We start from the raw sequence: 71,309 nt of genomic DNA, 5'->3' as shown, positions 1-71,309 counted from the left end.
GAACTGCTGTCAGTGGATCCGGGTCAAAAGGTTTTCCAACAATGTCTGACAGTGATTTAAATATACTTTGCCAATATGATGTTAGTTTAGTGCAGTAGAGTTAGTTATCTTTATCTTATATTTATTTTAAAGGACACTCTTGTTTGACGTAGGAAGAGCTCCTTACACCACTGAAACTTTTGTTCTGAACTTCTGACTGAGCTTAGCTCACCCAGGTGCACTCAATGCGGGTGAGGTGCCCAAAAACAGACCAGGAGCTTGTACCAAACACTCATTGGACCAGGGAGACATTCAGAAATCCCAGATGTTCATCAAGGAAAGGCCCATCATGGATGAAACTGTTCGGCCACTCACAGGGGGCCCGGCGCCCGCTGGTGGTGAAAGAGGGGCCCTTGATGACACGGATTGTAGTGGATACTGTGTTGGCACTAGATGGAGAGAGATACCCAGTTATGTTCATCGGCACTGAAAACGGCTACATTCAGAAGGCTGTGAACTACGCTGGGGAGATGTTCATTATTGAAGAGATTCAGCTGTATGAGGATCCTAATCCTGTCAGGACTCTACGCCTCAGAGTCAGAGTTTGGTGCTGTTCAGATGCCACTCAGTGACTGCAGTCGCTATGAGTCCTGTGTGGACTGTGTCCTGGCCAGAGACCCTTACTGTGCCTGGGACACCTCCTCCGACCAGTGCCGCCACGTCTCCAGCTTGTCTTCCTCTGCCGCTGCAATTCAGAGTCTAAAGAAGGGGGACATTTCACAATGTCCTCGCCCAGAAGAGCCAGTCGTGGCAGCTGAAGACATCGCCCTGGTTACAGGGAACAATATTCTTCTGCCTTGCCAGCCAGACTCCAACTTGGCACAGGTCCACTGGCATTTTTCGGACCAACCACTGCACTCCGACAGCAAATACAACATCTACAATGGACACCTCGTCATTCTACACGCCTCAGAATCAGATGCTGGCTTGTACACCTGTGACTCCATAGAGCAGGTCAACGAGAGAGTCCACAAGAGGACCATGGCAGTGTATCGACTACAGCCGCACACTGATGGTCGTGCTGCAGTGGGTCTTATAGTTGCCGTGGTTCTGCTGTCTTTGCTGGTTCTATGCCTCGTTGGCATGTTAATGTGGAACCGCTGCAGAGGATATATTGGGAAGCTCCTGAATCCCACTACAATTTACAATGTAGGCATTTAGGCATAACCACTACTCCCTACACATGCAACATTTAATGACACTGCTGTGAAACTGAAGGGAATGACCGTACTGAGACTATAAGGATGCTTTCCTTTCCTCATGTTTGATCCATGACCTGCCTTGCAGAACTGTTGTACGACGCAGCACAAATAAGGGATTATACAGTATACAGCAGTGTGGGGTCAGGACCAATTTTTGATTGATGACAGCATTGATTTAATTGTAATGTGTTTGTTCTTATTTGTCTTTTGGGTGCTGTACAGGAATCTTATGATAATGTGTTGTATATAGCTGGACTGAAAAAAGAAATAAGGATTTGTGTCTGAGCCCATGTTTTTTATGTAGCCTACTGTACATAGTAATTATTTTGTTTATTTTTATAATAAAAATGCTTGTTCCAGTGAGCTGAATTGTTGTGATCTGACTTCATGCATAATGAGTTGTAGGCTACATGTCTGCATAATAGACTACTAGAATAGGGATAAAAGGTTGGTGCCTTATGAATTTAGGCTAGTAAGAAATAAGAATTATTGTCTCACTGGGAAAATATAAAATGCTGCATTTTATCACAGTGTGGATGTTGAAGCCCTCCTAGCATAGTGTTAGCTCCGTTGTTTTTTGCCAAATTTAGAACCTCCGCATTAGGAGCTGGCAAATATAAGAAATCTGGTTGCCTTCAGAATAAGGTGTCATATTAATGTTTTTTAAAACACATACATTTATTTCAAAAATGCATTTATGATATATGTCTTTTTAAATGGCTTATACTAGAGTACTTATATGTGCCCTAAAAGGTTGTTACCGATTTAAAATGGCACATTTTCCTATCCTTGGCTTGCACTGTGGGGCGTCATTTAATAGTCTCTCGAGACAGACTCTGTTGACTTGCATCAACCAAAGCAAAAGAGGGCGCTGGTGATGGATGATGGATTCTCAGATTATAAGGAAATTATTATTATAGTGGTTTTATTATAGTGGTTTTCAACCAGTGGTCCATCAGTGGTCCTTGAGGGGGTGCCAGGTCAAGTCAAGTCAAATCAATTTTATTTATAGAGCACATTTAAAAACAGCCAAGGCTGACCAAAGTGCCGTACACCAAGAGAAAAACAAGTAATTATACACATTGCACAATATAAAATCTCAGTTCACAAAAATATCACATATTGCTCAACACATCATGGTTATAAAAAACATCAGAAAACCCAAAGAGTAATGGCAGCAAATACAATAGTAAGTGCATCAAATACAATAAAAGTGAGTGCATCAGGTAAGGCAGTAAAAAAGGGTCCAGCCGATTTCCAAAGAAGGATTACAAGTTCTGGGAGAACAGGTGAGTTTTTAGTCTGCTTTTAAAGGTGTCTAGGGAGGGTGCAGATCTGATAATTAGCGGTAGGTTGTTCCACAGATTTGGAGCGGCGACCGAAAAGGCTCGGCCACCTTTTGATTTGAGCTTAGTCTGTGGAACCTTAAGGAGCCCTTGATCAGTTGACCTAAGTGGCCTAGGCCCTAGACCAGGGGTGCCCAAAAGGTAGATCGCGATCTACCAGTAGATCACAAAGGCTGTGCAGGTAGATCACATGACATAAAATAATATTTAATTTAAATATAAAAACAAATTTTGCCACTTGAATTAAGTTGACTTGATTGATTGACTGACATAAAAAAGGGCCTGTCAGCTCAAACCCATAATGCAATACTTTACGTTTTCAAGAGTGTTGCTGCGCACAAATGTCGGTAGATTACAAATGAAATACAAAAAAACGACCTATTCCATTTCCCCCCTTTCCCATTACAAGTGCATTTGTCTTAAATGTAATGCCAGCGCCGCTATTCCAAAGCCATTTTCAGCAATGGTATTATAATGTTTTCGGTGGGTAGATCTTGTTGAGCTGGTCATTTTGAAAGTAGCTCTCAAGTCCAAAAAGTGTGGGCACCCCTGGCCTAGACCTTATCCGGGGGAGGAAGAAGCTCACCAATGTAGGCTGGTGACAGCCCATGGTGGGCTTTATAAACAAATAGTAGGATTTATTTTTATATAACTTTGTTTATTGTTTTTTTTCACAGAAGCATTATTTAAATACTGGAGTTGAGAAATAATAAGTGGTGGCATTAACAGCTTCTCTTAATAAACCCCACAAGTATAACGTAGGATTTTAAAGTTAATTCTAAATTTAACTGGGAGCCAGTGGAGGGAGGCCAGGACAGGAGTCATGTGCTCCAACCTTCTGGTTCCAGTCAGGAGTCTAGCTGCAGCGTTCTGGACAAGCTGCAGTCTAGAGAGGGAGGCACTTGAGATTCCGGCGTCTAATGAATTGCAATAGTCTAAACTGAGGGTGTGAATTACTTTTTCCAGGTTGTGGGTGGAGAGGAAGCATTTTATTTTACTGACTTGCCGTAATTGGAAGAAGGCTCCTTTGACAACAGCATTTATTTGTTTATCAAATTTGAGGGCAGAGTCCAGGATTACGCCTGCGTTTTTTACGTGAGGTTTATTTGTCAGAGGGGCGAGGGAGGTGGTGATATTATGTGTTGGGTGTGTGGAGCCAAAGAGTATGATTTCTGTTTTATTTATTATTTTATTTATTTAGCATAAGGAAATTATCTGACATCCAGGATTTAATGTCAGTGAGGCAGTGTAACATGGGATCCAGTGAGTGAGTGAGTGAGGTGGTACCCAGCTAAGTGATGGAGAGTTTAGCATTTTGGCCTCCTAAACGGAACGAAACATTAACAGAGAGTTTGCTTTCAAGCTGCGTTTAAAAACAAAAGACACAGTTTTGGAGGTTCGTCATTGGCATCCAGGGAGTATCTGTTGTATCAGAGCCTTCTATTAGAGAGTTACGTCAATGACGGGGAAGTAAACAGTAACACGGACACGGACCAACACTGGTTGACAGTTTACATGACATCACGGTGTCAGATCACGTTCAAGACGGCCATTTAGCAACCGTTCTGTAACTTCTGTAGCTACTGTCATGTCGGCTACAGTTACTGATTTACATAATGAACCGAATACCCCATTAGTTATGTAAATGTGGCCCACATGACAGCACTCTATTGATAGTAAACTCATCTGTTCAATACCAGCAACACCCCCAAGTGTATTGAAGAGTAGTTAACCTTTCAACTTTTGTGTGAAGTTCAAGGCCTTCTGTCTTGAACTTGACAGCCATAGGGAACCTGAGAGTGGTTCAGGGAAGTCCCTGCTAAATGTGTTTACTACTACAGCATCAAAATCAGTACTTTAACCACTTTAACCCTATAGTCTATTTGAAAATAACAGATCAACAAGTTCACAGGATGGGTAAAATGCAGAGGATGAATTTAACCTATGTACTGTAGCCTATATAAATGGTAAATGGTGCATTTATATAGCGCCTATATCCAAGGCGCTTTACATAGATTGTGCATTACATTCACCCATTCACACTGTACACACACATTCATTCATACACTGATGGCGGAGGAAAACATGCAAGGCACCAACCTGCTCATTGGGAGCAATTAGGGGTTCAGAGTCTTGCTTAAGGACACTTTAACACTAACTTTGGGGGAGCCTGGGATCGAACTGGGAACGTTCTCTAGTACCCCTGAGCCACTGCCGCCCCTGTATATACTTATACACGTCTCTCACTCTCTCACACACACACACACACACACACACACACACACACACACACACACACACACACACACACACACACACACACACACACACACACACACACACACACACACACACACACACACACACACACACACACACACACAGAGACAAACACACACACACACACACACACACACACCCTTCAAACCATATAACAATATTAATGTAACAATCTTGCATATCTATGCCACCAGATGCCAAGAATATGACGTATGACCCCTTCCCCCAATATTAACCATCATCATTCAACCTCTGTTATTTATTTGTCTGACAAAAAATGTGCTGTTACTGCAGCATGAAACCAGTCTTCAGTTCATACTTCATTGTCATGATACTAGCAATGCTTGGTTTTTGGAGTTGAAACTTGACCTGCATTTTGCAGCTCTATCTTCTGTGGGTGAAAGTAACTCACCGATGTTCTGTTGTAATCTTAGATGCATACAATGTATTATTAGCCTATACATGCATATTACATGTATCACTCCCAAGCAGAGTTGGACATCATTTCTGTTTTAGTTGAGGCCTACTAAAGAACTGGAGAATACTCATTCCTTTGTCAATGTGAACATCAAACACTATGTAGGGTCTGAATCATGCCCGGTATGATCTGTTGTTCTTGGATCTGGAAACCTTCTCCTTTACAACTTGAGCAATTCTCCAGTGAACCTTTTTTTAACCACCATAACCTTCGCACTCACAAATTACATTTTCTAGATCCCAACTTTTGGTGGTTCCATTGTACATCTCTTCCAGTGCGACTCCAAACTGATGAACTACATTCTTACCTTGTCTCTGCGTTCTCTGCATTCTTCCACCAAAGAACATGTTGAAAATACGGGGGACCAATATTGAACGAATGGAAAGTAGTAAAAAAGTGCTTTGGACAAAACCACTTAACTCCATTGGACCTCAAAATGTCTGCTAAAGCAACTAACTCCACCCACTCTCCCCCTCTCGCTGACCCCCATGCAGAGAGAAGGTCGAATCCGCTTTTCAAAATGAAGGTTCTTAATTTCCTGAGAAATGTATATTTAACATTTCCTGAAAAATGAACATTTTGGAGTTTCCTCCCGACAGCCGAGATATAGTCCATATAGATGACACCATCAGTGGCTGGCGACATGAAGTCTCAGATGCACATTGGAGCCACACTGTTCCCATGTTGAGGGTGATTTGGCACCCTAGTTTTTGAGGTGTGCTATTCCCTCCGACATCTGGCTTCGTGTTTTACATCATGTGGCAGCCAAGTCTATGGACTTTCAACATTAAAAGGTTCGAGTACATACTACAGTATAGGGTTGAACAGCATTGACACTGTGACCAATGTGCCACATGTGGAATGATCAAAATGGTGAATGGGTAAAGAGGCCGTCTGGGAAACCGAAGGTCTCCAGTGCACCCCCTGGCTCTGGTCTATGGGCCCAAGTGTCTGAGCAATTACTGCTCCCCCACATTCTGTAGCATGAAAGATGCCTCCTGCTCCTATACAGTGGTGGAAAAAGTACTCACATGTTTTACTACCAAGTAAAAGTACCAACCAGATTGTAGAAATACTGTTAAAGTAAGAGTCCAGTCATCAAAATATACTTCAAGTACCAAGTACCTGACCAAGTAAAAAATTACTCATTATGCAGGTCCCATTTCACAGGTTTTCAAATGTATAAAAGTTATTTTAAAATGTCAGAGCTACAAGCTCACTTTGGCAATTTGAAAATAGCCGAAGTGAGATTGAAGATCTGATCAGAGCTAATAATAAAAATCTACAAAGTAGCTATGACTAAAGTTTTCAAACAATTAAGATCATCATTTGTATCACTCCCTCAGCTCTTGTCCAAAAATGAATCAGTTGTTCTGCATACTGCTGGATTTATTGAAACCAACATTGAACTGGTAACACACACAAAAATACACAAATGCTTAAGACTAACATGGCATAAACATAATACAGCACATAATCATAAATTAAAGAAAAGACAGACAAAACATTTGTCAAGTGACAGGTATGCACCTATGTCTACCCGACACCAGACGGCCATATAAAGGATTCCGCATTAGCCAAAACAATGGCACTTCCGGCCCAACTTTGACATGCATTGAATAAGCATATATGAGCAATAACTGAAATTAAATACAAAACAAATTACAGCAGTTACAATTTGCCTCCGAGATGTAGTGGCTGTAGAAGTAAAATGCTCAGTGAAGTAGAAATAAATTGTGCCCAGTTAGTACAAATTAAACTAAATGTGCCTAGTTACATTCCACCACTGGCACCTGAATTGATCGCAATAGAATTTAATAACAAGTGTAAAACGTTATGAGGTTTCATCCAGACAGCAACGATATGTAGACGAGCAAATCGGCTAACCAATCACATATTCAGTTCAATGAAAGGAGAAATTAGGTCATATGTGCCTCAAATATGTGACCCCTTCCAGTATTTTGATATACAAGGGGGCCATGGTCATTTTTTACATATTATGAAACTGCATAATGTAACCTTTCATATGATGTATTGCTCATTGAAATAAGGTGAAAAATGAAGAAGATATGACCATCTGAAACTTGTTGAACCAGAAATCCCAAACTATGACATCAATTTGTGGCAACAAACATTAAATGCCATTGACAAAGGGAAAGTTTACGTCATATGTTGACTAGCAAATCGGCTAACCAATCACATAAATTAAGTTCATGAGCTGATGTATAATGATAAGAGCGCCCCTCACTTCACACGGGTGTGATTTTTTTTTGAATGATTTAGTTTAGGTACCCAATGAATAGACCCTTATGCGTCTGTGCCTCAGTGTACAGTGTGTACACACTCTTGAAGAAATTGACAGAGGATCTCCCATTAACCCATTTTGGACGGGAACCCCTTTTGGTGTTTTAAGCATCATGTTATACTTTCGCTATTGAAAAATAGCAGATCTGCCGCAATACGAGCTTGTAGATCTGCCATTTTTGAAAAATCGTGAAAATGTGGAGCAAATCTTTGACTATATGTTCTTTCAGAGCAAACGTTACCACTGACATAGAAACATGGGTTTTTCAGAAAACTGTCAGGATTTGTAGAATCATCCTCAGGTCTAAATATGGCTTTTAAGTCAAGCCATTAAGCTAACGAGACTAAGTTTGAACTTAGTGTGAGGTGGTGCAACTGGCTAAGTGGCAAGTGCATAACCTTAAAATACAATTGAATTCTCTCATAGAAGTTCAAGTGCTTAAACTTTACGCAAACTGTAATCCTCTCATGAAAGTACTAATAAAATAATTCTTTATGTTAATTCTATATGTGTAAGGTATGAAATAAATGTCTATCCTGATTCCACGCCGGATCGTGGAATCCTCCCCAGCGATGGTCATGTTGTCATGGACATCTCCAAACACGGTGGGCTGGATGGCCACGCCTCCTCCACACATCAGCTCCCTCCTTCTTCCCACTGCTCAGAACAGGTTGTGTTCATATACTGGCTCAATACAGTTCACCATTGTCATGCCTCAAATCATTCAGTGCATAATCAATAATAGTTCGACCTGACATTTAATTTAGAACAGCGATTCTCAACCTTTTAAATTTCCAGTTTGATGAGCATTCAGCCACGGACCACCATTTTATACAATTTTTATTGATCAGTTCCCAATCTACACTGACATTTTTACTCATTTAGTGTGACCGTCTTTTTTCATTAACCCAATAGCGCCCGATTCTACAAATCCCTTCTAAATCAGTAGTTCTCAAATTGATATGCATTTGGCCGCAGACCACAAATCTTCAAGATTTGTCAAAAATGTTCACAAATAGCAGATATGAGCTTGTATATCTGCCGATATCCAATGCAATAATCTAAAATGACACTTTTAATAGTGCCACAGTTGTGATTTACCTGGGGTCCGTGCTCAGTGTGTTGTAGAGATCTCCCACCGCCACCACACCTCCTAGCATGCTCCACGCCACGGTGGTATCTCGGAAACCCTTGTGGTGATTTCTGTAACACAGGTTTGTTCTATCTACGGATTGTCCTTAGTTGATCTCTTACCGTTTAAGCTGTCCGGCATGTAACTGCCATGACCTGCTCTCTGGGTAAGAAATACATAAGCTCCTCCGCCAACGTCAAGGCGACAATCCATGGGAGGAGACCCAATTTAGTCATCGCCAATTCCCAATTGCCCCAAGTGTCCTTGAGTCCCTGTTGCAGTGCAGCAAAAGTGACGGTCACTTGATCCATTGCCAGATTAAGTTCCCACCCGGGGGGTTTTATTTGTTTGTTTTCTTTGCGACTATTATTACTTGATGTTAAAAGTTAAACCCTATAGAGTAGAGAGACAGTGTCAAGTTTCTCTGTGAGGCCTAGCACATGTGGAGGAACAAGATCTATGCCTCCAAGATCCACTTCCTGCTGAAAAGGCACAAAACCAACCTGTACCAGAGGTCCTTAACCCTTAGAAGATGAAAGACGCCAATTGGCGTCTTCATCAGAATTCCGTAAATGATCAATGACGCCAATTGGCGTCTTCACAGTTTTTGATGAATCTAAACATATTAATATGCTCCGAAGCGCTGTTTAAATTCCTGAGCTTATATTCCAACTACATTACCCAGAAAACCCGTGTCATGTGACACACGTGTACGTGTTGCCATTGGAAGCTGGTCCCAACCCCTGTAAACAGTGGGGGCAGAGGGAGTCTTCATAGTTTTGCCTGTTTTGCCGTCTCGCCCGAGCGATTTTCTAGCAGAAAAAGTTGAAAGCAGTACTATTTATTTGAGCGAGTTTTGTGGTAGTAGTATTGATCCATACGCGTCCCAGTCGCCTTCTCCAGGCGGAGTAGCCCTGGTCCAGTGCTTACAGCGAGACTCGCTGCTCCCTCCCTCCTTTTTTCATTGTCTCCCCATCGTCGTCCGATGAGCTATACCGGGAAACCATTGAAGAAGACGATCAACCCGGAATGTTTTGAGGTAATCTTATTGTAGAAAATGCCCTTCTATAGTGATCAGAAATCATAAGATGATCGCTACAAATAGATGCTTGGATAATTACTACTACTAGTCAGATCATGACGCCAGAATGACTCACCACGATGGCCCCCAGGCATTAGCCAGCACCAAAGGTGCTGGCTAATGGTGTTGGTCGGTGCATTGGTGCTGGCTAATGGCTGGAGGGAGGGTTGGTGTCGATCGGTTGGTTTGTGCAGTACAAATGTATCGTAGCAGGCATGCACGCATGGCAGTACAAGTATTTTATATTGTAGCGTGCCTTATAGGCGATCTGATCTTTAGAGTAATGTTCGCTCCTTTTATTTACTGTCTACAAAGACGGAGAACAAACATGCATCGTTTACTAAAGCAACGCGTGGTTCGTTATGATGACCTTGCTACAAGGATCGGAGGGGGGACGGGGAGTGAAGCTAACAGTAGCGTATTATATAAGATCTGTATGACGTTTCATTGACGTCTGAGCTTGCACGATAATTGCATTCATTGTATATTGTATACAATCATGATTGTACATTGTTTAGTGTGTCTCCGTGTGATGATGATGATGACGATGATGTCAGATAGCCTACGTCCCCCGTCCCCCCCCAACTGGCTATTGGCCGGGCTGACTACAGCTAAATGTTTATTTTTATATATTTAGAACTGGCATCAGATGAGGAGGAGGAGGAGGATGATGATGATGATGATGAAGACGAAGAGTCAAGACTGCGATGGATTTCTCCGACACTGAACCGGATGCATTCATTCATTTCAGTTGTTGTTTTTTTTTAATTTAGCCTACACACACACACACCGTCAAGAACAACTGGAATGCAGTGGTTTGGGGACACTGGGGAGTTTGGGGACAACTGTTTTGTATGTAGGCCTATTTATTTTCTGTAATATTTATTATAATTGTATTATGTTAGTAGTCATAAAAAATAAAAGACAAGCTTTTACAATGAGTTAGACCTGTCATGGCTATTTTGTTCACTATTCTGAGGTTTATGGTTTGACTAAGCGAGTTTCAACTGTGATTTACTCTGTAACGGTAGATGGTAAGAACCCAATTTTTTTGTTATAATACAGTATACATTCAAGTCTATATTTTGATACATATCATGGGCACAAAGTCATATCAAAACAATGTCCTTGGATGTGTTTTTTTATCAAAACTGTTTCTTCACAACAGGTTTTTGAGATACATGCATGAATAGACACGGTACTGGTAAGACTATTTAAACATGGTATATATCAAAATGTGCGTTAGAATGTCTAATTTTACCCCAAAAAAGAATTGAGTTTATATGATGTTCCATTTCAGAGCTAGGGGGACTTTTAGCTGGATAGGTCAGATTGATCATGACTGACCATGCTATTTATAGATGGCAAAATATCTACAGTGGTACATGTGAGAAACTTTTTATTTTATTTTAATTGAACTAGACAACTCACCCTTTAAAATGAGATATTGCATGGCTATGTACGCCCAGCAGAAAAAAAGTTATTTAGAAAATAAAACTTCAACCGGGCATAACTTTTTTTGTTGTCCTAGAAACACTACCCAGTGTAAATGCAGGCTCTTTTAAAAGGCTTTCAACACAAAAACTAAACATTTTATCAACTCAGTTCATTTTTTTCCTGGAAGCAGACAAGCCAAGCTTTCTCTGAAGGTCTTTCGTTGTCACACATTCACAACAGAGAATTTTCAATAAATCATTCAAAAACGCCATTCTGCCATAGAGAAGTCTAAAAACTATATAGAAATCCATGAATATCTCAAAGAGTTAAGAGCTGCTTGTCGTCTAGGAAAGGTCACTTACCTGGTCGATACTCTCATCAAAGTACTACGAAAAGCATTCCGTATTAATTCCACACAATTCTATGTGTAAGGTATGAAATAAAAATGTCTGGCCCTCAACTTACCTGCACGTGCAGAGATAGACAGCTCCTTGTTCAACTTGATGCACCCCCGTTGTTGAGGAAATACCCTGTGCATGCAGCTGCTACAATGAACACCGCACCCCAGGTCTGTCTGAGTTACAGTCTTAGACCTGTCTTGCTTCGAGGAGGGCCTCTGTCGATGGTCACATCGGCCTTCCTCTTCAGCGATGGAGAAGGGGAAGGCGCCCCGTCACTAAAGACGAAACGCCTCCGTACCTTTTCTCCAGGGAAGCTACAGAACACGGACAGCTGCATCTGTCCGTCTGACCTATAGACAGTCACCCTCCACTGGCGCTGGACTGGCCTTCCGCCCAGCTCCCATGTGGCGGAGACACCTGAGATGACTCTGGCCAGCTGCTGACCGTTCACCTCCACAAGGTCATAACGGTTGCCACAGCGGGCTTTCCAACACCCGAAGGGGGGCGTTAGGGTATCAGGGTGTGGTGGAGTCACGAGGCACCCAGAGAACTCATGGAACAGGCTGTTGCTCTGGGTAGTCACCACCCTGGCTGGTGGCGTGGGCGGTCGCACCAGAACCCACGTCTTACTACTGTGGACGTAGCGAGTACAGAGACACCGCACGACCGTTGGAATAAAAGCAGGTCTCCACTGCTTTCTACGCCGGTCATAGCTTGCACGCACCGGCCTCCACTCTTTAGTGAGGTGGTCATAGTAGCATGCACAGGGTTTCTCCTCAACAACGGGTGTGACATCCTTCGGGGGTCTGAGCAGCTGCTTCTCAACTACTACTAGTGAGGAAACGTCACATACCTGGTCGAACTGGCGGTACAGATCAGGGACACACGCTGTGATGACGGCCAGGTCGTCATCGGTCAGGGGGCGGTTCCTCAGGTTGTCCACGCGGACGTCTACCTGCCTTCTGGAACGAGCCCTCAACTTACCTGCACGTCCAGAGACAGCCGGCTCGTTGATCAACCTGAGACTATACTGCTCCATTCTGTGGAGAGAGAGAGAGAACTGAGAGAGAGGTGCTGCTCTGTGGAGAGCGAGAGAGAGAGGTGCTGCTGTGCCTGTGGGGGGGGGGGGGGGGGGGAGAGCGAGAGGAGCTGCTATCAGTGCTATGTGCCTGTGGAGAGAGAACTGAGAATGAGAGAGAGAGAGAGAGAGTACTGAGAGAGCTGAGAGTTGTACAAGGCTGATACACCTGTGAAAGAGAAATGTAAAAAAACAGATCTAACAATGAGTATTATTTATGCTACAAGTAGTTAGCTTAGGTCTGGTCAGCTATGTTGTTATAGTTTGATTCAAAATGTAATGGCCAAGCCACAATTTGAGTTAACTTTTAAATGTAGGCCGCCTAACTAACAAAAGTTTTAAACCCAGTACAACGGTAATAATTAAGACGGGAACCTGACGGTGCAAAAAACAATTGCCCTCTGTGATAGTAGTTGTGGCCAAGCTAGGCTACAACGGCTACCGACAGCCTAAATGCTTTCAAACGTTTATGAAAATCACAACTACAGACGTTATCGACACGACGATACCGACAGCCCAAATGCTTACAAACTTATTTGAAAAACACAACTACAGACGTTATCAACGCAACGATACCGACAGGCGGCAACGGTAACAGACCGTTCCCCGGCCCTTACCCCAAACCCAACGTACGAGTAATTCGAAAATAAAACTCACTGTTGAAAATGAAAAGCAACAATATTAGCACTGGTGCAAGATAAACACTAGTTCCTTTCGTGGTTGTCGATGTATCCTTTCTGTAACTGTGTGTAATGGTGGTTGGTTAGTGAAGTCTGTGGCTGTTGAGCAGGTGGTGGTATGGTAATGATGCTGTTAAGCGGGTAGGTAGATGCGACTGTCTCTGTTTAGGATTCAATGCGTCTGAGGTTGAAACCGTGCGACTCGGCTTTTTATGTGCAGCTCCGCCCCCTACGCGTGCTAGTGCCCGCGGCGGCGCGGCCCGCCCCTCGTCCGTCATTGATTGGTTGACTGTTGGGCTGTCGCTGCTCGTTGATTGGTCGGTTTATATGTCAACTAACTTTTCAGTTCAAGTGTAACCCATAGGTGTAACCTCGCCTCACCGACCTGGCTTCGGGGGGCTTTCCACCAAGTGACGATGATGTCGTCGCTTAGGGTGCGTTCGGAAATATCGCACGAGTGCGGTATTTCCGAACGCGCCCGAAGTAACAAATTGGTTTCGTGTGTTTATTTTTGGATTTTTGCTATTGTTATTAGTTTTGTTTTAATTCAAGTGACACATATGTTACGTTTAGAGGAGAAAATATGAGTCGTTGATTGTTGAACTTGAACCACCACTGCATCTGCATGCCACTGCAGATCAATGAGATTATTTATTTACATCAGCCTCGTAGCGTAGTGTAGTCAGTGTGTGTGTGTGTGTGTGTGTGACATGGCAGTGTTACGGTGAAATTGGTGACCTGACAAAATATGTGATCATCTTGTGGACTTCAAATAACTTACATGGAGGTCTTTGACACATGGCCTAAATACCGCGTATTTATGGAATGGACACTGACGTTTATTTATATGATGTGTTATATGACCTATTTCAGCAGGTCACCAATTTCACGGTAACATCGCCATGCTGGAGTGACCGAGACTCGGCCGAGATTTTGGGTATTGTAATTCAGCGTTTACATGACATCACGGTGTCAGATCACGTTCAAGACATTTAGCAACCGTTCTGTAACTTCTGTAGCTACTGTCATGTCGGCCACTGTTACTGATTTACATAATGAACCGAATACCCCATTAGTTATGTAGGCTAAATGTGGCCCACATGACAGCACTATATTGATAGTAAACTCATCTGTTCAATACACAGTAACACCCCCTGTTGTTGTGTATTGAATAGATTGAATAGAGACCTTTCGACTTTTGTGTCGAAGACTAAAGTTCAAGGCCTTCTGTCTTGAACTTGACCATATACCTGGGGGGGGGTTCAGGGGAGTCCCTGCAAAATGTGTTTAGCCTACTAATACTACAGTTATAAAAATCAGTACTTTAACCACTTTAACCCTACTCACGTCTATTTGAAAATAACAAATCAATAAGTTCACAGGATGGGTAAAATGCAGAGGACGAATTTCACCTATGTACTGTAGCCCAGAGCCTTAGATATAGCCAGAGTTATGCAAACTGCGTTCACTTCATGGGGCCAGTCCAATGGTGGCTCTTCTACATAGACTTCTATTGAGCATGGGGACATTGGGACAACCAACTGGGACAAGTCCTGCAGACTGGAAGTAGGCAGAAAATGCATTGGACTCAGGCAACAGCCCAGCTTTAATGATCTTAAATCCCTTTATTTTAGATTGTTTTGTAGTAATAGTACAACATAAACATTAAAGAGACTTTAGTTGTTACTGTACAATACTTTAGAACAGTTGTCATGTTGCACACATGCTTAAAATAGCTCTTATTTGCGCCGCCCTCGTTGAAAACAATGTATTTCCAACTTTTAAAATGTTGTTACTTGTCTATAAATCTGTTTGTGGCTTTGGGCCCAGCTACATCTCAGACATGCTGAAGCCATATGAACCATCTAGAACCCTCAGGTCATCTGGGGCTGGCCTACTAATTGTTCACCCCATAGTTGGAACAAAACATGGGGAAGCACTGAAGCAGCATTTCACTATGCACCACAAACCTGGAATAATATTCCAGGATACATTAGGAAATCCCCAACCATAGCGGTTTTTAAGTCTAATTTAAAAACATATATTTGTTCGAATTCATATGCTCCTTTATCTTACAGTATTTAATTTTGTCTATTGTAATCTTTGTTTTTTATTCTGTAAAGCACTTTGAATTGCCTTGTGTATGAAAGGTGCTATATAAATACAATTGCCTTATCTTGCCTACATGTACAGTTTGTACACGTCACACACACACACACACACACACACACACACACACACACACACACACACACACACACACACACACACACACGCACACACGCACACACTTACTTGCTTATGGCAGTCCGTCGATGTCGACGATGACGTTGCTCCAAATAGGATTTGTGATTATTGTTGTGTCTGTCATCTGTGCATAGCCAGGTGGCTGTTCAGACCGACGCGCAATCCGCAGACTTTGTCACAGGAGGGGCAGGGGAAGGCAGCAGTGGTGGACCTTTGGCACGTTGGTGCCTCTGTGCACGCCGCTGTAGTAGGTAGGTCTACATAATGTATGTGTACTTATGCTCACACAGACAGACAGACAGACACACACACAGACACGCACGCACGCGCACACACACACACACACACACACACACACACACAGTACACCCTTCAAACCATATAACAATATGAATGTACATCTGAGATTCACAAGCTTGCATATCTATGCCATCAGATGCCAAGAATATGCTCGCTTCCCCCAATATTAATCTTCATCATTCAACCTCTGTTATTTGTCCAAAGTCTGACATATTAATGGTACTACTCACATGCTTTATCCTCAGGATGGCGCTCCATACGGCGATCCACTGAAGTGACATGAACTTGAAATAACTGGGCTGAATGAGAACAGCAGTTGATACTGTACACTGCTTACAATGAATCAAAAATGTACCTTCTCATACTTCATATGCATATTTTATAGATACAAAGTCATGAAGGAGGGGCCCGGACAGGAGTCGACCCACAGAGCCTAGTCCTTCCACGTGCCAGACCTCCCAGTCCCGGTAGAGTAGTTCGGGAGCGACGGACTGTGTGGCCCTGTCTTTCCCTAATGGGACTGATGGTGGGTAGCTACTGGGACGTATAAGGTCATCTGAGTGAGGGGTGTTGCGAGACCCGAAACCCTGATGACCTTGGGATAGGCCTATACATGAGGATACGTCCCAGGTGCATCCATTTAGTTCAGATATTATATTATATTCCTATAGTATTTCTTCAACAGTGAACAGTGTGTCTCCAGGTGTGATAACTGTAACTTTGGTTTCTGGACAGTAAAGCTGTCACCTAATTTGCTGCAAGTTTCTTAACCATAGACTAGCACTATGCAGCGTCATAGTTGTGGGTCTTCAGTTTAGTTGCACCAGTTGTGCAGTCTGTGCGTCCATGTACTGCATGAATGTTGCATTAGTACAGTGATGCAGGAAATTCTCTATAGTGGAAAATGTCTCTGCCAATACGTCTGATAATAGAAAGATCTACCACTTTGTGATCTCTCAAGAAACATTTGCAAGGAAAATATTTCAGCAGGATCGCTGTTTAGTTTGATCAGAGCTCTCAGGCTATTGAGCAGGAAGCAAGCTAATTTGTGAAAGTTTCAAAAACCTTAGTAAAAAGGCAAAGGTCTTCAGCTTTGATTTAAAAGAACAGAGTTGTAAGCAGACCTAGTGTGTGGGGAGATGAAGTAAAAAATAATGCAGAATGTGACTGCACTAAATCAATGTGACCAGAAGGTGGCACTAGTCATAACCAGTTTCAGAGCTTCAGAAATCATGGTTGTACTGACAATTCACATTTCTGACTTATAGCACAAAGTCACATACCAGCTGAAATACAGATAATGTTCACAATCTTAAGGCAGCCTAACTGAAAATGAATTAGTCTCCATTGATTGAACAACATTCAGTGTGCAAATTTGGCCTAAACACATATTTGGTGAAGTTTGTGTTAAAGATGACATGCTTTTAGGCAAAAGCTAGAGCATGGTTATTGGTTAGATTTCACACGAAAGACCAAACTCTGAGCATCATCAGGCCAGATGAGAAGTCTGGATATCCTAAATATGAAAAAAAAAAAAAGTATGCTTTGGAAAATAGTTTGAAATAACATTAACATCTAATTAAGGCCTAATATGGAAGTGTACATTTGTCTGATAATGTATCCTCAAATCATTGAGCTGCACAGACTTCTCAGGTGCCCACTCTTCCAGGATCCCAGAAAACATTCCATGGACAAAGATACAAGGAAAAAAGAAAAACAACAAATTGGATTTCATGACTAAGATGAATGTAGGCTATCTATCATTTGAAATGTCAAGACATATGAACTTCATTCATTTACACTGTACTGTATAATTTGATTGACAAGTAATACAAACATGATTTTCACCTAAAAACCAGAAGGTTGTGACACTTAATAAAATGCAATGCAATTTCATTCAAGGAAAAAAGAAAAAAAAAATAGGAGAAAAGAAAATGCAATGCAAAAACAAACAGAAGACGGCAACACACAATGGATATATTCCAGCATATGAATCAGTGGGAAAGTATCACATATAAACACAATTATCCTGTGTCATGTCTTAGTGTATTATTTCCAAGCAGGGTAACAACCAAAGTACACTGTAACCGTTACATGCTTGCAAATTGATCACACTAGTCTATTAGGAACACTTTAATTTATAATATATTACCAAGCACTGTCAGGTTAACATACTGAATACAGGGCTTAAAGGCAGACGTTCTATGAGATTGTTACACAAAATGTCATTGTCCAGATGTGTTGGATCACGTGTGTGTTTGCTCTTTTCAGAGTGGATCACTTAGATGAATGAGTTTCATGTCGCAGTGGAGTCTCCTGATGCTGTCCATGTCCTCAGGAGAGAGCAAGAAATCAAAGACCTGTTGAAACACCAAAATTATTAACAACATAGCACCATCTCATGACTATGCCATCGATTTAATACTGTATAGTGTAGTATGTCTATACAGAAATGCGTAGATATGTTATCTATTGTCCTTGGCTCCTGACATCATTTCCCATTGCTACTATGTTTTCTGACTATGAATTTCACATTAGAAGGACCTGCATCCATCTCCTTACAATTGAGTTTTTAACTGCTGACTGGGACGGAGTCAGCAACCATATTAGTTGGTGGTTGAGATAGATCAAGTAAGTTATTCTGTGAGATGTGATGTAGGCAAAGTATGTTTAAATCGAGATATAATGTGATAGTGCTGCACGATTCTTGCTCAAATGTGAATCTCGATTTTACTCCACAATAATCACGATTCTCATTTCTTTCCCATGAACATATTTATTTAAAAAAAACATAAGAGTAACTAAAATTAATTAGACAGCCAACTAGTGCTGCACGATTCTTCACAAAATGAGATTGCATAAGTGTCTGAATCTAGATCTTGATCTTTTATTTTGATTAATTGTGCAGCACTATAATGTGATATGTAGTCGTGTAGAATAGATGAGTAAGTGCAGGTTTGGTCAGAGGAGAGAAGTAATTCTAGCCTATAGGACAACACAGATTACAATATCACAAGAAAATCTGATCCCATTCATAACAGATGAATGCAATGTGCAACACGGTGTACTCCGGCAACAAAGCAGAAAAGCATGATGAAAAAAGGGAGAAGAATCACTTATGAATACAAAGATCATAAAGGCACCATGAGGAAAACATGCAGAGAATCAACAGATAGGACGGCTTGTGTTGAGAAGAGAGGACGGCTTGTGTTGAGAAGAGAGTGCGATAGTGAAGCAACGTTAGAATGGAGATGTTGTTGGTAAAAACCTTAATAATGAATTGCATTTTTATAGCGCTTTTCCAAGTGCTCAAAGCACTTTACAATGGTTCATTCATTCATACATTTGGAGGTGAGGCGGCGAACAGTCGAGGCCAGCGTCCTCACTTCCCACATTCACACACCAATGGTGGCGAGCTCACACCGACAGACTCATTGGAGGCAATGTAGGGTTCAGTGTCTTGCCCAAGGACACTTCGACATGTGGACAGGAGGAGCCGGGATTCGAACCGTAGGTAGATCAGGTCGCCATTGGACGACCTGCTCTACCTCCTGAGCCACAGCCGCCCCGATAGTTAAACACATTAATACATATAATAACGCATGCATACTATATAGTTTAGGCAATAATAATTGAAAGAGTTGTTAACCTTGGGGATAATGTGCTTTTATGGCCTAGTCTGGTCTGACTAGATTGTCAATATTATGACATGATTAATACCTGTATGCTTGTATGCAGATTTGAGCAGGGGTGCGTTGGTACTTTTGTGCAAGCTGTAGAACAGTGGGATGGTTAAGGGCCTGTCCCTTGGCCAGGGGGCAGTACCCTTCAAACACTATGCCCTCCTGACGACAGTACTCCACCAGCTGTGAGGTCTTCACACTCAGGAACACACTGTAACATAAGCACAAGTTGGAACAACTTGATGAGTTTAAATTGTCTGAATGGACAGCAAATAGGGTTAGACGATTTGTTTTTCAATGCATTCATTACTGACTAGGAAAGAATTCTTGCGTGTAAGAAGCAACATGTTCAACGAAGACATGCAAATACATTTGGCCTTCACTGTGTTAATCATCTTATGGAACCAACAAGATTCCAACACAGAAAGGTAACAGCAGCTGAAATAACTAGTGTTTATACCACACAGTGCAACAACACAGATCAGAAGACTGTGGCAATAATAAGCTCTCATATGTCATGTTTCCAGACTCTGACTCTGATATTGCAAAAGAAAATGGCACACACAGAGAATGGGAGTACAGAATCTTGCAATGGGTCTGGTCTAAGATTCGCTACACCACCACCAAGATACCCAGCATGTACCTGTCTAAATACTTCCTTAATGTCAACGAAGTCCACACCCACAACACCAGATTCGGCTCAAACAAGGGACTAAATCCATTTCGCTCCTATGCCACCAAAATGTGGAACGCCCTACCAACAGCCATTCAGACATGTGAATCCCTTGACTCCTTCAAAACTGCTCTCAAAGGGTACCTACGGACGGCTGCAACTCGAAACTGGTCCCCCCCACCCCACCCCCTTTTCTCCATACTGTACATGTTTTTCCCTTTTTTGTATATAAGTGTATATTTGTACCGTATTTCTCTAAATGTTCTGATGAATTGAAAATGGTGGACCCTGTTGTAAATAAGTGTAAATGCTTTATCATGGTTTGTCCACAAGTAATAGTTTTTGTATTAACGTTTGAAATGTACCCTACCCATGAAATGTGTTCTACCCATTCTACATACTGTGAAATAAAGATTTAAATCAATCAATCAATCAATGAATAAAATCAATAAAAACTGTGGAATGATGAGAATAGTGGTGTGTGGCTGGAGTTATTTTTCTTTTTCTTGATGCAATGAATACACATACATACATGTACATTTTGTTGTATCCGACATTGACAGTGGTTTGAATATTTGAGGGTGGGGGCTTCTCTGGGAGTATTGGGGAGTGCATTCCATGGGGTTCTCTCGCCAAGGAGGTTGGCGTCACTAGGCCTGAGGGCTTTTATGTTTGGTTCTGTAAGTGTATTTTGATGGCAATACTTTTGTAACTTTTAAGAAGTTTTCAATGCAGGATTTTTACAAATATTGACATGAACAATCAATGGCAAAGTGAAGGGTTTGGGTCTAGATTTGTCTCTCAGCTCTGAGGAGATGAACCTGCCATCTCTCATGTGATGACATTTGATCAGCTTTACTTTTATCTCAGCCTTTAGCGCTTATGTGCTACTTGTGTTCAAGCCTTGAACATCAGACTCTCGATCGTGCTCTTGAAGCAGTATTGAATGAATAGGACAAAAAGTGTATTGTATCCCCTTTTTTTTTATCTCCAGGTATGTTCATGATATAAAAATAAAACACATTTCAGACATGAAAATACCTTGCAGATGTGTTTATTGTATAGCAGTAGACATTTCTAACACCATTAAGAACATGGTTTATATTAAATTATATACTGTATACAGGTGGTATGTACAGTACAGTATGCACTTGAAATGATCAATGCTATTTTTGAAACAAGTCAGACTGGGAAAACTTTAAAATGCCTAATTTGGCATTAATATTGTGAATACAGTTCAAGAAGTGCAGGAGAATAGTATGTTGAATTGTATTTTGTATATAGCATGTGTATATTTTGCAAACATTCTTAGTGTATACCATTATTAATCTGATTATATTTCACCTTTTTATGCATATTGTGTCTGTAGCTTTCCCAGCAATGGGTATTTTGTAATATTTTATTTTATTGTTTATCTTTCTAAAATGTATAATAGGCTATGTGATGATGACGCATTTCTATCCTGATGCGAGTGGAATCTTGTAGAATGAAAATGCCACCATCTACAGGCCATGAGGGGTCTCTGAACGGTTTGATGGGTATAAAAGTGATGGATTGATTGAATACTTGCAAACAGCACAAGGTACAGTCAATCATACATTTGGCTTTAAAGGGTCATATTCTATAAACTTTACAGTTGACCAGATCTCAACCCAATTGAACACCTAATCAGGGAATATTTTCATCCTTCCTGTAGAGTTCTAGACTTGTAGAATCTAGGCCAAAGTCAAGTGCATTGAAGTTACTCTGGCAGCTCCTGGTGGCCCAACACCTTATTAAGACATTTTATGTTGTTTTTCCATTTCTGATGTCACATGTATGTCATGGATGTCAATATGGCATTGAAGGCATGTGGTATGAATCCATCTCTTTCTTTGAAAAGATAGTGGCCTTGTGGTTAGCGTGTCCGTACTGAAACTGGTAGGTTGGGGTTCGATCACCGGCCGGAGGCCGGGTCATAGCAAAGACTGTAAAAATGGGACCCAACGCTTCCCTGCTTGGCATTCAGCATCAAAGGGTTGGATTGGGGGGTTAAATCAGCTAATCAAATGATTCCCAGCACGGCACAGCTGCAGCTCACCGCTCCTTGGCTGCGGCTCACCGCAAGAGATGGGTCAAATGCAGAGAACAAATTTCACTGTGGTAATAATGTGTGTGACAAATCGTACGACTTTGATGATCTCTAAACTATGCACACACCTCTGGCAAGGAACTGAAAAAGAAAGTTCTCTGTGAAATCCTCTGCTCTGTCCATGGTGCTGAATCTCTCATCTCAGAACAGAGACTGCATTTGAAAACTTCGTTTATTTACACCTCTAGTGTTTTTAACTTAAGTAAATTACAGAGATGTTCATTTTAGTTCCACACATAGTTTGTTGTGTTATTTACGAGATGGTTTGGCCGCCATCAAATTGTTGCATAATGTATATGTGTCGTAGAGAATTGTAAATATGTTTACATGATGAAGCAGCATGACTAGTAGCCTACCTTTATAGCCTGTCTAAATGGACATTGATGATGCTATCAGGAGTCCTTGACACACCTTAGCTTTTCTTGAATTGACTCGCCAAACTTGTCAAGACATGTTTGTGAATATCAGCTTAGTTAATATTAATAAATACATTTGTACATAATATGCATATTGAATGTGAATACAGGTAAAGTGGGGACACTTATATTTTCTCATTTACGGCACATATACACATAATATTATGGTATGACAGTTACACCTGGCCCAAAGTCAAAATCATGCAGTAACTCCCACAAACATTTAGGAAGACACAGACTGGAGGCATGGCAAGCACTTGTGACTACCTGGACATGACTTTATATGACCGTCATCTAATGCACACCATAGGACAAGAATGTTTAGCAGCTAGTTAGCCTATTTGATGCCACAGGTCTATTCAAGCTGATTTGAGAACACAATATTTTCATCAAAGTAGCCTACTATAAACACATCTCTGCTGACTGAAATGCTAAACATCCATTACTGTGGAAAACATCGTGAAAGGCACCTACCCAAATCACAATAAGTAGTATGACATAATGTCTGAAATATTACCATAATAAACAAAGCATGTTTATGAGGACGTTAATGCAATTTACAATTTACAATTTAGGCATTTAGCAGACGCTCTTAATCCAGAGCGACTTACATTAAGCAAGAACAAAAGGCATGGGAATACATCACATATATAAAAAGCATTTATCAAGAAACATGCGTAAGCTAAGAACGTAGCTAGAACATATCTATATAATGACACTGTACATATAAACTATACATATATACTATACTATGCTGTACATATATACTATGAAGTGCTATGACTACATACAATTCAATTATTGTGCCGTCTACATAACATGCTATAAGTCTGTATCAAATGCTATCTAAGTCTAAAAAGTGCTGTCGAAGGGGGTAGGGTAAGTGCTATGGGCCATGATGGAGTCTGAAAAGGTGGGTTTTCAGACTACGGCGGAAGATTGGGAGTGATGCTGCAGTTCTGACTAATGCACCCTCACAAATAAAACGTAAACAGCCTAGATATCTTGCAAGCTAACGGTTAGATGCAGCTAGGCTAACAGCAACATTTCAAAACAAAACACAACAAAACTAGAAAAAGTGCCCTTCTGGGCACAGGTCTCCACCAGGAGGATAGGAGTGTGTGTGATGTTTGGCAAAATGTTTAGGAGTAATATAATCATGTTTTGTGTGTGTGTGTGTGTGTGTGTGTGTGTGTGTGTGTGTGTGTGTGTGTGTGTGTGTGTGTGTGTGTGTGTGTGTGTATGTGTGTGTGTGTGTGTGTGTGTGTGTGTGTGTGTGTGTGTGTGAGACGTGGCTTGGCCTGTTGTAGTGCCACCATGAGGCTGATTTGAAAACTGTCAAGTGGCATTTCTTCCTCAGCCTAGTTAGAATATGCGGTAGGCATACTATGGTCCGACGGAGCATTGGTTCGACATGCGTCCGCACCTCGGACTAGCGCCTGCTCCCGTGCTTGCGGTTATGGTTAGGTTAGGGGTTAGGGGTATCGGATCAATGAATCGTCGGACCAAACACATACACCAGAATATGCATGCACAGTTTCACTGCGATCGGACGCTGCGTTGAGTAGTTTGTACAAAGCGGGCTACTCCTGAAAAGTTTAGAAGCCAATCTTAGGCAATGAAGGTGGATTATGAGAAATCAAACAAACCCGTCTTGATCACATGACTATGGAGAGCATGTGTACCGATTTGCGTGAAATTTGGATAAAATCTGAAGGAGTAATATTAGAAAATGTGTTTTACATATGTCGGCCTCCTGGTGGCGCTATAAAGAGCAGATGTGAAAAATTCCAGGCAAAGGTTTTTCCTTGGCTTCTAGGGAGTGTGCATACAAAGTTTTAGACAGATCTGTGCAGTTGGAGGTAAAAACACTTTTCGGCCAGTTATAGCACCACCATGAGGCTGAGTTGAAAATGTTCATGTGGCATTTCTTCCTCGGCCTAGTGGGAATGTGCGTGCACAATTTCACGGAAATCACACGATGTGTTCATGATTTGCAGTATCTTGTTTGAAACTGAGCACTACTTCGAACTTTGGAAGCCAATCTTAGCCAATCAGGATGGAGTCTGAGAAATCTGAAAGACCCGTTTCGTTGAATGGCTCTAGAGAGACTGTGTACCAATGTGCGTGATGTTTGGACAAAATCTGTAGGTATACTGTCCAAAAACTTGTTTTGCACAAATCGGCCTCCTGGTGGCGCTATAACCAGTCGTTCTGGAAATTCTGGGGCAGAGGTTCATCGTTGGCATCCAGGGAGTAGGTGTGCAAAATTTGGCATCAACCGGGTTAACGGTGCCGGAGATTAGCTGTTCACAGACGGACGGACGGACGGACGGACGGAGTGCAAAACATACTCTCTCCCCATGCTTTCGGCCTGGTGGAGACAAAAAGAGAGACAGTGGGTATGACACCAGGTCTACATCCAGGGGTGACTGTGAGGTCCATGGCAGAAAGTCTACCTTCAGTCAAAATGTACTGTCCATAAAAGGTTGTCAATACTGGAATGAGCTCCCTCTCACACTGAGGGAGATCCCCACTTTCACAGCTTTTAAACAGTGGCTAAAAAACAACCAGTCTTGTGATCACATATGACTGTCAGTCCACAATAGAGTTGGCCCTAGCAATAGTTTTAATCTTTTCTTATTTTCTCCTTTTACTGTGTTTTGAAATGCATGTTTTTGCATGCTGTCCTCTCATGTCTTGTAATGTCAGTTTTGTTTAGTGTTCAATGTCCGGATGGACTACGGATGGAAAATAGCATCTCTGCTAAATCCCGTGTATTTACGCTACATTTTTAATGTACTGTTCATTAATATGCTCTGTCCCGTCTAAATAAACAAATAAAGTAAAGTAAAGTAAATTTAATATGATTTATAATAGCACTTTTCTAAGTAGTCCAACTCGAGGCTGGGGCTCATTTGAAAACCAGTGCGGTCAGGTTTAGGTCCTGGCTCAGGGAGGTGGACGCCCCTGCCATGCATAGTCCACCGGGTTCCCCCCAATAATTGATACCCTTTTATTATATTTTATTTTTATGCCAATTACCCCTCCCCACATACAACGGCTGTTGTACCCTATTGGCTTACCCGACAGTGAGGAGCCCCCACTGAGAGGGCGTATTGCTCCAATGAGCAATGTATTGCTCCAATGGTCATTGCGGTATCTGTGAGTAGTCTTATGAAGTGAATGGTTCTCTGTGGGTGCTCTACCTTGTCAGTGGGTTGGCGGGCTCGGAAGCCCCCACGGAATAGGCACAAAGTGTGCGCCATCCTAGTGAGTTATTCAATCAATATTCAAATTGAAAAAGTAACACATACATCAGTTAATGAGTCTTTTTTTTCCAAATGAAAGTATCAGTATTTTTATTTTATTTCTAATAATTTGTGACACCTTACGCTTTGATATATTATTTGTTCCCATTTCTGCTGTTGGAGGACATGGTATGTCTTTTTGATTGATTGATTGAAATATGTATAAACAGTTTGCAGAATTACAGTACATTTCAAGCACAACTCAATACAAAGACTGTTAACTGTGAGTGGACGACCCAATAAAGCATTACACTTGTTTACAAGAGGGTCCAGTCTCTGCATTTTAGCCGTGGTAAATGTATCCTGTGGTGGACAGGCAGCCAATGAAGACAGACTAAAACGCTAATACCTTAAGATATTCAGTAAGGTTCTTAAGAAAGGTGTGTAGCTTCAGTATAACAATAGACATTATACCTCAGCATGCTGTGTACCAATAGCAGCATATACTGTATAAGCTGGAAAAAAAGAATAGGCCCAAAGAGAGATCTTTGGGGATCACGGTAAAAGAGGAGAAACGTTGTCCAAATTGTCTGAATTTGCTTTATTTTTTATTTAACTGTTGCAGAGACACATCAATCATAGTCACATGCAAGCAATGCAGTGCAAACTAAGGTATAAACTGCCGTCACATTTTACCAGTATACATCAAAAGCACCAATTAGTTTAGAGTACACTTCATGTTTTCATTCTTACAGCCTAGTATCACTTAGTGAAGCTGTTTCTGTTGTTTCCAGGCCTTATTAGTCATCCTCTGGGACTGTGACTAGCAGTACATTGCCGATCTACTGCAGATGGAAGTTCTGGTGGGGCTTCTGCAGTTGCCATTGCTCCACCCTCTGGACTCTGTTTTAGTAGGGAACAATGTACGATTATGCCTGTGTATTTATTGTGAACAATTAGCAACACGTTTTGCACTAACCCGTGAATGGACATGTACTTTTCCTTACCATAGGAGTTGAGGTGGAGGCATTGGCTGCTGCTGGTAGATGATTGGGAATACCAGTTTTGATAGCTGTACACGGTGCTGTCGTCCCATCTCCAGCGGCTCTGTGTATAGAGATATTGATATATGTTTATTGACAATGTTTACATGTACAGAAAAATGCACATAGTTTTACATTAAGAATTAGATAGGAACATAAGAAACAATTCATTCATGGATACACATACACCCCCAAACATGAAACCGTGACCAACCTAAATAGGCCTACATGTCATCACTAATGAATGATGAAAGACGTCATGAAGTCTGAGCTCCACGTCCCATAATACATTAACAAATAAAGACTTCCATATTGAATGTACAGATAAGGAAAATAGAATTGGTATCACACGTACAGTAGAAGGCTATTATCTTAGACCCTAAATGATTTTCTAATTAGTCTGGCAATGAGATGGAGGCTGTCGCATTTATTACATTTACATCATGCTTTGGTTGTTGTAGCATAAAACTTAAAAATGTTCATTTTGGATAATCTTCCATGTTTGAGTTAAGGTTACCAAAATCAACCAGATCACAGTGGTGCTGATATCTATAGATCGAGATATATAGATAGATCGGGCGTACAACAGATCTTTTGCACTCTAGGTGTGCGAAAGCTTTTTTTGTTTCTAGACATTATTTGAAGGTGGAGTATTGGTGTAACCTCGAAGTAGTATCCTCCGATCCAAGCGGTGGACTGTAACTGAGATCTAGCCAGATTCTGCAGGAAGTTGTACTCCCAGTAACTGTGGGCTGATGCCAGGCTGGCCTGCTGACTGCTACAGTAGGCCTGGAGACACATGGAACCAGGAACAGAGAGGGAGACAAAACGCTCAGTAGGCTTATAGATGTTTAAATACAATGCTGTATGAATGTTGTAAGAATAGAAATCTTGTAAAGTATTTTTACCTCAGCATCTGACCAGGTGCGAAGGGAGTTCACCATCAGATAGCACTTGCCTTGGTAGCCGTGCCAGTCACCAGGGCAGGAGCTAACACGCACTGGGAAAGCAAGGACAAAGACATGTTAACACATGATGTATGCTATAAGCTGGAGGTCATCAATGTACAATGTAGAATATACACAACTAAAAATATAAACAGTATTATTGTCATATGCACTTGTATAAGATGTGTATTTCTCTTAAGGAATTCAAAAGTATTAACTTTACCTTGTGGAGTTTCATTGATGCCTTCATTTTCTGTGATAAAAGAATCATTTAAAATTAAACTTCTTGCATCAAACATATATATATTTGCTTCATCAACTTAGGATCTGTGATAAGGACTACTTTATTATAGAGATCATATTATCATAAATGTAGATAGTAGTAAAAAAAAAAAACAATCAAACAACTTACCAGGAGCCTGTTGGATTGACTCTTCAACAGCTTCAACTAAGGAACCCAAAATAAATAAAAGACATTGAAGTGCCTCATTCTTCTAGAACTGTGTTGATGATTATTTTACTGACAGAGAGTCAGCACACTGTTAGACTGATAGTAAATGGATTACGTTTTCTAACTCTGCAACATGATAAGCAGTGATTCTATTCCCATCACCTTAAAGGCCATGTTTGTTTTGTCTCTTGTACTGTATTGTATTTTAAATGAAACTTCTTAGATCAAACATCTCTATTTGCTAGTCTTTAAAGACTTTATTATAGAGATCATATTATCATAAATTTAGATAGTAAAAAAACAATCAAAAAACTTACCAGGAGCTTGTTGGATGGACTCTTCAACAGCTTCAACTAAGGAACCCAAAATAAATAAAAAACATTGAAGTGTCTCATTTTTCTACAACTGTGTTTATGACTATTTTACTGACAGAGAGTCAGCACACTGTACTGATAGTAAATAGACTGATAGTAAATAGATAACTTTTTCTAACTCTGCAACATCATAAACAGCGATTCTATTCCCATCACCTTAAAGGCCATGTTTCTCACCTTGTTTTGTCTCTTGTACTGTATTGTATCATATTGCATAATAATGCAATAATGCATAATCTATCCCTTTTGCCCCTGAATGTCCTCACATATTTTAATTACACTTAATATCCTTAATGTGTCTTATCTGTATCTGGAATGCTGTACCCAGTCAGACTCCTGTGTGTTTTACTGCACTTGGTGACTAAAGTAGGTGTAATTGAATTGACACTAACCTGGAACAAAAGGTGCAACATCCTCTTCCTTCACAACATCCTCTTCCTTCACAACATCCTCAGCTGAAAGGACTGAAGGGAAAAACAACACATTTAACTCTGTCTCATTGTCATCTTCATACAATTACATCAACCTTTTGACTAAAAACAAAAAATAAACAATAGAATATGTTCTTACAACATAGTTATTTATATATTTTTGAGGGGTGCTAGTCCCTCCTATATACAGGTTTAATGTTTGTTTTTAGTTCAATGTTTGTTTTAAAAACGCCATTGACAATGAAGGGAAAATGTACATCATCTTGTCCCTAACACAAACGGACTGTACCTGTTGCAGCCCTGACAGAGAGAGCAGCACAGAGGAGAACACAGAGAAGCAGGAGAATCTTCATAATGAAGATGATTTGAATATCTGTAAGAAAACACACACACATTAGTAAACAGAGAGAGAGAGAGAGAGAGAGAGAGAGAGAGAGAGAGAGAGAGAGAGAGAGAGAGAGAGAGAGAGAGAGAGAGAGAACAAATAGATCAGATATCTTACCTGTATCAGGTGAATACGAGTTGTTGTTTCACAGCAACAGGTAAGTCAGTGATGTAATGATGAGAGGATGCTGCTCTGCTCTTTATATACACACCTGAAGCACCAGAGACCACACCCACTCTCATAAACTGATCAATAAAAACAACCCAGGAATTCATCTTTACACCTAATATGCCAAGTGTACTGTAAATGTACATGGGCGACACACACACACACACACACACACACACACACACACACACACACACACACACACACACACACACACACACACACACACACACACACACACACACACACACACACACACACACACACACACACACACACACACACACACACACACACGATGAGAAGGCATCTAATGTTAATTGAGGATACTGTTATACTAATAGTCATAAATGGTTGTAAAAACATAGAAGTTAATAAGAACAGGATCATATCTGGGAAGTCTTGTGTCAAGGAAACGCATTTTCATTTATTGTAAAAATAACTTTTATCATGACCACACATCAAAACACATCACAGCAGAGACGAGAATTGCTTATCTGGAAACAGTGTTGACTTGGTCGACAAAAAAAAAAAGCTTGTACTGCACCCTTTTTCGGGTGCAGTACTTAGTTTAGACAGTTTTTTGGTTTAGACTAGTCATTGGTTAGACCAGTCATTAGTCCTACAACTACAACCTATCTCAAACCCTCACCCTAAACCTAACCTCCCACGGGGCAGCACACCTAAACCTAACCTTAACCCATGTCTAACCAATGACTAGTCTAAACTAAGTATGCACCCCCCTTTTTCCACTGATGAAAACTAATTGGAAACTAAATAAAAACTAAGGTATGATGACTAAAACTAAGACTAAATATATTGACAATTTCATCAACAAATGAAAACTAGACTAAAATGTTGGGAAGGGACTATAGTGGACAAGATATATAGTATAAGTCATTTTTCATTTGGTTGCATGCTGAAAATAGCAGATCTACAAGCTCACAACGTGTGAGCTGTAGATCGGCTATTTTCAGCAAGTGTAAAAACAGTCATTGCGACGGCATCAAGGCCTGCCAAAATACATTTTGGTAAACTAAATCAACTGTAGATTTAGTCGACTAAAATCTTATATTTAGTCAAATAAAACTAAAACATTCCACGTGACTACAATGTGACTAAAACTAAATGAAAGCTATTCAAAAGACTATGACTAAAACTAAAATCAAAATTTGCTGTCAAAAACAACACTGTCTAGTGGAAAGTTATGATAAAAGGTAAAAAAATGAAAATGCATTTCCTTGACACAAGACTTCTCAGATATGATCTTGTTCTTATGAGCTTTTATGTGTTTACAACCACCTATGGCTATTTGCATTTCCTCAATTAAGATTACTGTAGATGCCTTCTCATCCTTTTGGCTAAATGTGTGTGTGTGTGTGTGTGTGTGTGTGTGTGTGTGTGTGTGTGTGTGTGTGTGTGTGTGTGTGTGTGTGTGTGTGTGTGTGTGTGTGTGTGTGGCCTAGGACAGTGGTTCCCAAAGTGGGGTCCGGAAACCCCCTGGGGTACTTGAGGGAGTTCCAGGGGGGACCCAGCTAAATGATAATTTGGAACCAAATGGACCCTTATGGGTCTGTAACTCAGAGAGTGTACGGGTCCATTTGGTTCCATTTGTATGCTCTCAGAGTTAAATTAGCATTGATTTTACAATATAAATTGGGGGTCCCAGAGATAGAAATGCTATTAAATGGGGGTCCGTAGAGTAATGCATGTCAAACTGGGGGGTCCTTGAAATTAAACGGGTTGAAAATCACTGCTAGAGCCATAAAAATCTAAAAATCTTCTCTTATGGGGGTCCCTGGCATATCTTTTCAAATGGGGGGGGGGTCCACGGGCTAATTACTGTCAATTTGGGGGTCCTTGACATGAAAAAGTTTGGGAACAACTGGCCTAGGACACGTACACAGTTTGGTTGTAAGAGGCTTCCAAATAACTTGGGATGCCAAAAAAGCAGCTAAACGGCTTGCGAAATTCTGTGCAATCTCTTCCACTATCGGTAGCCTTGATATTGTACTTTTACCCCACTATCATTTGAAAACTTTAGTTAGGCTACATACATTAACCGCTTCAGCCCTATATACATTTCGGACATATTTATTTTGAAAATAGCCAATCTACAAGCTCACAATGCGTCAAATCGCTACAAATTGTGAGCTTGTAGATCTACTATTTTCAAAAGATTTTTATACATTTGAAAACTTGTGAAATGGGATATTTTGTATACTACTTTCTACTTTTGCCCAAAAGTGCCCAAAATGTGCTGACCTCATCACATTTGTGCTGACCTCATCACATTTTGTGATGACAGCTATGGTCGTTTTTAGCCCAAGGAGTGTTTTTTGTGCAAAACTAATGATTGGAATGGATTTAGAATCATGAAAACCCCCTAGTTTGACATGTCACATGCTACTTAAAGCATAGTGAAATGTTGATATTTATTTTTTGAGTGGTGTAAAGTGGTGAGTGGTGTCTGTCTGTGCTCAAAAAATGAGCATGGTTGCTACGGTCACCCAGTTCACCCGGGTGTGATTTCATTACGTCAGACATTACGTCAGACCTACACCACTCAGTTCACACGGGTGTGATTTTTTTAAATATATAGGATGTTAATGGTAGGGTCACATATAAACCCCTATAAAAACAAATAACAAAATGCTCAATACTGACAGCTGGTCAGCAAGTGGATTCATGAATGTATGTAGACAATATTTTAGGCCAATAAAAAAAGACTATATACCAAATTTCACACTTTGAACAAAAGAAGCCTGTTGACTGCCAGACTATACAGGAAGTGTGAATCCAACACACTCAAATGGTGATTATTAGCAAGAACTACCGGTAACACATAATTGCTTATCTGATCAGCTACAGTACAGTGTGATAACGGAGAATATGTTTAGAGGAAAATGTGTTTCCTGGACACAAAAAACTTCTCAGAAATGATCCTGTTATGAAATTTTAACTTTTGTTTTTATGACTATTTATGACTATAGTAGTACAATTTCCAGTATAACAGTATCCTCAATTAACTTTGCATGTGCCTTATTCTGCTTGCGAAATAGGTGCGCGTGTGCAATGCACATGTGTGAGGGTGTGCGTGTGCATGCATGTCATGTGTTTTGTAAGGGACTGGATTTGATTTGCAAGCAACCGCAACTTTGGTCTTTTTTATTTCTTTTGGACATTGATGGAAAACAGAAGAGAAGGATAACATTGGATAGAATTCGCAATCACAAAACTCACTTTTGAGCCAGGATCATTGGGACATTTTCTCTAAAATTGCTCGTCACATTATTATGTTGATCGAACTGGAATTTCAATGTGACAGGGTGATGTGACAGGGGATGAACAAACATGAATAGCATGTGTGCACTGTGCACATATCAGTCAATTACATTACATATCATTAAATCTTTAATTCATACATCCTTGTCAGTGTAAAAAAATTAAAGCACTATGAAACCTTCAAGCAAGAGCGTCTTTTGGGGGGGATTGCAATAGCCACAGCCACCCCCTAGCTTTCACATTTAACCAAACAATTCAGGTATTTTATTCATATGTCCTCCACCTCTGAATGTTTGTTTGCAGATTAACGCCTGCGGTCTCCGAGGCTAGTTGCAGAATAATCAGATTTATTTTTATTTTTTCATGAACCAGACATTCATTCACCCGGGAGCAGTATGGGTTGGCACCCCAGCCTGTGTCTTCCGTGAGGAGGAAGACCAACAAACCCACGGTGAGGCCTTTAGGAAGGCCATTCAAGCTGCAAGCGGAGCCTGCAGCACCACCGTTGACCAGGTGGAGCCTCCAGCACCACTCCTGAATGAAGTGTCTGGTGCTGGGAGTCTGGTACTGTACAACGCACAGGTCCTGGACCTGGTGAGAGCAGGAGTGGACCTGGTGAGACGTAGGAGGGGCCCGGACAGGAGTCAACCCACAGAGCCTTTCCACGTGCCAGACTGATCTACCTCCCAGTCCTGGCAGAGTAGTTCCGGAGCAACGGATTGTGTGGCCCTGGTCTTTCCCTAATGGGACTGATTGAGGGTAGCTACTGGGACGTAAGTCGGGACTTGATCACCCCGGCTGGGTCACCTGAGTGAGGGGTATGATGTTGCGAGACCCGAAACCCTGATGACTTTGGGACCTTGGGCGATCACTGCGGATACGTCCCAGGTGCATCCATGCGATGTTTTTTCGTTCATTAATCACTTAATCGCTTATTATTAGACATTATTTTCTTTCTTTTTTTGCAAGCTCACAACGCATAAGCTCACAACACGTCGCATCACTTTGTGAATGTCATAAAAAGCTGTGGTTGCAATGTAGAAGTCCAGAATTCAAAATGTACATATCCCATTTCACACGTTTTCAAATGTATAAAAATCTTTTGAAAATAGTAGATCTACAAGATTCAGTGCAAATTGTGATCTTGTCGATGGGCTATTTTCAAAATAAAAATAGCCGAAATGTATATAGGGCTGAAGTGTATAATCATGTATGTAACTAAAGTTTTCAAATAATAGTGGGGTGGATGAGAAGGCATCTACAGTAATGTTAATTGAGGAAATGGTGTTGTGCAAAATAGCCATAAATGGTTGTAAAAACATAAAAGTTCATAAGAACAAGATCATATCTGAGAAGTCAGATATGGAATACAAGGAAAGGCATTTTCATTTATTGTAAAAATACCTTTTATCATAACTTTCCAGATAAGCAATTCTCTTCTCTGCTTTGATGTAATATATTATTCAAATATTACTACTTTACCCAGTAACGAGTAAAGTAAGTTATTACTCTGCCAAAACAGTAATATTATACCACATTACTTTGTAAAAGAATAGCACATATTACATATTACTCAGGATTTGTTGGCTACCGTTTTAAAACATTTCATTTAAAAGATTAAGAGAGATTGCTGCTTTATTTTATAGCGTTTTTGGTTGATTGGTGACTCTTCTTCTTATATTCAAAACAATTGGATTCAGTTCTAAAGTAAACTGACCAAACAGATTGTTTGCGGGTGGGGGGGCAAAAGTAATATGTAATAGTATAACCTTTTTAAGGAGTAATATGTAACGTATTACTCTCTTGAGTAATATTGCCCAACACTGGTGTTTTGATGTGTGGTCTATACTGTACAGAAAAATAAAAAATACAAAAAGTATATAAGTTATGATAAAATATATTATTTTACAATAAATTAAAATGCGTTTACTTGACACAAGACTTCCCAGATATGATCCTGTTCTTTTGAACTTCTGTTTTTACAACCATTTATGACTATTATTGTATATTATATTTATAACACCATTTCCAGTATAACAATATCCTCAATTAACATTAGATGCCTTCTCATCCTGTTTGCTATTTGTGTGTGTGTGTGTGTGTGTGTGTGTGTGTGTGTGTGTGTGTGTGTGTGTGTGTGTGTGTGTGTGTGTGTGTGTGTGTGTGTGTGTGTGTGTGTGTGTGTGTGTGTGTGTGCGTGTGTGCGTGTGTGTGTGCATTTACACTTACATTGGTCAGTTTATGAGAGTGGGTGTGGTCTCTGGTGCTTAGGTGTATATAAAGAACAGAGCAGCCTCCTCTCATCATTACATCACTGACTTACCTGTTGCTGTGAAACAACAACTTATATTCACCTGATACAGGTAAGATATCTGATATTTTTGTGTTTCTCTCTCTCGCTTGCTCTCTCTCTCTCTCGCTCTGTTTACTAGTGTGTGTGTGTGTGTGTGTGTGTGTGTGTGTGTGTGTGTGTGTGTGTGTGTGTGTGTGTGTTCTTACAGATATTTGAATCATCTTCATCATGAAGGTTCTCCTGCTTCTCTGTGCTGCTCTCTCTGTCAGGGCTGCAACAGGTACCGTCTGGCTGTTCTACTACAACGACACATTACAAAATTAGACCATTAACCCTGGAAAAAAGGAAAATAACTCACTCTCTCCTCGCTCCATCAGTCAGTATTTAAAAATATATATAACCATGTTGTAAGAACACATGCTATTGTTTATCATTTGTTTTGTTTTTGAGTGGTGCAAACAACTCCAACAACCAGCTTTGTCTGTACCCGTGTACCTGTACGTGTACCCGTGTACCTGTACGTGGGGCCACGCACAGGTGAGCATGGTTGCTATGGTTAGTGTGTGACGTCACTGCACCACTCAGTTCACACGGGTGTGATTTTTAGTCAATAGGTTGATGTAATTGTATGAAGATGACAATGAGACAGAGTTAAATGTGTTGTTTATCCCTTCAGTCCTTTCAGCTGAGGATGTTGATGTGAATGAAGAGGCTGTTGCACCTTTTGTTGCAGGTTAGTGTGAATTCAATTACACCTACTGTACTTTAGTCACCAAGTGCAGTAAAACACAGATGTTTGAGTTTGACTGGGTACACAACACCACCCCTTTGATGATGAGACACACACATTAAGGATATTGTGTAATTTGAATATGTGAGGACATTCAGGGGCAAAAGGGATAGAGTATTAGGGGAATATAATCACTGTTTATGATGTTGCAGTTGCAGAGTTAGAAAAGGTTATCTATTTACTATCAGTACAGTGTGATGGCCCTCCGTCAGTCAAATAGTCATCAACACAGTTCTAGAAGAATGAGACACTTCAATGCATTTTATTTATTTTGCGTTTTTTAGTTGAAGCTGTTGAAGAGTCAATCCAACAGGCTCCTGGTAAGTTTTGTGTTTATTCGTTTTTTACTATCTAAATTTATGATAAGATGAACAAAGTCCTTATCACAAATCCTAAGTTGATGATGCAAATAGAGATGTTTGATGTATGAAATTTCATTTAAAATGATTATTTTATCACAGAAAATGAAGGCATCAATGAAACACCACAAGGTAAAAAAAAAAGTAAAATCAATACTTTGGATTCCATAAGAGAAATACACAACAATACAAGTGCATATGACAATAATACTGTTTATATTTTTAGTTGTGTATATTCTACATTGTGCATTGATGACATCCAGCTTATAGCGTACATCATGTGTTAACATGTCTTTGTCCTTGCTTTCCCAGTGCGTGTTAGCTCCTGCCCTGGTAACTGGCACGGCTACCAAGGCAAGTGCTATCTGATGGTAAACTCCCTTCGCACCTGGTCAGATGCTGAGGTAAAATACTTTACAAGATTTCTATTCTTACAACATTCATATAGCATTGTATTTAATTAAACATCTAAAGGCCTACTGAGCGTTTTGTCTCCCTCTCTGTTCCTGGTTCCATGTGTCTCCAGTCCTACTGTAGCAGTCAGCAGGCCAGCCTGGCATCAGCCCACAGTTTCTGGGAGTACAGCTTCCTGCAGAATCTGGCTAGATCCCAGTTACAGTCCACCGCTTGGATCGGAGGATACTACTTCGAGGTTTCACCAATACTCCACCTTCAAATATTGTCTAGAAACACCTGTAGAGAAAAGCTTTCGCACACCTATAGTGCGAAAGATCCGTTGTACGTAGTTGTACGATAAGGGGGGGGGGGGGGGGGGGGGACGACGACGACGACTGATAGTGTGATGTGTGATGTCACTATATTACCCTAAATACAAAGGGAATACATCATTGCACATAAAAACGACTCCAGGGTGTCTAATGAAGTATACGGTCACCTCATAGACACATGAAAAACTGGAAAAAATACATAATTGTGGCACTCCCTCTTTAAGTTATATGCTACAACAACGAAAGCATGATGTAAATATAATAAATGCAACAGCTTCCATCTCATTGCCAGACTAATTAGAAAATCATTTAGGGTTCTAAGATAATAGACTTCTACTATACATGTGATACCAATTCTATTTTCCTTATCTGTACATTCAATATGGAAGTCTTTATTTGTTAATGTATTATGGGACGTGGAGCTCAGACTTCATGACGTCTTTCATGACATTTAGGTTGGTCACGGTTTCATGTTTGGGGTGTATCCATGAATTAATTGTTTCCTATGTATCTCTACACAGAGCCGCTGGAGATGGGACGACAGCACCGTGTACAGCTATCAAAACTGGTATTCCCAATCATCTACCAGCAGCAGCCAATGCCTCCACCTCAACTCCTATGGTAAGGAAAAGTACATGTCCATTCACGGGTAAGTGCAAAACCTGTTGCTAATTGTTCACAATAAATACACAGGCATAATCGTACATTGTTCCCTACTAAAACAGAGTCCAGAGGGTGGAGCAATGGCAACTGCAGAAGCCCCACCAGAACTTTCATCTGCAGTAGATCGGCAATGTACTGCTAGTCCCAGTCCCAGAGGATGACTAGTGAAGAACAGCTAATCAGGCATGGAAACAACAGAACCATGTGATACTATGCTGTAAAAATGAAAACATGAAGTGTACCAATTGTGCTTTTGATGTATACCGGTAGTTAAGTTGTGACGGCATTGCTTGCATCATACTATAATATTTACTTTGTACACTACTTACGGTGAGAATGTCCCTTGTTGATGTGTGAGAATGTCCCTTGTTGATGTGTCTCTGCAAAAGTTAAATAAAAAAGTGAAAGTGATCAAGACAATATGACAACAACAACAATAAGCAAGACTTTCACAAAGACAAATGGCCAATATCTAATATGAGACCATACTACCTCAATTATAATTTAGGCTTAATCAAGAGTGATTTACATTAAGCAAGAACAAAAAGGCTAAAAGTCTGCATTTTAGCCTTAGTAAAATGCATGACTGACATACATGTCCTACAACTATTAGAAGTGGGCAGCCACTGAGAATCACTTGGGCATCAGCTCCAGCTCTGAGGGGAGTGCAGGTTGTCAAAGTGATGTCCGGGAACCCCCCCAGCTGTGGTCATTGAGGGAGTTCCAGGGGGTCCCAAGCTAAATGAGTTAAAACCAGTTCGACAACTTTAACGAAATATTTTGTCTTTTAAATATGTAATGTCACAATCTTGTAAATACTCAATCTGGGGGTCTGTGGCCAAATTCATATGATGAAAGGATAAGGTCTATAAAGGGTTAGTTGATCAGCTTATAGCCTTAGATCATAGTAATAGGTGATTGGATAGAATCAAGAAATTAAGTGACATTCATGCCAGCCTTAACAACCACAAAGGTTTCACCCCACAAAATTATAATTTGTACTTTGTGCAAAGCAGGATATAGTAGACTATAACATTAGTAATTATAATATTAATATTTTTTGTACATTATACAATAAAAAAATAGGCTAATAATTGAACTCATTTGAATGAGGTCCAATATATTATGAACCTCTCCTCTATACACCGCCTCCAGCTAGTGCAGAATGAACCTCTCCTCTATACACCGCCTCCAGCTAGTGCAGAATGAACCTCTCCTCTATACACCGCCTCCAGCTAGTGCAGAATGAACCTCTCCTCTATACACCGCCTCCAGCTAGTGCAGAATGATGAACCTCTCCTCTATACACCGCCTCCAGCTAGTGCAGAATGATGAACCTCTCCTCTATACACCGCCTCCAGCTAGTGCAGAATGATGAACCTCTCCTCTATACACCGCCTCCAGCTAGTGCAGAATGAACCTCTCCTCTATACACCGCCTCCAGCTAGTGCAGAATGAACCTCTCCTCTATACACCGCCTCCAGCTAGTGCAGAATGATGAACCTCTCCTCTATATACCGCCTCCAGCTAGTGCAGAATGATGAACCTCTCCTCTATACACCGCCTCCAGCTAGTGCAGAATGAACCTCTCCTCTATACACCGCCTCCAGCTAGTGCAGAATGATGAACCTCTCCTCTATACACCGCCTCCAGCTAGTGCAGAATGAACCTCTCCTCTATACACCGCCTCCAGCTAGTGCAGAATGATGAACCTCTCCTCTATACACCGCCTCCAGCTAGTGCAGAATGATGAACCTCTCCTCTATACACTGCCTCCAGCTAGTGCAGAATGATGAATCTCTCCTCTATACACTGCCTCCAGCTAGTGCAGAATGATGAACCTCTCCTCTATACACTGCCTCCAGCTAGTGCAGAATGATGAACCTCTCCTCTATACACTGCCTCCAGCTAGTGCAGAATGATGAATCTCTCCTCTATACACTGCCTCCAGCTAGTGCAGAATGATGAATCTCTCCTCTATACACCGCCTCCAGCTAGTGCAGAATGATGAATCTCTCCTCTATACACTGCCTCCAGCTAGTGCAGAATGATGAATCTCTCCTCTATACACCGCCTCCAGCTAGTGCAGAATGATGAATCTCTCCTCTATACACTGCCTCCAGCTAGTGCAGAATGATGAATCTCTCCTCTATACACCGCCTCCAACTAGCAGAATGATGAACAATGTTGGTTCACCTGCCTCTTCGACGTGCGACCATGCAGAGACGAGGGCATGGCTACACAATGTTTAGCTGGACATCTATTGATGATACATGAAAGGAATCGGGTCACCAGCCCGGGGAAGGCTACTTCTAGGTTGCTCTAGCAGAATGAGCTGGAGCAAGGGCTAACCCAAAAGAGTGGCATGGCAAGGTGCAGAGGGAAGCAGGGATCTGTAAGGCAGTGGAGGTGTTCTAGTATGTCGGCTGTAGCAAGCAGTGCAAGCTGGATGCAATAGATTGAATAGAGAGCATTGATCTGGTGAGACATCTGGAGCATTTGATTAAACAATCGATGAACTTCCCGTAGGGTTCTGTGTATGATGTCCTGCCGACTCCACACATGGGTGTTTGGCAGGGATGGCCTAACTGAGCTCAGATTCCTAGAGGAGATAACTAGCCTAACTAGCCTCACATGTTATTGTCCTCTGGTCAAAAGGTACATGCAGAAACTACTCAGGCCACTATGGTGCAGCTATCTGTCAGGCTTGGCTCAGGGAGGTGGACGCCCCTGCCATGCATAGTCCTGCGGGTGTTCTTTATTTCATCATTTATACCCTCTTTTCCTCCAAATTTCCGTCAAATTCGACCATATTTAACAACAGAAGCTGCAAAGACATAACTTCATTGTATGATCTTATCGCACATAGAATACTGTTTCACAAACTGGTCATTTGCTGGGACAACAGTCATCAAACCTATAGAACAACTTTTCAAAAGAGCCATTAAGGTATTTTACAAAAAAAAAACCTCATATCATCACTGTGCCATTTTGGAAAAATATAATCTTTTGAATCTTGAAAACTTTAGAAAGTTCAAGAGTGCCTGTTTTATCTATAAATGTCAAAATAATTTAGCTCCTCTCCTCTCAAGGAATTTATAAATAAAGAGATATAGTGGGTATGACACCAGGTCTACATCCAGGGGTGACTGTGAGGTTCATGGCAGAAAGTCTACCTTCAGTCAAAATGTACTGTCCATAAAAGGTTGTCAATACTGGAATGAGCTCCCTCTCACACTGAGGGAGATCCCCACTTTCACAGCTTGTAAAGGTCAATTGAAACAGTGGCTAAAAAACAACCAGTCTTGTGATCACGTATGACGTATGTCAGTCCACAATAGAGTTGGCCCTAGCAATAGTTTTAATCTTTTCTTATTTTCTCCTTTTACTGTGTTTTGAAATGCATGTTTTTGCATGCTGTCCTCTCATGTCTTGTAATGTCAGTTTTGTTTAGTGTTCAATGTCCGGATGGACTACGGATGGAAAATAGCATCTCTGCTAAATCCCGTGTATTTACGCTACATTTTTAATGTACTGTTCATTAATATGCTCTGTCCCGTCTAAATAAACAAATAAAGTAAAGTAAATTTAATGTGATTTATAATAGCACTAACTAGCACAGGCCGGGGCTCATTTGAAAACCAGTGCGGTCAGGTTTAGGTCCTGGCTCAGGGAGGTGACGCCCCTGCCATGCAGTCCACTGGGTTCCCCCCAATAATTGATACCCGTTTATTATATTTTATTTTTATGCCAATTACCCCTCCCCACATACAACGGCTGTTGTACCCTATTGGCTTACCCGACGGTGAGGAGCCCCCACTGAGAGGGCGTATTGCTCCAATGAGCAATGCATTGCTCCAATGGTCATTGCGGTATCTGTGAGTAGTCTTATGAAGTGAATGGTTCTCTGTGGGTGCTCTACCTACCTTGTCAGTGGGTTGGCAGGCTCGGAGGCCCCCACGGAATAGGCACAAAGTGTGTGCCATCCTATTGAGTTATTCAATCAACATTAAAATTGAAAAAGTAACACATACATCAGTTAATGAGTCTTTATTTTTATTTTATTTTTAATAATTTGTGACACCTTACACTTTGATATATTATTTGTGCCCATTTCTGCTATTGGAGGACATGCTATGTCAGTCTCTGCATTTTAGCCGTGGTAAATGTATCCTGTGGTGGACAGGCAGCCAATGAAGAGAGGATAAAACGCTAATACCTTAAGATATTCACATGCAAGCAATGCAGTGCAAACTAAGGTATAAACTGCCGTCACATTTAACTACCAGTATACATCAAAATCACCAATTAGTTTAGAGTACACTTGTTTTCATTCTTACAGCCTAGTATCACTTGGTGAAGCTGTTTCTGTTGTTTCCAGGCCTTATTAGTCATCCTCTGGGACTGTGACTAGCAGTACATTGCCGCGCAAAGCTCCGCCCCCCCAGCTATTCATGTCAGTGGAAGTTGCTCAGTGGCGTTTTGAAGCACCCGGAAGACTGCCGGAAGTACCGTCTCAGAATGTCTACTTCCGCATTTGACCACCAAATTTTGGTGGTCAAATGCGGAAGTGCAACCGAGCGCTCAATGTTAAAGCCCAGCTGCACGGGGTTTCCCGGTCATGAATCCACGGGTCCGCATGTAGTCCCTCCTCCTACCACTAGGGCCCAGAGCTTCAACGTTGAATAGCCTCACTGGCCCCTTGATCTACTGCAGATGAAAGCTCTGCCGGGGCTTCTGCAGTTGCCATTGTTCCACCCTCTGGACTCTGTTTTAGTAGGGAACAATGTACGATTATGCCTGTGTATTTATTGTGAACAATTAGCAACACGTTTTGCACTAACCCGCGAATGGACATGTACTTTTCCTTACCATAGGAGTTGAGGTGGAGGCATTGGCTGCTGCTGGTAGATGATTGGGAATACCAGTTTTCATAGCTGTACACGGTGCTGTCGTCCCATCTCCAGCGGCTCTGTGTATAGATATTGATATATGTTTATTGACAATGTTTACATGTACAGAAAAATGCACATAGTTTTACATTAAGAATTAGATAGGAACATAGGAAACAATTCATTCATGGATACACATACACCCCCAAACATGAAACCGTGACCAACCTAAATAGGCCTATGATGTCATCACTAATGAATGATGAAAGACGTCATGAAGTCTGAGCTCCACGTCCCATAATACATTAACAAATAAAGACTTCCATATTGAATGTACAGATAAAGAAAATAGAATTGGTATCACACGTACAGTAGAAGGCTATTATCTTAGACCCTAAATGATTTTCTAATTAGTCTGGCAATGAGATGGAAGCTGTCGCATTTATTACATTTACATCATGCTTTGGTTGTTGTAGCATAAAACTTAAAAATGTTCATTTTGGATAATCTTCCATGTTTGAGTTAAGGTTACCAAAATCAACCAGATCACAGCGGTGCTGATATCTATAGATTGAGATATATAGATAGATCGGGCGTACAACAGATCTTTCGCACTCTAGGTGTGCGAAAGCATTATTAGACATTACTAGACATTATTTGAAGGTGGAGTATTGGTGTAACCTCGAAGTAGTATCCTCCGATCCAAGCGGTGGACTGTAACTGAGATCTAGCCAGATTCTGCAGGAAGTTGTACTCCCAGTAACTGTGGGCTGATGCCAGGCTGGCCTGCTGACTGCTACAGTAGGCCTGGAGACACATGGAACCAGGAACAGAGAGGGAGACAAAACGCTCAGTAGGCCTATAGATGTTTAAATACAATGCTGTATGAATGTTGTAAGAATAGAAATCTTGTAGTAAAAGTATTTTACCTCAGCATCTGACCAGGTGCAAAGGGAGTTTACCATCAGATAGCACTTGCCTTGGTAGCCGTGCCAGTTACCAGGGCAGGAGCTAACACGCACTGGGAAAGCAAGGACAAAGACATGTTAACACATGATGCTATAAGCTGGAGGTCATCAATGTAGAATATATACACAACTAAAAATATAAACAGTGTTATTGTCATATGCACTTCTCTTAAGGAATTCAAAAGTATTGATTTTACTTTACCTTGTGGAGTTGCATTGATGACTTCATTTTCTATGATAAAATAATCATTTTAAACTAGAAAAAGTGCCCTTCTGGGCACAGGTCTCCACCAGGAGGATAGGAGTGTGTGATGTTTGGCAAAATGTTGAGGAGTAATATAAACATGTTTTGTGTGTGTGTGTGTGTGTGTGTGTGTGTGTGTCACGGCTTGGCCTGTTGTAGCGCCACCATGAGGCTGATTTGAAAACTGTCAAGTGGCATTTCTTCCTCAGCCTGTTGGGAATATGCATGCACAGTTTCACCGCAATCGGACGCTGCGTTGAGTAGTTGTGGCGATTTGTACAAAACGGGTACAAAGAGGGCTACTCCTGAAAAGTTTATAAGCCAATCGTAGGCAATGAAGGTGGATTATGAGAAATCAAACAAACCCGTCTTGATCACATGACTATGGAGAGCATTTGGATAACATCTAAAGGAGTAATATTAGAAAATGTGCTTTACATATTTCAGCCTCCTGGTGGCGCTATAAAGAGCAGATATGAAAAATTCGATTTGCAGCATTTTGTTTGAAACTGAACACTCCTGCGAACTTTGGAAGCCAATCTTAGCCAATCAGGATGTCTGCGAAATCTGAAAGACCCGTTTCGTTGAATGGCTCTAGAGAGACTGTGTATAAATTTGCGTGATGTTTGGACAAAATCTGTAGGTGTACTGTCCAAAAACTTGTTTTGCATAAAACAGCCTCCTGGTGGCGCTATAACAGGCCGTTCTGAACATTTTGGGGCAGAGGTTCATCGTTGGCATCCAGGGAGTGTGTGTGCAAAATTTGGCAACAACCGGGTTAACGGTGCCGGAGATTAGCTGTTCACAGACGGACGGACGGACGGACACACGGACAGACAAACGGACGGACACACGGACGGACGGACGGAGTGCAAAACATACTCTCTCCCCATGCCTTCGGCCTGGTGGAGACAAATATTGACACACGTCACTGTGATTATTTACCTGGCACAACGTGTCCTTTGAGCGTCGTGTGGAGATGTCGCCATGACAACACAGGCCTAGTGTTGATGTCTCGCGTGATACACCTGTAGCTGTTTGTTGATACGGGTGACGTCTGAGCGCTCTGTACACAAACCGTTGCTAGGCATCAGCCAATGAGCAACGGGCAGCCAACAGAATAAAGCCTGGCTGTACACGGCTGTTAGACATCACTTCTTTTGGAGAGACAGTACAGATCTTAGCAGGAGAAGACTTATCATTTATGATGGCTGTGACACGAAGTTATTACTCTGGTAGTTTCCATGCTGTGGTCGACCACTCAGACCTGGCGGAGACGGAGGAGTGCAGGGAGGAGAGGTGGAGGATCAAGGAGGATGAGTGGCAGGCACTTGTGGAAGAGTTTGAGGAGAGGATGGAGGAATGGGAGTCTCGTGTGGATGACTTCTTTTCTCTCCGTAAGGTGGAGAAGGAGACTCTGTCAGAGTGCAGTGAGGAGGAGCAGTTGAGGATCAATGAGGATGAATGGCAGGCCCTTCTAGAGGAGGAGGAGGAGATCATGGAGGAACGGTTGTCTGCTGAGGCAAACTACTTTTCCCTCATGTCACTGTGAGAGCTCAATACCCTGTACCCCCCCCCCCCCCCCCCCCGGCCCTTTTAAGGGCAACTTCCACTCCTTTTGCTGTGACCTTGCCGTGGTGGAGTGGCTTAGTGATTCAGTGACCCTGGAACCTATCGTGGTGGTGGTTAACCTGTCAGGAATGACAGGTTTAACCACACCGGATTGGTCACAGGAGAGAGTCCAAACTAACAACAGCAACATCCCTTTCTGTAATTGGTGTTCACTATGGGAAAAGAAAAACATGAAAATGCCCAAATTGCTCTCAAGACATGAAGTATGATGGTTGATTAAATGCCAAGTTACAGCTCCACAGTACAGTATGTCTTTGCAATGCTGCCAGTAGTCAATTTATCCAGGAAATGTGACACTATAACCGCTCCTAAAGCTTCTTCAACCAGCAGAATGACAAGGCTCAGGGCAATTTATTAAAGCCCAAAACAACGTGAAAATCACACCCGTGTGAATTGAGTGGTGCAACTCCCCTCCCTCACCCCAACCCCGGGTCGTGTGGAGATGTCGCCATGACAACACAGGCCTAGTGTTGATGTCTCGCGTGATACACCTGTAGCTGTTTGTTGATACGGGTGACGTCTGAGCGTTCTGTACACAAACCGTTGCTAGGCATCAGCCAATGAGCAACGGGCAGCCAACAGAATAAAGCCTGGCTGTACACGGCTGTTAGACATCACTTCTTTTGGAGAGACAGTACAGATCTTAGCAGGAGAAGACCTATCATTTATGATGGCTGTGACACGAAGTTATTACTCTGGTAGTTTCCATGCTGTGGTCGACCACTCAGACCTGGCGGAGACGGAGGAGTGCAGGGAGGAGAGGTGGAGGATCAAGGAGGATGAGTGGCAGGCACTTGTGGAAGAGTTTGAGGAGAGGATGGAGGAATGGGAGTCTCGTGTGGATGACTTATTTTCTCTCCGTAAGGTGGAGAACGAGACTCTGTCAGAGTGCAGTGAGGAGGAGCAGTTGAGGATCAATGAGGATGAATGGCAGGCCCTTCTGGAGGAGAAGGAGGAGATCATGGAGGAACGGTTGTCTGCTGAGGCAAACTACTTTTCCCTCATGTCACTGTGAGAGCTCAATACCCTGTACCCCCCCCGGCCCTTTTAAGGGCCACTTCCACTCCTTTTGCTGTGACCTTGCCGTGGTGGAGTGGCTTAGTGATTCAGTGACCCTGGAACCTATCGTGGTGGTGGTTAACCTGTCAGGAATGACAGGTTTAACCACACCGGATTGGTCACAGGAGAGAGTCCAAACTAACAACAGCAACATCCCTTTCTGTAATTGGTGTTCACTATGGGAAAAAAAAACATGAAAATGCCCAAATTGCTCTCAAGACATGAAGTATGATGGTTGATTAAATGCCAAGTTACAGCTCCACAGTACAGTATGTCTTTGCAATGCTGCCAGTAGTCAATTTATCCAGGAAATGTGACACTATAACCGCTCCTAAAGCTTCTTCAACCAGCAGAATGACAAGGCTCAGGGCAATTTATTATAGCCCAAAACAACGTGAAAATCACACCCGTGTGAACTGAGTGGTGCAACTCCCCTCCCTCACCCCCCCCCCCCCCACCCCACCCTCCGCGTCGTGTGGAGATGTCGCCATGACAACACAGGCCTAGTGTTGATGTCTCGCGTGATACACCTGTAGCTGTTTGTTGATACGGGTGACGTCTGAGCGTTCTGTACACAAACCGTTGCTAGGCATCAGCCAATGAGCAACGGGCAGCCAACAGAACAAAGCCTGGCTGTACACGGCTGTTAGACATCACTTCTTTTGGAGAGACAGTACAGATCTTAGCAGGAGAAGACCTATCATTTATGATGGCTGTGACACGAAGTTATTACTCTGGTAGTTTCCATGCTGTGGTCGACCACTCAGACCTGGCGGAGACGGAGGAGTGCAGGGAGGAGAGGTGGAGGATCAAGGAGGATGAGTGGCAGGCACTTGTGGAAGAGTTTGAGGAGAGGATGGAGGAATGGGAGTCTCGTGTGGATGACTTATTTTCTCTCCGTAAGGTGGAGAAGGAGACTCTGTCAGAGTGCAGTGAGGAGGAGCAGTTGAGGATCAATGAGGATGAATGGCAGGCCCTTCTGGAGGAGAAGGAGGAGATCATGGAGGAACGGTTGTCTGCTGAGGCAAACTACTTTTCCCTCATGTAACTGTGAGAGCTCAATACCCTGTACCCCCCCCCGGCCCTTTTAAGGGCCACTTCCACTCCTTTTGCTGTGACCTTGCCGTGGTGGAGTGGCTTAGTGATTCAGTGACCCTGGAACCTATCGTGGTGGTGGTTAACCTGTCAGGAATGACAGGTTTAACCACACCGGATTGGTCACAGGAGAGAGTCCAAACTAACAACAGCAACATCCCTTTCTGTAATTGGTGTTCACTATGGGAAAAGAAAAACATGAAAATGCCCAAATTGCTCTCAAGACATGAAGTATGATGGTTGATTAAATGCCAAGTTACAGCTCCACAGTACAGTATGTCTTTGCAATGCTGCCAGTAGTCAATTTATCCAGGAAATGTGACACTATAACCGCTCCTAAAGCTTCTTCAACCAGCAGAATGACAAGGCTCAGGGCAATTTATTAAAGCCCAAAACAACGTGAAAATCACACCCGTGTGAATTGAGTGGTGCAACTCCCCTCCCTCACCCCAACCCCGGGTCGTGTGGAGATGTCGCCATGACAACACAGGCCTAGTGTTGATGTCTCGCGTGATACACCTGTAGCTGTTTGTTGATACGGGTGACGTCTGAGCGTTCTGTACACAAACCGTTGCTAGGCATCAGCCAATGAGCAACGGGCAGCCAACAGAATAAAGCCTGGCTGTACACGGCTGTTAGACATCACTTCTTTTGGAGAGACAGTACAGATCTTAGCAGGAGAAGACCTATCATTTATGATGGCTGTGACACGAAGTTATTACTCTGGTAGTTTCCATGCTGTGGTCGACCACTCAGACCTGGCGGAGACGGAGGAGTGCAGGGAGGAGAGGTGGAGGATCAAGGAGGATGAGTGGCAGGCACTTGTGGAAGAGTTTGAGGAGAGGATGGAGGAATGGGAGTCTCGTGTGGATGACTTATTTTCTCTCCGTAAGGTGGAGAACGAGACTCTGTCAGAGTGCAGTGAGGAGGAGCAGTTGAGGATCAATGAGGATGAATGGCAGGCCCTTCTGGAGGAGAAGGAGGAGATCATGGAGGAACGGTTGTCTGCTGAGGCAAACTACTTTTCCCTCATGTCACTGTGAGAGCTCAATACCCTGTACCCCCCCCGGCCCTTTTAAGGGCCACTTCCACTCCTTTTGCTGTGACCTTGCCGTGGTGGAGTGGCTTAGTGATTCAGTGACCCTGGAACCTATCGTGGTGGTGGTTAACCTGTCAGGAATGACAGGTTTAACCACACCGGATTGGTCACAGGAGAGAGTCCAAACTAACAACAGCAACATCCCTTTCTGTAATTGGTGTTCACTATGGGAAAAAAAAACATGAAAATGCCCAAATTGCTCTCAAGACATGAAGTATGATGGTTGATTAAATGCCAAGTTACAGCTCCACAGTACAGTATGTCTTTGCAATGCTGCCAGTAGTCAATTTATCCAGGAAATGTGACACTATAACCGCTCCTAAAGCTTCTTCAACCAGCAGAATGACAAGGCTCAGGGCAATTTATTATAGCCCAAAACAACGTGAAAATCACACCCGTGTGAACTGAGTGGTGCAACTCCCCTCCCTCACCCCCCCCCCCCCCACCCCACCCTCCGCGTCGTGTGGAGATGTCGCCATGACAACACAGGCCTAGTGTTGATGTCTCGCGTGATACACCTGTAGCTGTTTGTTGATACGGGTGACGTCTGAGCGTTCTGTACACAAACCGTTGCTAGGCATCAGCCAATGAGCAACGGGCAGCCAACAGAACAAAGCCTGGCTGTACACGGCTGTTAGACATCACTTCTTTTGGAGAGACAGTACAGATCTTAGCAGGAGAAGACCTATCATTTATGATGGCTGTGACACGAAGTTATTACTCTGGTAGTTTCCATGCTGTGGTCGACCACTCAGACCTGGCGGAGACGGAGGAGTGCAGGGAGGAGAGGTGGAGGATCAAGGAGGATGAGTGGCAGGCACTTGTGGAAGAGTTTGAGGAGAGGATGGAGGAATGGGAGTCTCGTGTGGATGACTTATTTTCTCTCCGTAAGGTGGAGAAGGAGACTCTGTCAGAGTGCAGTGAGGAGGAGCAGTTGAGGATCAATGAGGATGAATGGCAGGCCCTTCTGGAGGAGAAGGAGGAGATCATGGAGGAACGGTTGTCTGCTGAGGCAAACTACTTTTCCCTCATGTAACTGTGAGAGCTCAATACCCTGTACCCCCCCCCGGCCCTTTTAAGGGCCACTTCCACTCCTTTTGCTGTGACCTTGCCGTGGTGGAGTGGCTTAGTGATTCAGTGACCCTGGAACCTATCGTGGTGGTGGTTAACCTGTCAGGAATGACAGGTTTAACCACACCGGATTGGTCACAGGAGAGAGTCCAAACTAACAACAGCAACATCCCTTTCTGTAATTGGTGTTCACTATGGGAAAAGAAAAACATGAAAATGCCCAAATTGCTCTCAAGACATGAAGTATGATGGTTGATTAAATGCCAAGTTACAGCTCCACAGTACAGTATGTCTTTGCAATGCTGCCAGTAGTCAATTTATCCAGGAAATGTGACACTATAACCGCTCCTAAAGCTTCTTCAACCAGCAGAATGACAAGGCTCAGGGCAATTTATTATAGCCCAAAACAACGTGAAAATCACACCGTGTGAACTGAGTGGTGCAACTCCCCTCCCTCACCCCTCCCCCCCCCCGCGTCGTGTGGAGATGTCGCCATGACAACACAGGCCTAGTGTTGATGTCTCGCGTGATACACCTGTAGCTGTTTGTTGATACGGGTGACGTCTGAGCGTTCTGTACACAAACCGTTGCTAGGCATCAGCCAATGAGCAACGGGCAGCCAACAGAACAAAGCCTGGCTGTACACGGCTGTTAGACATCACTTCTTTTGGAGAGACAGTACAGATCTTAGCAGGAGAAGACCTATCATTTATGATGGCTGTGACAAGAAGTTATTACTCTGGTAGTTTCCATGCTGTGGTCGACCACTCAGACCTAGCGGAGACGGAGGAGTGCAGGGAGGAGAGGTGGAGGATCAAGGAGGATGAGTGGCAGGCACTTGTGGAAGAGTTTGAGGAGAGGATGGAGGAATGGGAGTCTCGTGTGGATGACTTATTTTCTCTCCGTAAGGTGGAGAAGGAGACTCTGTCAGAGTGCAGTGAGGAGCAGCAGTTGAGGATCAATGAGGATGAATGGCAGGCCCTTCTGGAGGAGAAGGAGGAGATCATGGAGGAACGGTTGTCTGCTGAGGCAAACTACTTTTCCCTCATGTCACTGTGAGAGCTCAATACCCTGTACCCCCCCCCCCCCCCGGCCCTTTTAAGGGCCACTTCCACTCCTTTTGCTGTGACCTTGCCGTGGTGGAGTGGCTTAGTGATTCAGTGACCCTGGAACCTATCGTGGTGGTGGTTAACCTGTCAGGAATGACAGGTTTAACCACACCGGATTGGTCACAGGAGAGAGTCCAAACTAACAACAGCAACATCCCTTTCTGTAATTGGTGTTCACTATGGGAAAAGAAAAACATGAAAATGCCCAAATTGCTCTCAAGACATGAAGTATGATGGTTGATTAAATGCCAAGTTACAGCTCCACAGTACAGTATGTCTTTGCAATGCTGCCAGTAGTCAATTTATCCAGGAAATGTGACACTATAACCGCTCCTAAAGCTTCTTCAACCAGCAGAATGACAAGGCTCAGGGCAATTTATTATAGCCCAAAACAACGTGAAAATCACACCCGTGTGAACTGAGTGGTGCAACTCCCCTCCCTCAAGCCCCCCCCCCCCCCCCCCCCCGCGTCGTGTGGAGATGTCGCCATGACAACACAGGCCTAGTGTTGATGTCTCGCGTGATACACCTGTAGCTGTTTGTTGATACGGGTGACGTCTGAGCGTTCTGTACACAAACCGTTGCTAGGCATCAGCCAATGAGCAACGGGCAGCCAACAGAACAAAGCCTGGCTGTACACGGCTGTTAGACATCACTTCTTTTGGAGAGACAGTACAGATCTTAGCAGGAGAAGACCTATCATTTATGATGGCTGTGACACGAAGTTATTACTCTGGTAGTTTCCATGCTGTGGTCGACCACTCAGACCTGGCGGAGACGGAGGAGTGCAGGGAGGAGAGGTGGAGGATCAAGGAGGATGAGTGGCAGGCACTTGTGGAAGAGTTTGAGGAGAGGATGGAGGAATGGGAGTCTCGTGTGGATGACTTATTTTCTCTCCGTAAGGTGGAGAAGGAGACTCTGTCAGAGTGCAGTGAGGAGCAGCAGTTGAGGATCAATGAGGATGAATGGCAGGCCCTTCTGGAGGAGAAGGAGGAGATCATGGAGGAACGGTTGTCTGCTGAGGCAAACTACTTTTCCCTCATGTCACTGTGAGAGCTCAATACCCTGTACCCCCCCCCCCCCGGCCCTTTTAAGGGCCACTTCCACTCCTTTTGCTGTGACCTTGCCGTGGTGGAGTGGCTTAGTGATTCAGTGACCCTGGAACCTATCGTGGTGGTGGTTAACCTGTCAGGAATGACAGGTTTAACCACACCGGATTGGTCACAGGAGAGAGTCCAAACTAACAACAGCAACATCCCTTTCTGTAATTGGTGTTCACTATGGGAAAAGAAAAACATGAAAATGCCCAAATTGCTCTCAAGACATGAAGTATGATGGTTGATTAAATGCCAAGTTACAGCTCCACAGTACAGTATGTCTTTGCAATGCTGCCAGTAGTCAATTTATCCAGGAAATGTGACACTATAACCGCTCCTAAAGCTTCTTCAACCAGCAGAATGACAAGGCTCAGGGCAATTTATTATAGCCCAAAACAACGTGAAAATCACACCCGTGTGAACTGAGTGGTGCAACTCCCCTCCCTCACCCCTCCCCCCCCCGCGTTGTGTGGAGATGTCGCCATGACAACACAGGCCTAGTGTTGATGTCTCGCGTGATACACCTGTAGCTGTTTGTTGATACGGGTGACGTCTGAGCGTTCTGTACACAAACCGTTGCTAGGCATCAGCCAATGAGCAACGGGCAGCCAACAGAATAAAGCCTGGCTGTACACGGCTGTTAGACATCACTTCTTTTGGAGAGACAGTACAGATCTTAGCAGGAGAAGACTTATCATTTATGATGGCTGTGACACGAAGTTATTACTCTGGTAGTTTCCATGCTGTGGTCGACCACTCAGACCTGGCGGAGACGGAGGAGTGCAGGGAGGAGAGGTGGAGGATCAAGGAGGATGAGTGGCAGGCACTTGTGGAAGAGTTTGAGGAGAGGATGGAGGAATGGGAGTCTCGTGTGGATGACTTATTTTCTCTCCGTAAGGTGGAGAAGGAGACTCTGTCAGAGTGCAGTGAGGAGGAGCAGTTGAGGATCAATGAGGATGAATGGCAGGCCCTTCTGGAGGAGAAGGAGGAGATCATGGAGGAACGGTTGTCTGCTGAGGCAAACTACTTTTCCCTCATGTCACTGTGAGAGCTCAATACCCTGTACCCCCCCCCCCGGCCCTTTTAAGGGCCACTTCCACTCCTTTTGCTGTGACCTTGCCGTGGTGGAGTGGCTTAGTGATTCAGTGACCCTGGAACCTATCGTGGTGGTGGTTAACCTGTCAGGAATGACAGGTTTAACCACACCGGATTGGTCACAGGAGAGAGTCCAAACTAACAACAGCAACATCCCTTTCTGTAATTGGTGTTCACTATGGGAAAAGAAAAACATGAAAATGCCCAAATTGCTCTCAAGACATGAAGTATGATGGTTGATTAAATGCCAAGTTACAGCTCCACAGTACAGTATGTCTTTGCAATGCTGCCAGTAGTCAATTTATCCAGGAAATGTGACACTATAACCGCTCCTAAAGCTTCTTCAACCAGCAGAATGACAAGGCTCAGGGCAATTTATTATAGCCCAAAACAACGTGAAAATCACACCCGTGTGAACTGAGTGGTGCAACTCCCCTCCCTCACCCCCCCCCCCCCCCCGCGTCGTGTGGAGATGTCGCCATGACAACACAGGCCTAGTGTTGATGTCTCGCGTGATACACCTGTAGCTGTTTGTTGATACGGGTGACGTCTGAGCGTTCTGTACACAAACCGTTGCTAGGCATCAGCCAATGAGCAACGGGCAGCTAACAGCATAAAGCCTGGCTGTACACGGCTGTTAGACATCACTTCTTTTGGAGAGACAGTACAGATCTTAGCAGGAGAAGACCTATCATTTATGATGGCTGTGACACGAAGTTATTACTCTGGTAGTTTCCATGCTGTGGTCGACCACTCAGACCTGGCGGAGACGGAGGAGTGCAGGGAGGAGAGGTGGAGGATCAAGGAGGATGAGTGTGTAATGGCAGCTTTTGATATTACTATTAGTAAGTAAACATCATCAGGAAGAAGCAGGACTCAACCATCAGGATACGAACTCCATTCTTTTATTGTATATGTCATCACACCAGAGAGAGACTAGTGTCTCCCTCCAGAGCTTCCCCAAGCACTTTCCACACACATGTCCCACACATATTTTATACTTTCAGCAGTGTACAGAGTTTCAGGAGTAACAAGAGATGGTCATGCCTTAAATGGACTCTATTCTATAGTTAACTCACACAGTTTGAAATAGGTTTACATGAGTCAGCAGTCTCTAATGAGTTGGTCAGTGAAGAACAGGTGGTAATTAGAGTGTTAAGTATCATCTACTAGTAGGCTACATTAAATTAATCAATATCATAGTGTTTATATGCATTTTTGCCAATACATTCCATCCTATTTCTCGTTGTAACTGAAAACCTCAGTTACATGTACACCAGAAAATACATATAATAACATTAGAATCATAATTCACTGGGATACAATCATGAACAAACATTCAACTATATTGTTAGGTACATGTGTGATGACAGTGACAAATAGCATTGCGCATATGCTATCAGTCACCCAGTCCCACACGGTGTAGTCAACAATAATTATTTGGTTAAATAGACACCATTGACAGTATAATTTCACCTCCAACATATCTAAAACTCACTGGACATTTTGGCATCTTTTTGATAATGCTATGCTTTTTGTTAAACAATGACCCTATTGGTCTGAACTCTGAATATAAGACTACGTTTTTGTTTGTTTGTTTTTTTTCAATGGAACTATCTTGGCCCTGTGACTGTTTTAGACTCATACTGGTCTTGACATAAAAGTCCTGATTTGAGAATTCCTCACAGCAAATAAAACATAACATTAAAAACTGTAAATAGAATTAAACATAATTAAATAATTAACATGACTTCAAATATTTCAATGTTCCAATAAACTTTAAACACTCAAAAACACTAAAAAATGAAATAGAATTAAATTGAATTAGAATGATAAAAATGAAATAGAATTAGAATGATTAAAATGAAATAGAATTAAATAGAATTAGAATGATTCAAATGAAATAGAATTAAATTGAATTAGAATGATAAAAATGATAAAAATGAATTACACTAAAAAATGAAATAGAATTAAATAGAATTAGAATGATTCAAATGAAATAGAATTAAATTGAATTAGAATGATAAAAATGAATTACACTCAAAAATGAAATAGAATTAAATATAATTAGAATGATTAAAATGAAATATAATTAGAATGATTAAAATGAAATAGAATGAAATAGAATTAGAATGATTAAAATGAAATAGAATTAAATATAATTAGAATGATTAAAATGAAATAGAATTAAATATAATTAGAATGATTAAAATGAAATAGAATTAAATATAATTAGAATGATTAAAATGAAATAGAATTAAATATAATTAGAATGATTAAAATGAAATAGAATTAAATTGAATTAGAATGATAAAAATGATAAAACATGAATTACACTAAAAAATGAAATAGAATTAAATTGAATTAGAATGATTAAAATGAAATAGAATTAAATAGAATTAAATAGAATTAGAATGATAAAAATGAAATAGAATTAAATTGAATTAGAATGATAAAAATTATAAAAATGAATTAAAATATATATACATGTTCCAATATCACTCTGGCTGTTTGTTTTCACACCCAGATAAAATAAATTAAAGTAGAATACCAATGGACAGCTTGTATAATACCAGTGAACTGTTCCTAGGCTAATTCCTATACTATTTTTAATTTGTTCCCCAACATTCTCTCTCTCACAGACACACACAAATAATATCCCCTTCTCCCCCCCTTAGTTTGTGAGTAACTTTCACAGAATAATAGATAGATAGATGAATAGCCCTGCAGAAGCCATCATTGAACCCATTATTTGGAAAGCCGCACACAAACTACATTTTCTGCAATATATTACTCGATAACCTAAAGCCTACGGGTTACTTTAACTTTATTTTTATATATATCATCACGTGGAATTTGCTTTCGCATTTCGTTACATGGAAATACAAATAAGTACTTGCCACATGGCATTTTTTCCTCACGTGGTGCGTTTAGAACCGAGACTTACTTAACATCTATACCTAGTAATAGCAGAATAATGGACAGGAGACAAAGTAATATTGGACATCCAACCTTGTGGAAAAGCCATCATAAATGTTTTGGTATTTGGTAATGTTCAGTATTTTGGTCCGTCTCACCCACACACACAAGCACACACAGGCGACCCCTGCCACCCCAGACAGATGAGTCAATTTGTTTATCTATTTAGTGTATGTGTGTGGATATACAGGTTCCAATAACAACTTACTCACATTTTCTGACGTTATTCTCCTAATTTAGGCCTATTTTAACTAACAATTAAACAACATTTGTATTATTAATTAGAATATAATTTTTGGATTGGATTTCACTGTGATATTTAAGGAAGTTATCTAAAATAGTCATATGATCACTATTAACCTTTTTTTTTTTTTAAATGACAATGAATAGAACTTACTGTATAAAGCAAATCAAACCGTTTAGGACATAAGGACATGAACCTTCATGGATCCCACTCTGCATGTCATGGATTGGTGCATGTTGTTTTAACACTGTCACCTGGTCCATATTGCTATGGGGCCCATGGAGCCTGATGTGGGGCCATGCAGTGGATGTGGTCTACCTCGTTGTGGATCGTAGGCCGCTGCATTGCCACCTGGCTCATAGTTGCATGGAACAGGCCCTGTCCCATACTGGTCTGCTCTGTCATATGGGTCACTGTTTCCTCTTTGTCTTTGTTTCCATTTACGGCTCCTGATACTCCTATGTGACTGATGATTTTGTTGTTGTCGCTGTTCTCCCTGTGGCTGGTGCAGGTTCTCATAGAACATCAGCTGTGCTGCCTCCAGTTTCTTCTTTTTCATGAAGTCCTGTGAGAGTGTGTTCCTCTCAGCATGCAATGCGTGACCCCACACCTCAGTCAAAGGTCGGGTTTCCCAGCCAATACAAGAAGTCATAACACAGTTGTGGATGGCAGGGAGCAGGCCATTGATCAAGGAGGTTTTTAACAAGTCATTGTAAGCGGGGTTGTCTAGCGGCACACCACAGTGCTTCTGAAAGCAGTTCTCCAGTCTATTTCTGTAGGTGTCACAGGTTTCATCAGGCCATTGCTTAGTGCTGTGAATCTTTGGCCAATCAGTGGGTACTGGAAATGCTGCTTTGATGCTGTCAAAAAGACCACCGTGATTCAGCAGCTGTCCAGTGACAATGTGATTTTGTGCTCCATTCACATCAAAATGTTCCCTGAGATGTAGCCATTTTAATCCAAAGACTACAGAATCTAAAAGAATACAGATTCGAGCATTCTTGCCGATGGCTCATACATCTCAATCTAGTCTAACACAGCTGCACACCAGCGCTCCACGTTGACTTTGTGGTCTGGAAGGTCCTTCATGATGTCTTTCAGTTCATCAGGTGTCCAGCGTTGCTGCACATGTACTGTTGCAGAATATGTGTCTATTTCTGAGTGCTGTGCCCCAGTCCCCCGATGAGGATGAGGTTCTGGATATGGAATGAATGGGAATAGCTTCCTTGGACAAAGTGTCGCTGTGACAACTGCTCCCCCCTGTCCTTGATTGTTTTTGAGGGGTTCAGGTTGTTCATGGTTGTTGCTGTTGTCTGCGGGCTGTTCCTTGGGTGTAGTAACAGTCAGTTGTGTGTCTCCGCTGTGGTTTGGCTCCTTCTGCCTCATATTGTTGTAGTCATCAGGCGTAGTGTTGGCTTGTAGATCTGCTAATTTCACCACAAATCTGTCAAGTTGCTCTCGCAATAGCATCACTTCTTTCTGTTGGTTGTTGAGTTGTTGTTGCATATTTCTGTCAAGTTGTTCTTGCAGGTCATTGATTTGTCGCTCCACAAGTTGTTCTCGCAATAGCGTCATTTCTTTCTGTTGCTCCTTGAGTTCTCGCAGTAACGTCACTTCTTTCTGTTGGTCCTTGAGTTCTCGCAGTAACGTCACTTCTTTCTCCTGTTGGTCATTGAGTTCTCGCTTCAACTTCTTTCTGCTTTGTTTCGCTCCCATCTTAAGATTCTTTTTGATCAAGTATCCATCTATGGTGAAGATGAAATAATGATCCGGGTCATGGCACCAAATTGTAATGGCAGCTTTTGATATTACTATTAGTAAGTAAACATCATCAGGAAGAAGCAGGACTCAACCATCAGGATACGAACTCCATTCTTTTATTGTATATGTCATCACACCAGAGAGAGACTAGTGTCTCCCTCCAGAGCTTCCCCAAGCACTTTCCACACACATGTCCCACACATATTTTATACTTTCAGCAGTGTACAGAGTTTCAGGAGTAACAAGAGATGGTCATGCCTTAAATGGACTCTATTCTATAGTTAACTCACACAGTTTGAAATAGGTTTACATGAGTCAGCAGTCTCTAATGAGTTGGTCAGTGAAGAACAGGTGGTAATTAGAGTGTTAAGTATCATCTACTAGTAGGCTACATTAAATTAATCAATATCATAGTGTTTATATGCATTTTTGCCAATACAAGTGGCAGGCACTTGTGGAAGAGTTTTAGGAGAGGATGGAGGAATGGGAGTCTCGTGTGGATGACTTCTTTTCTCTCTGTAAGGTGGAGAAGGAGACTCTGTCAGAGTGCAGTGAGGAGGAGCAGTTGAGGATCAATGAGGATGAATGGCAGGCCCTTCTGGAGGAGGAGGAGGAGATCATGGAGGAACGGTTGTCTGCTGAGGCAAACTACTTTTCCCTCATGTCACTGTGAGAGCTCAATACCCTGTACCCCCCCCCCCCCCCCCCCCCCCGGCCCTTTTAAGGGCCACTTCCACTCCTTTTGCTGTGACCTTGCCGTGGTGGAGTGGCTTAGTGATTCAGTGACCCTGGAACCTATCGTGGTGGTGGTTAACCTGTCAGGAATGACAGGTTTAACCACACCGGATTGGTCACAGGAGAGAGTCCAAACTAACAACAGCAACATCCCTTTCTGTAATTGGTGTTCACTATGGGAAAAGAAAAACATGAAAATGCCCAAATTGCTCTCAAGACATGAAGTATGATGGTTGATTAAATGCCAAGTTACAGCTCCACAGTACAGTATGTCTTTGCAATGCTGCCAGTAGTCAATTTATCCAGGAAATGTGACACTATAACCGCTCCTAAAGCTTCTTCAACCAGCAGAATGACAAGGCTCAGGGCAATTTATTATAGCCCAAAACAACGTGAAAATCACACCCGTGTGAACTGAGTGGTGCAACTCCCCTTCCTCACCCCCCCCCCCCCCCCCGCGTCGTGTGGAGATGTCGCCATGACAACACAGGCCTAGTGTTGATGTCTCGCGTGATACACCTGTAGCTGTTTGTTGATACGGGTGACGTCTGAGTGTTCTGTACACAAACCGTTGCTAGGCATCAGCCAATGAGCAACGGGCAGCCAACAGAATAAAGCCTGGCTGTACACGGCTGTTAGACATCACTTCCTTTGGAGAGACAGTACAGATCTTAGCAGGAGAAGACCTATCATTTATGATGGCTGTGACACGAAGTTATTACTCTGGTAGTTTCCATGCTGTGGTCGACCACTCAGACCTGGCGGAGACGGAGGAGTGCAGGGAGGAGAGGTGGAGGATCAAGGAGGATGAGTGGCAGGCACTTGTGGAAGAGTTTGAGGAGAGGATGGAGGAATGGGAGTCTCGTGTGGATGACTTATTTTCTCTCCGTAAGGTGGAGAAGGAGACTCTGTCAGAGTGCAGTGAGGAGGAGCAGTTGAGGATCAATGAGGATGAATGGCAGGCCCTTCTGGAGGAGAAGGAGGAGATCATGGAGGAACGGTTGTCTGCTGAGGCAAACTACTTTTCCCTCATGTCACTGTGAGAGCTCAATACCCTGTACCCCCCCCCCCCGGCCCTTTTAAGGGCCACTTCCACTCCTTTTGCTGTGACCTTGCCGTGGTGGAGTGGCTTAGTGATTCAGTGACCCTGGAACCTATCGTGGTGGTGGTTAACCTGTCAGGAATGACAGGTTTAACCACACCGGATTGGTCACAGGAGAGAGTCCAAACTAACAACAGCAACATCCCTTTCTGTAATTGGTGTTCACTATGGGAAAAGAAAAACATGAAAATGCCCAAATTGCTCTCAAGACATGAAGTATGATGGTTGATTAAATGCCAAGTTACAGCTCCACAGTACAGTATGTCTTTGCAATGCTGCCAGTAGTCAATTTATCCAGGAAATGTGACACTATAACCGCTCCTAAAGCTTCTTCAACCAGCAGAATGACAAGGCTCAGGGCAATTTATTATAGCCCAAAACAACGTGAAAATCACACCCGTGTGAACTGAGTGGTGCAACTCCCCTCCCTCACCCCCCCCCCCCCCCCCCCGCGTCGTGTGGAGATGTCGCCATGACAACACAGGCCTAGTGTTGATGTCTCGCGTGATACACCTGTAGCTGTTTGTTGATACGGGTGACGTCTGAGCGTTCTGTACACAAACCGTTGCTAGGCATCAGCCAATGAGCAACGGGCAGCTAACAGCATAAAGCCTGGCTGTACACGGCTGTTAGACATCACTTCTTTTGGAGAGACAGTACAGATCTTAGCAGGAGAAGACCTATCATTTATGATGGCTGTGACACGAAGTTATTACTCTGGTAGTTTCCATGCTGTGGTCGACCACTCAGACCTGGCGGAGACGGAGGAGTGCAGGGAGGAGAGGTGGAGGATCAAGGAGGATGAGTGGCAGGCACTTGTGGAAGAGTTTTAGGAGAGGATGGAGGAATGGGAGTCTTGTGTGGATGACTTCTTTTCTCTCCGTAAGGTGGAGAAGGAGACTCTGTCAGAGTGCAGTGAGGAGGAGCAGTTGAGGATCAATGAGGATGAATGGCAGGCCCTTCTGGAGGAGGAGGAGGAGATCATGGAGGAACGGTTGTCTGCTGAGGCAAACTACTTTTCCCTCATGTCACTGTGAGAGCTCAATACCCTGTACCCCCCCCCCCCCCCCCCCCCCCGGCCCTTTTAAGGGCCACTTCCACTCCTTTTGCTGTGACCTTGCCGTGGTGGAGTGGCTTAGTGATTCAGTGACCCTGGAACCTATCGTGGTGGTGGTTAACCTGTCAGGAATGACAGGTTTAACCACACCGGATTGGTCACAGGAGAGAGTCCAAACTAACAACAGCAACATCCCTTTCTGTAATTGGTGTTCACTATGGGAAAAGAAAAACATGAAAATGCCCAAATTGCTCTAAGACATGAAGTATGATGGTTGATTAAATGCCAAGTTACAGCTCCACAGTACAGTATGTCTTTGCAATGCTGCCAGTAGTCAATTTATCCAGGAAATGTGACACTATAACCGCTCCTAAAGCTTCTTCAACCAGCAGAATGACAAGGCTCAGGGCAATTTATTATAGCCCAAAACAACGTGAAAATCACACCCGTGTGAACTGAGTAGTGCAACTCCCCTTCCTCAACCCCCCCCCCCCCCCCCCGCGTCGTGTGGAGATGTCGCCATGACAACACAGGCCTAGTGTTGATGTCTCGCGTGATACACCTGTAGCTGTTTGTTGATACGGGTGACGTCTGAGTGTTCTGTACACAAACCGTTGCTAGGCATCAGCCAATGAGCAACGGGCAGCCAACAGAATAAAGCCTGGCTGTACACGGCTGTTAGACATCACTTCTTTTGGAGAGACAGTACAGATCTTAGCAGGAGAAGACTTATCATTTATGATGGCTGTGACACGAAGTTATTACTCTGGTAGTTTCCATGCTGTGGTCGACCACTCAGACCTGGCGGAGACGGAGGAGTGCAGGGAGGAGAGGTGGAGGATCAAGGAGGATGAGTGGCAGGCACTTGTGGAAGAGTTTGAGGAGAGGATGGAGGAATGGGAGTCTCGTGTGGATGACTTATTTTCTCTCCGTAAGGTGGAGAAGGAGACTCTGTCAGAGTGCAGTGAGGAGGAGCAGTTGAGGATCAATGAGGATGAATGGCAGGCCCTTCTGAAGGAGGAGGAGGAGATCATGGAGGAACGGTTGTCTGCTGAGGCAAACTACTTTTCCCTCATGTCACTGTGAGAGCTCAATACCCTGTACCCCCCCCCCCCCCCCCCCCCCCCGGCCCTTTTAAGGGCCACTTCCACTCCTTTTGCTGTGACCTTGCCGTGGTGGAGTGGCTTAGTGATTCAGTGACCCTGGAACCTATCGTGGTGGTGGTTAACCTGTCAGGAATGACAGGTTTAACCACACCGGATTGGTCACAGGAGAGAGTCCAAACTAACAACAGCAACATCCCTTTCTGTAATTGGTGTTCACTATGGGAAAAGAAAAACATGAAAATGCCCAAATTGCTCTCAAGACATGAAGTATGATGGTTGATTAAATGCCAAGTTACAGCTCCACAGTACAGTATGTCTTTGCAATGCTGCCAGTAGTCAATTTATCCAGGAAATGTGACACTATAACCGTTCCTAAAGCTTCTTCAACCAGCAGAATGACAAGGCTCAGGGCAATTTATTATAGCCCAAAACAACGTGAAAATCACACCCGTGTGAACTGAGTGGTGCAACTCCCCTTCCTCACCCCCCCCCCCCCCCCCCGCGTCGTGTGGAGATGTCGCCATGACAACACAGGCCTAGTGTTGATGTCTCGCGTGATACACCTGTAGCTGTTTGTTGATACGGGTGACGTCTGAGTGTTCTGTACACAAACCGTTGCTAGGCATCAGCCAATGAGCAACGGGCAGCCAACAGAATAAAGCCTGGCTGTACACGGCTGTTAGACATCACTTCCTTTGGAGAGACAGTACAGATCTTAGCAGGAGAAGACCTATCATTTATGATGGCTGTGACACGAAGTTATTACTCTGGTAGTTTCCATGCTGTGGTCGACCACTCAGACCTGGCGGAGACGGAGGAGTGCAGGGAGGAGAGGTGGAGGATCAAGGAGGATGAGTGGCAGGCACTTGTGGAAGAGTTTGAGGAGAGGATGGAGGAATGGGAGTCTCGTGTGGATGACTTATTTTCTCTCCGTAAGGTGGAGAAGGAGACTCTGTCAGAGTGCAGTGAGGAGGAGCAGTTGAGGATCAATGAGGATGAATGGCAGGCCCTTCTGGAGGAGAAGGAGGAGATCATGGAGGAACGGTTGTCTGCTGAGGCAAACTACTTTTCCCTCATGTCACTGTGAGAGCTCAATACCCTGTACCCCCCCCCCCGGCCCTTTTAAGGGCCACTTCCACTCCTTTTGCTGTGACCTTGCCGTGGTGGAGTGGCTTAGTGATTCAGTGACCCTGGAACCTATCGTGGTGGTGGTTAACCTGTCAGGAATGACAGGTTTAACCACACCGGATTGGTCACAGGAGAGAGTCCAAACTAACAACAGCAACATCCCTTTCTGTAATTGGTGTTCACTATGGGAAAAGAAAAACATGAAAATGCCCAAATTGCTCTCAAGACATGAAGTATGATGGTTGATTAAATGCCAAGTTACAGCTCCACAGTACAGTATGTCTTTGCAATGCTGCCAGTAGTCAATTTATCCAGGAAATGTGACACTATAACCGCTCCTAAAGCTTCTTCAACCAGCAGAATGACAAGGCTCAGGGCAATTTATTATAGCCCAAAACAACGTGAAAATCACACCCGTGTGAACTGAGTGGTGCAACTCCCCTCCCTCACCCCCCCCCCCCCCCCCGCGTCGTGTGGAGATGTCGCCATGACAACACAGGCCTAGTGTTGATGTCTCGCGTGATACACCTGTAGCTGTTTGTTGATACGGGTGACGTCTGAGCGTTCTGTACACAAACCGTTGCTAGGCATCAGCCAATGAGCAACGGGCAGCTAACAGCATAAAGCCTGGCTGTACACGGCTGTTAGACATCACTTCTTTTGGAGAGACAGTACAGATCTTAGCAGGAGAAGACCTATCATTTATGATGGCTGTGACACGAAGTTATTACTCTGGTAGTTTCCATGCTGTGGTCGACCACTCAGACCTGGCGGAGACGGAGGAGTGCAGGGAGGAGAGGTGGAGGATCAAGGAGGATGAGTGGCAGGCACTTGTGGAAGAGTTTTAGGAGAGGATGGAGGAATGGGAGTCTCGTGTGGATGACTTCTTTTCTCTCCGTAAGGTGGAGAAGGAGACTCTGTCAGAGTGCAGTGAGGAGGAGCAGTTGAGGATCAATGAGGATGAATGGCAGGCCCTTCTGGAGGAGGAGGAGATCATGGAGGAACGGTTGTCTGCTGAGGCAAACTACTTTTCCCTCATGTCACTGTGAGAGCTCAATACCCTGTACCCCCCCCCCCCCCCCCCCCCCGGCCCTTTTAAGGGCCACTTCCACTCCTTTTGCTGTGACCTTGCCGTGGTGGAGTGGCTTAGTGATTCAGTGACCCTGGAACCTATCGTGGTGGTGGTTAACCTGTCAGGAATGACAGGTTTAACCACACCGGATTGGTCACAGGAGAGAGTCCAAACTAACAACAGCAACATCCCTTTCTGTAATTGGTGTTCACTATGGGAAAAGAAAAACATGAAAATGCCCAAATTGCTCTCAAGACATGAAGTATGATGGTTGATTAAATGCCAAGTTACAGCTCCACAGTACAGTATGTCTTTGCAATGCTGCCAGTAGTCAATTTATCCAGGAAATGTGACACTATAACCGCTCCTAAAGCTTCTTCAACCAGCAGAATGACAAGGCTCAGGGCAATTTATTATAGCCCAAAACAACGTGAAAATCACACCCGTGTGAACTGAGTGGTGCAACTCCCCTCCCTCACCCCCCCCCCCCCCCCCCGCGTCGTGTGGAGATGTCGCCATGACAACACAGGCCTAGTGTTGATGTCTCGCGTGATACACCTGTAGCTGTTTGTTGATACGGGTGACGTCTGAGCGTTCTGTACACAAACCGTTGCTAGGCATCAGCCAATGAGCAACGGGCAGCTAACAGCATAAAGCCTGGCTGTACACGGCTGTTAGACATCACTTCTTTTGGAGAGACAGTACAGATCTTAGCAGGAGAAGACCTATCATTTATGATGGCTGTGACACGAAGTTATTACTCTGGTAGTTTCCATGCTGTGGTCGACCACTCAGACCTGGCGGAGACGGAGGAGTGCAGGGAGGAGAGGTGGAGGATCAAGGAGGATGAGTGGCAGGCACTTGTGGAAGAGTTTTAGGAGAGGATGGAGGAATGGGAGTCTCGTGTGGATGACTTCTTTTCTCTCCGTAAGGTGGAGAAGGAGACTCTGTCAGAGTGCAGTGAGGAGGAGCAGTTGAGGATCAATGAGGATGAATGGCAGGCCCTTCTGGAGGAGGAGGAGATCATGGAGGAACGGTTGTCTGCTGAGGCAAACTACTTTTCCCTCATGTCACTGTGAGAGCTCAATACCCTGTACCCCCCCCCCCCCCCCCCCGGCCCTTTTAAGGGCCACTTCCACTCCTTTTGCTGTGACCTTGCCGTGGTGGAGTGGCTTAGTGATTCAGTGACCCTGGAACCTATCGTGGTGGTGGTTAACCTGTCAGGAATGACAGGTTTAACCACACCGGATTGGTCACAGGAGAGAGTCCAAACTAACAACAGCAACATCCCTTTCTGTAATTGGTGTTCACTATGGGAAAAGAAAAACATGAAAATGCCCAAATTGCTCTCAAGACATGAAGTATGATGGTTGATTAAATGCCAAGTTACAGCTCCACAGTACAGTATGTCTTTGCAATGCTGCCAGTAGTCAATTTATCCAGGAAATGTGACACTATAACCGCTCCTAAAGCTTCTTCAACCAGCAGAATGACAAGGCTCAGGGCAATTTATTATAGCCCAAAACAACGTGAAAATCACACCCGTGTGAACTGAGTGGTGCAACTCCCCTTCCTCACCCCCCCCCCCCCCCCCCCCCGCGTCGTGTGGAGATGTCGCCATGACAACACAGGCCTAGTGTTGATGTCTCGCGTGATACACCTGTAGCTGTTTGTTGATACGGGTGACGTCTGAGTGTTCTGTACACAAACCGTTGCTAGGCATCAGCCAATGAGCAACGGGCAGCCAACAGAATAAAGCCTGGCTGTACACGGCTGTTAGACATCACTTCCTTTGGAGAGACAGTACAGATCTTAGCAGGAGAAGACCTATCATTTATGATGGCTGTGACACGAAGTTATTACTCTGGTAGTTTCCATGCTGTGGTCGACCACTCAGACCTGGCGGAGACGGAGGAGTGCAGGGAGGAGAGGTGGAGGATCAAGGAGGATGAGTGGCAGGCACTTGTGGAAGAGTTTGAGGAGAGGATGGAGGAATGGGAGTCTCGTGTGGATGACTTATTTTCTCTCCGTAAGGTGGAGAAGGAGACTCTGTCAGAGTGCAGTGAGGAGGAGCAGTTGAGGATCAATGAGGATGAATGGCAGGCCCTTCTGGAGGAGAAGGAGGAGATCATGGAGGAACGGTTGTCTGCTGAGGCAAACTACTTTTCCCTCATGTCACTGTGAGAGCTCAATACCCTGTACCCCCCCCCCCGGCCCTTTTAAGGGCCACTTCCACTCCTTTTGCTGTGACCTTGCCGTGGTGGAGTGGCTTAGTGATTCAGTGACCCTGGAACCTATCGTGGTGGTGGTTAACCTGTCAGGAATGACAGGTTTAACCACACCGGATTGGTCACAGGAGAGAGTCCAAACTAACAACAGCAACATCCCTTTCTGTAATTGGTGTTCACTATGGGAAAAGAAAAACATGAAAATGCCCAAATTGCTCTCAAGACATGAAGTATGATGGTTGATTAAATGCCAAGTTACAGCTCCACAGTACAGTATGTCTTTGCAATGCTGCCAGTAGTCAATTTATCCAGGAAATGTGACACTATAACCGCTCCTAAAGCTTCTTCAACCAGCAGAATGACAAGGCTCAGGGCAATTTATTATAGCCCAAAACAACGTGAAAATCACACCCGTGTGAACTGAGTGGTGCAACTCCCCTCCCTCACCCCCCCCCCCCCCCCCCCCGCGTCGTGTGGAGATGTCGCCATGACAACACAGGCCTAGTGTTGATGTCTCGCGTGATACACCTGTAGCTGTTTGTTGATACGGGTGACGTCTGAGCGTTCTGTACACAAACCGTTGCTAGGCATCAGCCAATGAGCAACGGGCAGCTAACAGCATAAAGCCTGGCTGTACACGGCTGTTAGACATCACTTCTTTTGGAGAGACAGTACAGATCTTAGCAGGAGAAGACCTATCATTTATGATGGCTGTGACACGAAGTTATTACTCTGGTAGTTTCCATGCTGTGGTCGACCACTCAGACCTGGCGGAGACGGAGGAGTGCAGGGAGGAGAGGTGGAGGATCAAGGAGGATGAGTGGCAGGCACTTGTGGAAGAGTTTTAGGAGAGGATGGAGGAATGGGAGTCTCGTGTGGATGACTTCTTTTCTCTCCGTAAGGTGGAGAAGGAGACTCTGTCAGAGTGCAGTGAGGAGGAGCAGTTGAGGATCAATGAGGATGAATGGCAGGCCCTTCTGGAGGAGGAGGAGGAGATCATGGAGGAACGGTTGTCTGCTGAGGCAAACTACTTTTCCCTCATGTCACTGTGAGAGCTCAATACCCTGTACCCCCCCCCCCCCCCGGCCCTTTTAAGGGCCACTTCCACTCCTTTTGCTGTGACCTTGCCGTGGTGGAGTGGCTTAGTGATTCAGTGACCCTGGAACCTATCGTGGTGGTGGTTAACCTGTCAGGAATGACAGGTTTAACCACACCGGATTGGTCACAGGAGAGAGTCCAAACTAACAACAGCAACATCCCTTTCTGTAATTGGTGTTCACTATGGGAAAAGAAAAACATGAAAATGCCCAAATTGCTCTCAAGACATGAAGTATGATGGTTGATTAAATGCCAAGTTACAGCTCCACAGTACAGTATGTCTTTGCAATGCTGCCAGTAGTCAATTTATCCAGGAAATGTGACACTATAACCGCTCCTAAAGCTTCTTCAACCAGCAGAATGACAAGGCTCAGGGCAATTTATTATAGCCCAAAACAACGTGAAAATCACACCCGTGTGAACTGAGTGGTGCAACTCCCCTTCCTCACCCCCCCCCCCCCCCCCCGCGTCGTGTGGAGATGTCGCCATGACAACACAGGCCTAGTGTTGATGTCTCGCGTGATACACCTGTAGCTGTTTGTTGATACGGGTGACGTCTGAGTGTTCTGTACACAAACCGTTGCTAGGCATCAGCCAATGAGCAACGGGCAGCCAACAGAATAAAGCCTGGCTGTACACGGCTGTTAGACATCACTTCCTTTGGAGAGACAGTACAGATCTTAGCAGGAGAAGACCTATCATTTATGATGGCTGTGACACGAAGTTATTACTCTGGTAGTTTCCATGCTGTGGTCGACCACTCAGACCTGGCGGAGACGGAGGAGTGCAGGGAGGAGAGGTGGAGGATCAAGGAGGATGAGTGGCAGGCACTTGTGGAAGAGTTTGAGGAGAGGATGGAGGAATGGGAGTCTCGTGTGGATGACTTATTTTCTCTCCGTAAGGTGGAGAAGGAGACTCTGTCAGAGTGCAGTGAGGAGGAGCAGTTGAGGATCAATGAGGATGAATGGCAGGCCCTTCTGGAGGAGAAGGAGGAGATCATGGAGGAACGGTTGTCTGCTGAGGCAAACTACTTTTCCCTCATGTCACTGTGAGAGCTCAATACCCTGTACCCCCCCCCCCCCCCCCCCCCCGGCCCTTTTAAGGGCCACTTCCACTCCTTTTGCTGTGACCTTGCCGTGGTGGAGTGGCTTAGTGATTCAGTGACCCTGGAACCTATCGTGGTGGTGGTTAACCTGTCAGGAATGACAGGTTTAACCACACCGGATTGGTCACAGGAGAGAGTCCAAACTAACAACAGCAACATCCCTTTCTGTAATTGGTGTTCACTATGGGAAAAGAAAAACATGAAAATGCCCAAATTGCTCTCAAGACATGAAGTATGATGGTTGATTAAATGCCAAGTTACAGCTCCACAGTACAGTATGTCTTTGCAATGCTGCCAGTAGTCAATTTATCCAGGAAATGTGACACTATAACCGCTCCTAAAGCTTCTTCAACCAGCAGAATGACAAGGCTCAGGGCAATTTATTATAGCCCAAAACAACGTGAAAATCACACCCGTGTGAACTGAGTGGTGCAACTCCCCTCCCTCACCCCTCCCCCCCCGCGTCGTGTGGAGATGTCGCCATGACAACACAGGCCTAGTGTTGATGTCTCGCGTGATACACCTGTAGCTGTTTGTTGATACGGGTGACGTCTGAGCGTTCTGTACACAAACCGTTGCTAGGCATCAGCCAATGAGCAACGGGCAGCCAACAGAACAAAGCCTGGCTGTACACGGCTGTTAGACATCACTTCTTTTGGAGAGACAGTACAGATCTTAGCAGGAGAAGACCTATCATTTATGATGGCTGTGACACGAAGTTATTACTCTGGTAGTTTCCATGCTGTGGTCGACCACTCAGACCTGGCGGAGACGGAGGAGTGCAGGGAGGAGAGGTGGAGGATGAGTGGCAGGCACTTGTGGAAGAGTTTGAGGAGAGGATGGAGGAATGGGAGTCTCGTGTGGATGACTTATTTTCTCTCCGTAAGGTGGAGAAGGAGACTCTGTCAGAGTGCAGTGAGGAGGAGCAGTTGAGGATCAATGAGGATGAATGGCAGGCCCTTCTGGAGGAGAAGGAGGAGATCATGGAGGAACGGTTGTCTGCTGAGGTAAACTACTTTTCCCTCATGTCACTGTGAGAGCTCAATACCCTGTACCCCCCCCCCCCCCCCGGCCCTTTTAAGGGCCACTTCCACTCCTTTTGCTGTGACCTTGCCGTGGTGGAGTGGCTTAGTGATTCAGTGACCCTGGAACCTATCGTGGTGGTGGTTAACCTGTCAGGAATGACAGGTTTAACCACACTGGATTGGTCACAGGAGAGAGTCCAAACTAACAACAGCAACATCCCTTTCTGTAATTGGTGTTCACTATGGGAAAAGAAAAACATGAAAATGCACAAATTGCTCTCAAGACATGAAGTATGATGGTTGATTAAATGCCAAGTTACAGCTCCACAGTACAGTATGTCTTTGCAATGCTGCCAGTAGTCCATTTATCCAGGAAATGTGACACTATAACCGCTCCTAAAGCTTCTTCAACCAGCAGAATGACAAGGCTCAGGGCAATTTATTATAGCCCAAAACAACGTGAAAATCACACCCGTGTGAACTGAGTGGTGCAACTCCCCTCCCTCACACCCCCCCCCGCGTCGTGTGGAGATGTCGCCATGACAACACAGGCCTAGTGTTGATGTCTCGCGTGATACACCTGTAGCTGTTTGTTGATACGGGTGACGTCTGAGCGTTCTGTACACAAACCGTTGCTAGGCATCAGCCAATGAGCAACGGGCAGCAAACAGAACAAAGCCTGGCTGTACACGGCTGTTAGACATCACTTCTTTTGGAGAGACAGTACAGATCTTAGCAGGAGAAGACCTATCATTTATGATGGCTGTGACACGAAGTTATTACTCTGGTAGTTTCCATGCTGTGGTCGACCACTCAGACCTGGCGGAGACGGAGGAGTGCAGGGAAGAGAGGTGGAGGATCAAGGAGGATGAGTGGCAGGCACTTGTGGAAGAGTTTGAGGAGAGGATGGAGGAATGGGAGTCTCGTGTGGATGACTTCTTTTCTCTCCGTAAGGTGGAGAAGGAGACTCTGTCAGAGTGCAGTGAGGAGGAGCAGTTGAGGATCAATGAGGATGAATGGCAGGCCCTTCTGGAGGAGAAGGAGGAGATCATGGAGGAACGGTTGTCTGCTGAGGCAAACTACTTTTCCCTCATGTCACTGTGAGAGCTCAATACCCTGTACCCCCCCCCGGCCCTTTTAAGGGCCACTTCCACTCCTTTTGCTGTGACCTTGCCGTGGTGGAGTGGCTTAGTGATTCAGTGACCCTGGAACCTATCGTGGTGGTGGTTAA

At 43.5% G+C, this 71,309-nt stretch overlaps 1 protein-coding gene across 1 annotated transcript; it reads right to left on the bottom strand.

Annotated features, from left to right (window-relative positions):
* Positions 1-26,870: 26,870 nt before the first annotated feature.
* On the bottom strand, positions 26,871-29,759 carry LOC306938082 (snaclec A8-like; the record flags this gene model as incomplete). The annotated part of the gene is made up of 9 exons (XM_079522098.1): positions 26,871-27,063; positions 27,168-27,267; positions 27,867-27,992; positions 28,112-28,203; positions 28,374-28,403; positions 28,563-28,598; positions 28,919-28,954; positions 29,368-29,439; positions 29,696-29,759. 9 exons carry the CDS (start codon positions 29,757-29,759, stop codon positions 26,984-26,986), a joined length of 636 nt encoding a protein of 211 aa, XP_079378224.1. The 3' UTR covers positions 26,871-26,983.
* Between the last annotated feature and the right edge of the window lie 41,550 nt (positions 29,760-71,309).

Source organism: Electrona antarctica (assembly GCF_951216825.1).
Source record: "Electrona antarctica genome assembly, chromosome: 15".
NCBI lineage: Eukaryota > Metazoa > Chordata > Actinopteri > Myctophiformes > Myctophidae > Electrona > Electrona antarctica.
The sequence above is the reverse complement of the archived record's forward strand: the minus strand, read 5'-3'. Positions and strand labels throughout refer to the sequence as shown.